Raw genomic sequence first — 72,089 nt, 5'->3', positions numbered from 1 at the left:
ACTGGTTTTAAACCATGACAGACAATAGATAATGGTCCGTGGTGAAACACACAAAGATAGAAAAGCACTGTTTGTCCGCTTTGGCTGCTCCCCATAAAATCCAGCTTTGGTTCCTACCCAGAAAGTTCCACTTTAGAACTCCCTTGAAAAGTCCCGACCCTTGGAGACCTTTCTAGATATTTCCTGTGTTATTAGGATCAATCCCTGAATAATAATAAGAATATGAAATCAGGCTGGGATAAGAGATGTGTGTATGGAAGGATGTCACCCAAGGAGGCAAAATTTCAACCATGAAATAATAAGATGAAAGGTCTTAGAGGAGGAGTTGTTATCAACTTAATAATAGCACAGCTGCCCCATCCATCTAGATTACACCAAACCCAATTGGTTTTAGTTTTAAATTTCCATGGATTTCTCCATAGAAATCCCCATTAACTTCCCACAGACCTCTCTCAGATTCAACCTGAGCAGTGCTCCAGTATTCCTATTGCAAGGGGTTACACGTGGGAGCCAACTTGCAGCTCTGAATTTGTCCTATTTCTCTGGAGGCTATGCCAGGAGTAGCCTGTAATGTTGCTTGGTCTGATGAGCAGAATTGAATTCTGAGAGCAGAACAAAGCTTTGATGCAAATGAAAACCTACCAATGACTACAGCTAGATAAAGAAAAAAAATATTATTTGTTATAGAAACCACTGGAGGAAATCTTGAATGCATCTTGACCTCTCTGTGCCTTCCTGAAAAATGTGCATCTTCTTAAAGCATTTGGACTTTCAACTGCCAAAAAGGAGAAGCCATGTGACATTTCCAGCCACCTGGTGCAAACCCCAAACATTTAGCAGGAAAAAACAATCCCTATTGTACAATGTGTATTAAAAAAAATAAAAACTAGTAAAAAGCTTGATAATTTTCAGTGGCTAAGTCCAATCACTGCACAGACAGGAAAAGCTTAAGTTGACATTGTGAATGAACCATATGGTAATTGTTTCCGTACATCCTCCCTAAGATGAAAAGCTATACAAATAAACAACAACAAAAGCTGCTATGCAACAGAGAGTTATTCAGAAATAAAGGGAAAAATCTGGCTCTGAGTATTTCTTCCCATGCTTCCTACCAGAAGAACTATCCAATTGAATGGAAGCTACACAAAGTGAGATTGCGCATTTTGCCGTGTTCCCTGGGTGACTTTTAGGTAGTGACAGTCTGGCATGAGTCTTGGTTTGGTATGAGTAAGTGAAAGTGAGAAAGGACAAGGAGAGAACCAGAAGTTACAGGGAAACATGGCAATTAACACTGGAGAAACTGCCCTTGAAGGACTCACAGTCATAATACAGAGAAACCTTCTCTGGAGAGGTGAATAATGATGTTGCCACCTACTACATTTTACCTGCATGATGACGGGGCTCATCAGAAAACTCTTTTTGAACTTTTGCAAGGGACAGGGAAAGGGTGACCTCTATCTGAGAGCGGGGTGAGTACCAGGGCCCTTGCTGCATCACAAGAGCTCCAGGGCACACTCCCCAACACAACCTTGTTCCCAGTATGGGGTCTGCTCTAATTTGGAGCTGGAGATTCACAGTACCCAGCCTGACTGAGGGCGACACAAGAGTTGTGTATTCCCCATAATTGTCCTTCTTATCAGTGTTGGTGAGTGTGAAGTAGTCTAAATCACACAGTCCTGACACTACACAAGAGCCTGATGCGGATAAACTCCACAACTCGTTAAAAGTTGTAAAGTAGGAATGCTTTTATTCAGCGCTGAGACGCACGGGGATAATTCCTCAAAGCCATGCGTACCTCAGTGTTGTTTCCCTCTACATTTATTCTCTAAAGTTATATATATTCATAAGGTTGCACAATACGCCTATACATATTCATGTCCTATCCCCGCTTCCTATTATAATGAGCCAGAAGGTCCTCTGCGCCTGCGCAGTGCCCCCTCTGGTCATGGGCAGGGGTCTCAAGATGAAGTAACTGAGTCTTCCTCCTGTGGGTAGGGGTCTTCAAGATGAAGTAAATGAGTCTTCCTCTCCTTGCACTTTTCACCTTTCAGTCTTCACATATGGCCTTAGGGTTTGGTCGGTGTCCCAGCCATAAACCATCTGCTTCTCCCCCTTCAGGGGTCTGCTTTTCCTTATCAATAGCTGCTTATCAGTAGAATCAGGCGTCTGCTTTTCCTTGTCAATAGAACCAGGTGCCTGCTTTTTCTTATCAATAGTTAATGCCTTTGTTCGGCTTAGTAGGCATGATAGGTACAGACAATACTTTTGTTTAAGCAAGCGAATTCCTCTAACCCCCTTGTACAACCCCCCTGTACATTGGTTAACCCTGTATCAAGCCCTTTTGGCCTGGATTAGATTAGTCTAATCCCATCTCTCTTGTTGTCATAATACCCCTCCATCCCTTCACTCCCTATAAAAATATTCATCTGTTGATTTAACTTAGTGAACTGTTGCCTTTAGAAATAGGGTTGGCAGCTTATTCTACATATTTCCTAGATATCTCTGGATGAATTCCCCTTTTACTCAGCAGCCTGATCCTGTGAATTGCAGAGCTCTCCTGGCCAAGCAGAATCAACCCTTTGCTCTCTGAAGGCACAATCAGGGGTGAATGGCTTCCTCCTGTTAAACCCCATCAACCTGCTCTCAGCATTCACATGTTCCCTCTATAGGTGTCAAGCTGCCTTTAGAAAAACAAATGCTTGCCCATCAGCTGGTTGCTCTCAATAAGCTTCTGGTTTATTGCCCCCTGCCTCCAGCCTGTGACAGCCTGTAGGATGCTGCAGCAATTCAGCTCCTCTGAGCTGCAGAGCTCTCCCGTGCTTTATGTGTTGATAAGCAACCCCAAGCCAGCTGCAGAAGACATGGATTTTGAGCAAACTTCTGTGAAATGATAAATGTCTCAGCCTGGATTTATGTTAGAGAGTCTTTGCTGCAGCAGTGGTAGCTAGTAAAAAAAAAAAAAAGGGGGGGGGGAATAGTCCATGCAGAAAGAAAACAGATAAAGCCATGGGTGCAGTTGGAGGAATGTTTTGGAGATAAGCATTAATTTTTTTAATTGGATTTTTTTTTCTGCAGATTCTTTCTAGAGGGCTTGGAGGAATGCTGGGAATCTTTGGCTGGTGCATGTTCCTGCCTGACTTCAGCACTGCTGGATCTATTTTCCACCAGCAAAAGGTCTTCCTCAACCTATTTGGAGTCCTGGGACAGTCAGCACGAGCATCTGACTGTTCCTAGCAGGGCTGGAGGATTCAGAGCACCACCAGCAGCTGCAGGGCTGATCCCAAAAGTAGCAGCAGTGATGCATTTACCAGCCATTTCTGCCTCAAATCCAGTGTGCAGTGAGCATACAATCTCAGCTACTCCATACAGTCCTGAATGTGATCACTTGAGTCAAACAAAGGCAAAACAAACAATGTCCCAGTTACCCTAAAAGAAAACATCTCAATTATAAAACACTGCCCTGCTCACCACTGTTAGGACCATCTTAAAATCATAGAAGCATAGAATAGTTAGGGTTGGAAAAGACCTTAAGATCAAGTTGCAACCCTCCTGCCACGGGCAGGGACAGCTCACACTAAACCATGGCACCCAAGGCTCTGTCCAACCTGGCCTTGAACACTGCCAGGGATGGAGCATTCACAACCTCCCTGGGCAACCCATTCCAGTGCCTCACCACCCTCACAGGAAAGAATTTCCTCCTTAGATCCAATCTAAACTTCCCCTGTTTCAGTTTGAACCCGTTACCCCTTGTCCTGTCACTGCAGTCCCTAATGAAGAGTCCCTCCCCAGCATCCCTATAGGCCCCCTTCAGATACTGGAAGCTGCTCTGAGGTCTCCACGCAGCCTTCTCTTCTCCAGGCTGAACAGCCCCAACTTCCTCAGCCTGTCTTCATACGGGAGGTGCTCCAGTCCCCTGATCATCCTCGTGGCCTCCTCTGGACTTGTTCCAACAGTTCCATGTCCTTTTTATGTTGAGGACACCAGAACTGCACACAATGCTCCAATGCTCTCATGAGAGCAGAGTAGAGGGGCAGGATCACCTCCTTTGACCTGCTGGTCACACTCCTTTTGGAGTACACAGTATCAAAGCACTTCAGTTTTTGTCATGATTCCAGTATTCTGCTCATTGGCCACTTATTATTTTAGTCCTCAAGCAATCTGGCTTTGGTATGTCATTAAATTACCAGCTAAGCCTCTATTTATCTGCATTTACCAAGATCTGAAGTTATGATGTTTATTCCCACCACTCTGTGGGCAGAGGGAGATCTGCTGTGAAGATTTTCCAGTAATTTAATTTTTGTTCCTTTTTAACCACAGCATTTGATGCAGCTGCATGACTGTCATCTTGTCCCTGGGTGGAAGTGGAGGAACAGCCAATAGACCAAGCCCCAGCATGAATCACATTCAAGCATTAAAACAATCTGATAGACACTGAAATTGTCATCATTTCCAAAGGTCTCACAGAATTTGGTGCCAACAGACTTTAGCTTCAAGCATGAGGCATGCTCAGAAATTTGAACATGCATCTGCCTCACAACCTTTCAAACCTTATGAGAACCCTGGAAAGTGGACATCATATCAAATAAATGCTGTTTTTAGAGTAAATGCATTCTTCTGCCAGCTCAGGTCCATCTCAAAACCCACAAAATAAAAGCAGGATGTGAAATAAAAATTAAAAACTAAGGCCCATTTTAATGTTGATCTCCTTCTACCTTACAACAGAAGCATGCCTGCAAACACAACCCGCTGAAGAAAGGGAGACTATGGATGGCATTTGCAGAGTAAAGGATTCAAGCTCTGCGGTGCACTTCTCTGCTCAGGGCTGATTTGAAACACCATCACTGGTGAAGATTTTACTTCATGGATGCAAGGGTAGGCAATGGCCATTGCTTTTCATCACTTCTGGAATTTCTTTGTTCCTCCATGTTACTGTAAACCACCATGTTTGCCACAAAACTTTCCTTTGGTAATCACCACTAGGGAGAACATAGGCTATTTTGAGACTTTTTTGGCCAAGATAATGTAGATATTCAGCCTGGATTAGACAACCATGTGCAAGAGCAAGCCTAGAGACGATTTAGACAGAAGGGGACAATCTAAACAGCTTGTATTTTATTACCCTGATATGTTTAAGTTTTTTCCACCCTTTTTTAAAGACTGGAACTGTAAGATTTGCCCTTTGCAGCTGCATGAACTGCATGTTAAGAGTAATGGAGCAGTCTCAAACCCCTTTGTATTCTGGAGACATTTTTCCAAGGCATTTTGTCTTCATAACAATACTCAGAGCTCCCTAAAATTTGGGAATGTCGTTTGTTTCCTAGGAGGTGGATTCCTTTATCCAGAGCTTACTAGAGCCCAAACAACAATTTATAAACTCTAAGTTCCTTTCTCCTTCAAGATGAATTGCTTTAGTGTTGATGCCAAACTAAATCTTTAAATGGTATCAGAGGCATTTGGACAGTTTTTTTCTACCCTGCTGACAGTAGGTTTACAGTTTGTAATCTGGCTTTTGTAAAGGCATTTGTCAGCCTGTATATTTCATTTTAAAACACAACCACCCATGAGGATGGATAGACAGGAAGTGTTTGTTTACTTGCACCAACAGCCTATTTGAAGATTGGTTGCAAAGTAACAGAATTTAGTCATAAAGGCAAACTTTTTTTTTTTTTTTGGCATTACCTTGCTATCATCTCATTTTAAAAAGCAGCTAGTCCTCTGCTCTAAATTTGGAAATTCTATGTATTCTCCTAATCCTGGCATCGTAGTAGGGATGATGGCTATGCATCTTTATCATCAAAAAAGATCAGCTTTTATCTTGTCTCACAGGGACCACAGTTTAACTGCCCCACCTAAAGAAGAAGAGTCTTAGCACTCAAGGGGCATAAGTTAGCAATTGAGCAGAACAAGAGCAATAGGAAAGTTCTGCATCATCTTGCCTGTCTTTTTTTGTTTTTTGGGGGGGGGATTGGTTTCCATGTTTAGCAAAGATTTGAAAGGAGCAGTTGTTCCAAATGTTGGTCACCTTTGCAATTCAATAGAAACCCGTCCAACCCAAAAGAGAAAATCAAGAAATAGGACCGCATATTTAAAAATGAATGGCCTCCACCTCTGAAGTGGATGCATGCTCGTGCATTCTTGTGTGTGTCTCCATGCCTGGGGCTGAGAGGGGAGAAAGCAAGGCCAGACGATAGGGGCTATTCCAGATGGTAACAGATATAATATTGCATTCTTTCTCCCAGTATCACAAGTAACACTTTTAAACTCTATTGCTCAAAGGTTTCAAGGGAGGAAATAGCACAGTTCTAGCAAGTGATAAATCTTTCTGGCTTTTTTTTTTTTTACTCGGTTGCAAAATGTAACAATAAACAATGATTACCTAAAGCACCCATGGCCTGGGATTTAGCACTGTGCCCCAACCACTTGGGCAGACCTCTTCAGTACATCAGAAGCAGAAATTTTATGAGGATTCTCAGCCTTGTGGCCCCCAAGATATTTGTCTTTTTTCCCCACTCTGCCCTTCCTACTCGGCTCATCATTTGTTTGTCACCACAGAAAGTCTTTACAACCCCTGTTTGTTCCTTGGCTGCTGCTACTAATTTTGATGCTCAAGAAATCTTCTTACAGGGGAAACCATGATGCAAATGAGCAAGGGAGACAGGTTTCAGCAAATTCTCTAATTTCTCCAGCTAAGGCATAATAAATTGGTCACCCACCTCCATGGGGCACTAGCCAGTCCTGATAGGGTGAGTTACATAGGAACTTGTAGAATAACATTAAACACAAGAAAAGTTGTGTAGGTCACTGTGTGAAAGCCCAAAGAACCACCCATGTGTTATGAACACATAAACCATGAGATTCAAGCACTGGGACATGCTCAGTTATGTTAAATGCATAATGTATAAAGGCCTTGAGAAACGGTCTCTAGAAATGAATTAGGAACATAACAACAGCAAAAGAATGTTCTGGGTCTAGCTCTGCTTTTTTGGACTCTTCTTATAGTGGAGGACAGAGCTTCCTCTGCTAGACCCAAGTCTCTGGGCTTTCCTACATCTGGAGCACCATCAGCCATGTATTATGGATCTCGCATGAAAATTGCAAGAGTCAGCAATACCTATAGAACCTCTTTGTGCAAGGAGGATTTTAAGAGAACAGAAAGACTTGTAGGGAGAGACCCAAAGAGAAGACTGGAAAAATAATGGGAGAATGTTAAAAAGGCAAGATAATTTGTGACAGGGAAAAAAAAAAACAAAACATCAGCCAGGATATTTTAAATCCTCTTTTCATGTCGCAACAGAAAATGTCACTGTTGTTTTGCCACAGGACTGCAGGTTTGTGACATTGTGCTGCTAACAACCCACTGTGCATACCAAGGGTAAACCTGCTCCATATCTCTGTCCTCCTGCTGAAAGCCTGGTTTTATTCTGCATGTATCTGACACTCCAGATCATGTTTTGATGCATCCAGGCCTCAGTTTCTTGGCTGACAGCAGCAGTATTTAGAGGGCAGGACTGCAAAGCATGCCTGCAATGCTAATACTTTTTCTGGTCATACCTGATCCCCATCCTCTCTCCAAACTTGGCCTGTGAGCACCTGCAGTCACCAGGTTGACTCTTGCTGTGCATAAGTCTTTCCAAGCATCCTAGAGAACAAAAAAACTTTCCAAAACAGGCATCAGGTTTCTCATGGTGGCTAATAGTCTAAGTCATGCTTTTAGCAGTGAGGCTGTGTAATGTAACATCAGCAGAAGGAAGATTGGTGTATTCCTTTCTTATTTGTACACATTGTGCTGATTTGCATTGTGCAGTGAGGGAAAATTCACACCTCTGCATTTTCAAAGTAGGTGTCAAGGACTACAGAGAGTTTACCTGGACTTTGCAAGGGACATAGGATTCATCCTTCTGACCAAAGATCTCTCTTGCCTTGCAGTACCCAGACCAAACACTGAAGCCAAAGAAAATATTTCTCCTAGACATTACACATGCATCTACAAGTGAAATAAACTGTTGCTGAAGCACTGAGCTTAGCTCCAGATTCAGGAAAGGACTCAACTTGAGAAATATAGGTAGGATATTTTGGCCAGGTTCATACACACACCTACAAATATATCCCCACATAAAACAGGGAGGGTATGATCAATGTATAAATTTCCCTTCAAAAATTTTCAAGGTCTTTGTAGCCTCACTTTTAATGTTGTTTCAAACATAACTGTATACTCCATAATAATGCCATGATTTCTGCAGCACCAGGACACTGATGTATTTTGAGCTTAATAAGATGAAATGGTTAAAGTAAGCTTGGCACAGCAACTGAGGAGCTGAGCTCCTTCCCTGACCTCCCCAAGATCACTGAAGAAATCCACAGCTAAAATAAAGCTGGTGCCCTGCTTCTGGCAGCTTGCAGCCTTATCCTTCAGCTGAAAGATAACTGTTCCCATGAGCTGTTTCCCTTCCACTCTGGTACCTGCCAAGCTTTGCCATCCTGTCCTCTCTTTGCTCACTCATGGAAACCACCATCATGGCTTCCCCATCACCCTCATGACTATTCTTGGCTGCATTTCTGCAGACGTGGAAGCCTGGACAGATAGAGAAGCAGTATTTTCTCCTTCTTCTTGCATAATGAAGGCCTTGCCTTAGCAAGGGTGCAATTCTGAGGCAGACAAGACAGGAGAAAAGGGCCCTCTTATATCGAACCAGTGATCTACATGTAAGCACAGCTGATGAGATCCCATAGACAACTCATCCCTGAGCCAGGAAGATGTGGCTCAGTGGTGGGTTAGGGACAGACAATGCCCTGCTTGTCCTTCCTGCAGAGCAGCTTTTCTCCCTGCATGCATCTCCAGCTAAATATTCAGCTTGACAGAAAGGGGTTTTGTAAATAAAGAGTATCCCAGGACCAGCATGACATCAGAAAATATTTAAATTGCTCATTCCCTGTCCATGCCCCTCCAGTTCTTTGCATCCATTTATCTTGTCTCTTCTAACTAAGACAGGGACTGGCTTTAATTCTCCATTTTGGGGTTTCTGTGCTCTCCTATAGTGGAGCTAGTAATAAATTCTCCAACACCAAGATTGCTTACCAAGTGGCTACATGCACTGGGTTTGGGCTCTGTTAAAGCACAAGAAGAATCACCCAGATGAAATGTGGAGCTGTGCAAAAGTACAGCAAGACTCAAATATCAACACTGTGCTGTCAGAAGTGGGGCTGGGGATGTCATTTGTCTTCTCCATCCTTCATCCCTACCCTGCCCACCATAGCATTGATCCCTGTAATGCCTCCTCCAGCACATCCATCTGCTGCTGAGACCACAATGAACCCCAAGGTAAGGAGCAGGACCACAGTCCTGGGAGTTTTAGAAAGCATTAATCTTGCCTGCTAAATACAGGCAACATCTAGCATGCAATCTAGACTTCTTGTTTTGCACATCTGTCTCAGGTCTCCTCTGCGAGAAGAGCAGCAGAGATGTTCCAAATCTAGGAAAACCCTTTTTGAGTAGCCAGACAGTTACTTAAACTGGCATTAACTTATGAGGAATGTTGAGGTTTCCTTCCAGAACAACTTCATTCTAAGACTAGAAAGCCCTAATTCCTTCAGAGCTGCAACATCCCTTATTGCTGTGTGGTTGCACTGATTGATACACTTGCACATGTATTATTCTTTTCCCACATGGCTTTTAGTACCTTTTTTCATTTCTTCCTAGTACATAGATTCCATAATCAATAACCTACACAAACTTTGGAGATGATAGCTCAATATTTAAGTATTTTTTCATTTTCTGAAGATTCATACAAAGAAAGACAATACATTTTGCTTTCTGTACCCTTCACTGATTTTGAATGCAAAACATTATTTTGCATTATCATGGAAGTATGAAAACACCACAAGGAAGAGGAATTGTATTTTTCAATGGCTGAAGCTGGTATAAACAGTTATGTTAGTGGGCATGCTATTAATTGGGAGCATGTACTCAGGCTCACCAGTGAGGATTTTAAGGCTATGACCTGCTAAGCCTGGGAACATGCTGGGAGACCTGAGGAATATCTCTGCCTACATGAAATGTACTCGCTGCCCCTCACAGCCTGTTTAAACAGCTCTGGATGTGCTGGCTGGTTTAGTTTGAACTGGGAGATATTTTAAGGCATGTCTGGAGACATGAATTCAAACCTGGCAATATCGGCCGAGTTCATCAATTCCTGTTTTCACCATTCTCTGTGTTTTGTGGGAATCTGAATTTCCCTCAGCCTTGCTGGAAATGTGAGTGGCTCTGCTGAGCTATCTAGACCTGACTGTGACTATTAGAACTGAGTTTAAGTTTTCTAGGAAACCTGGAACAGCCCCACTGACCCACATCTTTGGCATAGGCAATAAAAATGATTTTATAACAATATCTAAACTGCAATACAGTGGTTTAGTAAAGAGTAAATTTATTTTGGGATTTCATCCCAGTCATAAGACTGCTTCATTTTCCTCAATAAAGACTATTACATTATTAGTTTTAGTCTTATGAATCGTATTCCTAACACTCAACCTTTATTATTTGTAAGGGGCATATATCATTCTGCCTTATAACTGTAAATATTCTACTTACACAGAGCACAGCACATACTCTTTGTTTAAAATGTAAACCATGATGTTATACATAAATTTGTTTTCTTTCCAAGTCAAAAAGTCCAAAAGATAAATCCATGAATGTCCTAACATCATGAATGCTAGCCTGAGCCCAGCCTGCACACTAGCTACCCAAGGGATCCCCTTCCAGCTCAGCTGGTTGCAGTATCAACACCCAGAGACAAATAATAATCAGGGAAGAAAAAATTCAGCTTGAAAGCAGGCAGCAACTGAGCCTAAATAAAGCCAGGGAAAGAGGAAAGGAAGGACTCCTGGAATATATTCTTTGGAAAAAAAAATTTCATTGACTTTCATGATGGGTCAGAAGGCTACAAAGCATTTTATTACAGAGTGCAATGTAGGTATTAATGTAGCATGGGTACAGCGATAGGAGTATGTCACTCATGGGCATATATAAAAGTTAATTCAAATAATTTGAAGGAGCAGCCTGGTAAAACAATGGCAATGGAGCATCTTTAAATGGTACCTGAACCATTTCTGAGTGATCAAGTAAGTAAAAAGACTTATTGGGCAGTTTCTACAGGCATGGCTTTGCAGGATGAGAATCACCTGCTTCCCCCCTCTTCAAAACCCCATCTGCAGGCAGAGAGGCACATAGACCCCATGCCAGTGTTTTAGCTTTTGAAGATTAATTTGTTTTTATTATTTACTTCATTTCCAGTAGAATGAAACACAGGATTCTGTTGGTGGGCCTGGAGGGGGCTGATTTATTTTTCATGAGTTCAAAATTAGCCCAACAATGAGACATCTTTTCAAAGGAAGAAGTTTGAAAGCAGTTACTTTCAGAAGAAAGTCAGAACGAAGCATTTTGTGGTTTGCTTGGTTTCTTAATGGTTTCTGTCCCTTCACTGCAGTCCCCTGGCTGCTCAGTGCAAACTCACAATTAATTTTAATCCATCCACAGGTGCAGCTAAGCTATTAATTTACGTAAAATAGGAGACCACAAAGGTCTCAATAACAGTGGCATTAGCCACAGTGATGATAAAATGGTATTCTTATATGCCAGGGGTCTAATTAAATTCACAGTAAGGATGGACAATATGGGGATGCAAATGTCTTCATCAAGCCCTACCTCAGCCCTGGAGCAATGATCCAGCTCTCAAATCCACAAGAAAAGAGCCTGTTGCCCTGATGAATATTTCCTCTCCCAGAAGTCCCAATCTCCACTGGAGCTGCTTTGAGCTGTCATGTCCTTACCCACTCTACAAAAGGCTTTGGCACACCTGAGCCGTAACAACCCACCTGTCACCATCCAGCCATCAAGGGGTTAACATCACAGCCCCAATCCATCAGGAAAGGCTTTGTCACGATCAGATCCCTGGCAAAAGTGAGTCACTGGTGCTGGCTTGGAGGTCTCACAGGTGGGCACAGTGGCCTGGCCAGTGTCCAACATCAGAGGAAGAGCAACAGGGGCTGCAACGCCCTATAAAGGTACCACCAAAACTCCAGCAGGGGGAGGTGGCCCCAGCCAGGTCCCCTAAGCCACCACCAGCCCTGTGTTTTCTTTGGACCCCCCAGATAGGTCTTTTGTGTGTGTGTGTGTGTTTTCCCCACTTTTGCTTTCCTCTCAGCATGAGGGAGAGGGCTGCTCAGTCTGTGCGGATGGAAAGGAGAAGGAGCAAGAGAGATGCTTCACCAGTGATATCACCAGCACTGAGTAAATTGTCTGACCAAAAGTTAAGACCAACAGAACAAATTGTGCTGCATCCTTTAAATGCCCGATCTCCATTTGCTACCAGCATTACAGGAACAATCAGGGCACTTAATAGCCAGCTGCTAAGTCATCAGGTATAAATATTTACAGAGACCTATTGCAACATGGACATTCCTCCAGGTACAAGAGGACCCTAGTCATTTCATGGCATTTTCAACTTATACAAAAGAATCCCATTTTAGACACACTCTGCCTCATCTGCCATAAAACTGCAGAAATAGTATTTTATGGAAAACACACCCCCACTCCTTAGTGGCTGTTCCCTCTCTTCTCCTCTTACCCTAATTATCAAATATCTCTATATTTGTGTACTCAAATAAGATGTTACAAAGCAAATGCAGAGGTGGCCATTTGATACACAGAGAAGAATTGTCCTGTGGAGGGGATGTAATTGCTGAGAGTGTTACAAAGGTATTAAATGAAGAGTAATGGGGTAGAATTAAGTAAAAAGAAAATCCCTCTCTTATAGCAAAGCCTGTCCAAGCTTGTCCAGCCCCTCAAGAAAAGGGATTGAAACCTTATTACTGAAGATATCTACGAATCACTACAAATCACGGAGTTGGCAAAAGGGGCAGAGGACTTACTTAATAACTTTTGTGGTTACTGATAGACCCAAGGACACACAGTCCAAATACACTGGGGACTTTCAGTGTGTTGTGGTTTAAGCCCAGCTGTAAGTCACGCAGTCTCTCTCTCACCCACCCCCCCCTTCTTGCCTTCCCCCTGCTCCCAGAGGGACGGGGAGGAGAATCAAAAGAATGCAACTCCCACGGGTTGAGATAAGAACAGTTTAGTAACTAAGGTATAACACAAATCACTCCTGCTACCACCAGTGATAATAATGATAAAGGAAATAACAAGGGAACAGAATACAACACATCACCACCCGCCGACTGATAACTCACCCCACCCCGCCCAACCAAGCACTGACTGATACCTAGTCCAAGCCCGCAGTTTACTAACCCTTCCCGGTAACTCCCAGTTACCTCCTGGGCATGACGTGCTGTGGTATGGAATACCGCTTTGGTCAGTTTGGGTCAGGTGTCCTGTCTCTGCTTCTTTCCGACTTCCCCTCCTCCCTGGCAGAGCATGAGGCTCACAAAGTCCTTGGTCAGTCTAAACATTTGAGCAGTAACTAAAACCATTGGTGTTATCAGCTCTGTTCCCTGGCCTAAAGTCAAAAACCACAGCGCTGCACCAGCTACTAAGAAGGAGAAAAAATTACTGCTACTGCTGAACCCAGGACAGAGTGAAAAATAGGCCTTTAGCACATTTTGTGCATTCATTCTCTTTCTTTGCTGCTGTTATTAAAACCATTCCTCCATTTCTGTTCACCTTCATCACCTTTTTCTTTATTCCACCACAAGTCTAAATGTAAATACTCATGCAACAACAGATGGCTGGTCAAGATCTTGAAGGGCATTTCCTCTTTGTGTGTAATGTACAACTGACGTAACTTCAAGTAGTAGCTTTTCTTGATGAGGAAACATGGTCTTGGGAACATGGTGATGCTTCGACCTGGTGAGATTGACTATGACCAACAAAGGCTCTGCAGCTTTCCCAGTTGTGTTATTTTTCTCCACAGACACCTATTTCACCCAACTTGTAGGGCCTTGGTTATCTCTGGGGCTCCTGTGAATTTATCAGGCTTGGCCAAAATGGGCTACTGGGTTCAGGAGTGAAAGATATACACTCTATTTCCCCAGGGAGCCAGGCTGAACCTGCAACAGAAGATGAGACAGTGAGGCAGGTGCTGAGGCAGCACCTCACATCACTATTAGCAGCAATTTCAAGGATCTAACATAAAGCAAATCCCAACTTAAAACCAGCCAGTTTTCTAAAGTCTTAGAGACACATTGCTCTCCTCCACACACCAACTGCATTCCTCCAGCATCAGCTGTTGATGCTCCGGTTTGTACTGGCAGTCCTGGCTGGACATTCTCTGCTGAAGCACTAATGTTTTCTCCTTCTATATGTTCAGAAACTCCTCCCTCAGCTTCTGTGTGAAAGGATTACAATACAGTTCAGCCTGGAGCCAAGATCCAAGAAATATAGAGAATTTAGAGAAGAGATTCAGAGCAGCCCTGCAGAGAAGGACTTGGGGGTGCTGGTCGATGAGAAACTTAACGTGAGCTGGCTTCAGTGTGTGCTTGCAGCCCAGAAAGACAACAGTATCTTGGGCTGCATCAAAAGGAGCGTGACCAGCAGGTCGAAGGAGGTGATCCTGCCCCTCTGCTCTGCTCTTGTGAGACCTCACTTGGAGTATTGTGTGCAGTTCTGGTGTCCTCAACATAAACAGGACATGGAACAATGTCCTGGGTTCAGCAGTAGCAGTCATGTTTTTCCTTTGTGTTAACTGGTGCAGTGCTGTGTTTTGACTTCTAGTTTGAGAACAGCGTTGGTGAAGCCGATGTTGTCGGTTGTTGCTAAGTGATGTTTACCCTGACCAAGGACTCTGTGAGGCTCATGCTCTGCCAGGGAGGAGGGGAGGCTGTGAGGAAGCAGAGACGGGGCGCCTGACCCGGGCTAGCCGGGGAGGTATTCCATACCACAGCACGTCATGCCCGGGGTGGGGGGTAACTGGGAGTTACCCGGAAGGACAGGAGCTTCCGGGTGGAACTCGTTTTCTTGGCCGGTGGTATCGTATTCTCTTCCCTTGTTATTTTCCCTTATCATTGTTTTAGCTGATAGTAGCGGTGGTGATTTGTTGCTGGACTGTTCTTGTCTCAACCCGTAGGAGTTGCACTCTCTCGATCCTCCTCCCCGTTCCTCCGGGAGCGGGGAAGGGGAGAGCCCCGGTGCAAGGGCCACGGACCTTGATTGTTGTCAGCTCGGCACCACTCACTGGGAGTGAGTGAACAAGTTACCTGACTGGGTTTAAACCACGACAGTTCTTTTTGGCGCCCAACGTGGGGCACGAGGGGTTGAGATAAGAACAGATCTGACTGGATTGATAGTCACTCGTCACAATGCTGATTTATTGGCTCTCAAGGTTTTTCCTCTTGATCTCACAGTTTCAGTATACCATATCTTACGTCCATCCGGTATTGGCTGTATTAGTGTTTTTCAAGTGTGGGGCTTGGGCTAAGGTTTTTATCCCATTGTACTTTATGGTAATGACTTGTAATCCAATAGAATCATTGATCATGAAACTGATCTGGCTTATGTTCCCAGTGTGGTCACCACCTTTATACTTTGGGAGGTATATGATGGAGGTGCTTAGCAATTACACATCTTTTTTCTCCTTCTCAGGTGCTCAACCTGTGAAGGAGACATCCTTTTACCCTCCTAGTCGTCCCCCCAGACCATTTACATTTGAGAGTTTTGAATTTTTTGAATGGCCTTTTAATGCTGTTGAGACTTGTTTGCTGATGGTGATGGGAATCACCATGCTAACACGCATACAGAGTGTGTTTTGCCCACTACTGATTTCAAGAGTTAAGCAGATTCAGGTTTGGGTCTTGTCTGGGGTCAAACGACGATGTAGGAGGACCGAGAGATTTTCCCTGAGGCTGGACAGCCATGAGTGGCAGGGTGTGTGGGATAGTATGGGCAAGTATCTAGGTCAGTGGGCCCCTCCAGTACTTTGGAATTTCACTACCGAACAACTGCAAAATCCAGAAGAATTAGTAAAACACTTAAATGAGGTGTGTGGTCATTCTGGCCATACCAGAGATGGACAAATCACGGCAACGTGCTGGGGCTTGGCCTATGCTTACAGGGCCTTGTTCAACACTATCCAGCACCTTCAAAAGGAAAAGAATGTCGGCGGATTTGAGGGCAAAGCGACAGTCGCTACTCAAACTTTGGCTGCAATGAACTGCGCAGCTACCCCAGCGGCAAGTACAGCAGCTGCTCAAACTTCAACTGCAACAGACAGCGCGGTTACCCCAGCTCCAAGCACGGTAGCTACACCACCCCCAGCAACAAGTACAGTCGCTACTCAAACCACAGTGATAATCACTGCAGCCGAACCAGAGGACCAATTCGTACCAATATCGGTTGCCCCTGTACGCAAGAGAACAAGCAAAAAGGAGGCAAAAAGGGTGAAGCGAGATGAAGAACCAATGAATTCACCACCCGGTAAGAAAAAAGAACTGTCATGGTTTAAACCCTAGCCAGACAGCTTGTTCACTCACTTCCAGTGAGTGGTGCCGGGCTGAGAGCAATTGAGGGCCCTCCCCGGGGCTCTCCCCTTCCCCGCTCCTGGAGGAACGGGGAGGAGGATCGAGAGAGTGCAACTCCTACGGGTTGAGACAAGAACAGTCCAGCAACAAATCACCACCGCTACTATCAGCTAAAACAATGATAAGGGAAAATAACAAGGGAAGAGAATACGATACCACCGGCCAAGAAAACGAGTTCCACCCGGAAGCTCCTGTCCTTCCGGGTAACTCCCAGTTACCCCCCACCCCGGGCATGACGTGCTGTGGTATGGAATACCTCCCCGGCTAGCCCGGGTCAGGCGCCCCGTCTCTGCCTCCTCACAGCTTCCCCTCCTCCCTGGCAGAGCATGAGCCTCACAGAGTCCTTGGTCAGGGAAAACATCACTTAGCAACAACCGAAAACATCGGCTTCACCAACACTGTTCTCAAACTAGAAGTCAAAACACAGCACTGCACCAGTTAACACAAAGGAAAAAACATGACTGCTACTGCTGAACCCAGGACAACACAAAATTTATAATTCAGTTGATGCCTGACTTGTTTTCAAGTGTCTTCACTGGAGACAGGGCACCTTTGCCATACTTTGTCAGCCAAACAAGATTACATAGAACAACTGTCTGTGGACACAGCAAACTAAAAATGTAATAGACATTTGTCATTAACTGTCCTACACTTGAAATTAAGTCTCTTTGAGCTTAACTTCAACTAGGCTTTGGTCTATCAGGCAGGCAAGTTTCAACCCAGTGCTCTCAATCCAAACACAAACTATAATTAAAATACTTGCACTGCTACTCTCACACTAATTCCTTTGCTACCTCTCCCCCCTTTTTAAAGTAGGTAAGTTTAAGCTGTTTTTCCCTTCCCACTTCTAATATGACTTCCTGGTATTGGCAAATGAGTATTTTTGAAAGAAATCCTCTTTTTCTTCCTCTGGGCCCCACAAGAGCATAGTGTTTTCTCCACATTAAACAAACATGGCTGAAGTTTGCCATGCAAAAATCCACCAACTTTAGATTTAAGCATTTCTAGAACAGGAGACAAAAATTCACTAAGTCAGACTCTGCTGAGAAGCAAAAGCCTGGGAAGCATAAATCTGGTTTTGCATCTCTTGTCAAAACTAAGGCTCAACATAGTCACTTTAGAAGCAACCTGAGTTCAAGACTGAACAACTGATGCAACTTGTCCTGCCACTGGCACTGGACATCAGTACTTTGACTGGCAGAGAACACAGATGAAGTCATACTCCTTAATGTACCACAGGCATTCTGCATTAAGATGCTTGAGCAGGCACTGGTCAGATTTTGAGGAAGAACAGAACAGCAGTGTAAGTCAGAAAGGCACTGGATTAAGAAACAGCAGTAGGTTAAAATTACTCAAGAACTACCAAAGGCATCTAAATGAAATACAAGCAGGCAAACATCTTGAATGCAGATAAAGTATAAAAAAAAAAAAAAAAAAAAAAGAAATGACTTTTACACAGACTGAGGTGGTCTTGCATGCAGGGAGCACCACACATCCACAGGTAATGTCTGTGACATCCTTGTACACTACTTGCAAGTGTGCTGCAAAAAAAGGGTACAGTCAAGGTTATTACCATGTTCAAGGCAAAGCATGTAATATCGCCATAACTGAAAGAACACATACAGAAATCTACAGTAAGGAGACTACAGATTTAGGTCACTGATTCAAATTGCAACCTACTTAGAAACATGATGAGAATCTTTCACACAGACAAGTTGTTCCTATCTGTTTCACAGCTGAAAGTAAACATCTGAGCTAGTTGGATATAATTTGATTGTGGTAGAAAAAAGCAAATGCATTAATAAAGTTGATCTAGAGCAGAAGTCTCTATCACTCAACACACGCAGGTCCGGAACCTCCATGATAGCTGGGTAAGAAGCAATTTTAATACTTAAACTATACCTTTCCAGCCACAACATGCAGGACACTTGTGCCATTTATTTGGATGGGTTAGACTGATTCCTAACATTCAATAGAAAATATATACAGCAAATAATTAAAAAAAATAAAATAACCATCATGAGAATTAAAACCTTTATTAGTGTATTCACATTAGGCAAATGCAACAGACATGAAGCTTATTTCTTAGGTTCACAAGTTCTACCAATGAAATAGTCTACTGGTAAAATTAAGCACAAAATGGTAACTGCTTTGTCAATTTTTTAAAAGGTGTCTGGCTCACTTTTTCAAGGCTTAATTTTTGGTATTGCTTCTATGCCCCAGTCATTATCGCATAAAATGTCCACTACTATCATCAGTTTGGTCCACTGACTAGAATCTGTAACACTGGCCACATTTTTGTTCTCAAAGCTAAGATATTACTAGCTGTACTTGCAAAGTACAGTGTTGGTGCAATGGATGCAGCAATGGGGAAAACAAAGGCAATCCTGCTACTGCCACAATAAAAAAAGTACAACAGACACCTAGATGTAAAATGTATATTTTTCAGGTCAGAATAACTCTTCTATGGAGTTTCCCAACCCTTCCCCAACCCAGACTTATTTGAACATATTTCATAATATTTTTAATATAGTGCAGCTGTAGTGTCCAAAGTGTTCACAATAACATGCGCTGTCACAAAGAACCTAGAAGTCTTCCTTTGCTGATCAGCAACCACTATCCTACAGGTTTTGCAGAAGCAACTACTTTTAATAACAAGGCCCATTATGACATAATGAATGCATATGATCTGGTATGTAAGCAAGCTATATAAAGCTACTCTGATCAGAAATTTAAATTCTGTTACTGAAATATGTTAAGAAGCTGCATCTATTTAAATCCTATACAAAAGAGTCTAGTTTACACTGGGAAAGGATGTTTCAAGGTATTTGGCTCCAAACACTAAACCCCATTATTTTTAGTGATATATGTTTAATAAAAAAAGATACAGATTTAAGGGTAAACCAACACCCTTGCATACTTAATCTGGTATCCAATGCTATGGTAAATTCTCATTCCATAAGAAAAAAAAGCTGATTTCAATGATTCAAGGTACAAAAGTCCCGAATTACATCAGTACCAGCAACACTGCTGGCAACAGATGCATCAACTGAGATGGGTAGGGAAAAGTAGACTCCTAATGTGATGGATACTCAGAATTTACAGTATGAATTCATTTTAGGCCCCATTAAGTATATAAAGTGGCTTAAGATTTCACAGATGAATCTTCAGACATTTTTTTCCCTTCCAATGGAGGTATTTTCTTTAAGAAGGCAGCAAAAAGTTAAGCTTTTCTACAAGTCTGCTTTTTATGTTTAGGACAACTTGAAAACCTGATTATATTAAAAAAATATAAAAGAATAAAGGAATCTTGGAATTTTTGCCCCAATCAAAACCCAAATAACTATTTATGGGAACTAAAATGTATTCCAGCAAAATACTGTGATATTCAAGATCATTACCTGCACATATACTTAGCTGTTCATGTTATTGATAAACTATTAGGACACTCAATTATATACCCAATAAAAACACCAGTCTTTAGAACTGACCCTTCTTTCTGAAGAAGGCATTTCTATACACTAAATTTTCATGTAGTATCAGAGTACAGGAAACAAAATCTACAAGGTGCTTTAATTGATGAGACCTCAAGTGCCTTTAAAAAAAAAAAGGCAACCCCCCCCCAAAAGAAAACAACAAAACCTTTTTTTGATAGCAAACAGTTCATGGGGATCACACACAAATACTATGATAGCTATTATATTAAGTCTAGTAATTGGACTGGGTATTTATCCCACTGGTAATGGAGGAAGGAGGTTTACGACATGCTGGAGCAGCGTACTGAAGGGGAGCCCATCTGAGTCAGTACTTTGTCCAACCATTGCAGAGGTCCATTCAGATGAAGTTCAATCCAGCAGGGAGTGCTTGTTACTGTTTGCCGCCTACAAAATAAAGAATAGGGAAGTCAGAATGCAACGTTGGCTGCCATAAAGTTTTCCATCAATATTTTTCATCCATATTTCCATCAAATATTTTTCCATCCACACCTACTACACAAAAAATATAAAAATTCACAACTATTACTACAACTGCTACTAAACTTTTTCAGACAGTCTCAGTGGGGGAGGGGGAGAACACCACACATACCAACAACAAAAACCTCCAAAACAACTCACATTTATAAGATGTCAATAATTATATGCTTGTCTATAATACAGTGAGAATATCCCGCTCAATAAGGTAAGAACTGCAACATTTGGTTCAAGTGCCAAACCAAGAGCCTCACAGCACAATGGTGATCATAAGGTCTGGCTTTTTGGAGCAATTGACAAGATAAATGTATATGGAAACTGCTAGATATTGTCAGAAAGACTATGTCAAAACACAGTTTGTGGTTGTACTGTGCTAGCTGGCTGATGCTATTTCTGATTTCACGTCATCTTACACTTCTACATGTGTTTTATACTGTAACATCCTCACACAATTTCAGTAATAACTGTCTTTTCCCTTGTCCCCTATATAAACTCACCCACAATTTTCCCTTAATTAAACACCACATAGTAAGCCTCAGTAAAGCTGAAGGGCTGACAAGCGTAAAAGCTTCATTCACTTTCCCATATATCTTTGTTTCACAGACCTGTTTTTCAAAAATCTTCCTTCTCATGTCAAAGTAAACAAATCAGTATTTAACATACTCTACCTGGGAAACCCTGTTATTAACTCCCAGACATGGGAGTTTTCCCAAACTAGACTGGCAAGACTGCTGTTGTTAAGCCGCTTTTTCCTAGTAATTCTAGATATTCCAAAGAAAGCAAGGAGGCATTAAGATTTAAAAGCAGCAAATTAGTCAGACACAAACCTAGACCCTTCATTTTTATTGTCAACACTGCAACAACCTTTCACTTTAACAAAATCTCTTTATAAAAACACAGAAACTCAAAAGGCAGAAAGATTAAGGCAGCAAGAGACTGGATTTCAGAAGTTGTCTGTGGTTTCACATTTTCTAGGAGAAAGCAGTTGCTGTCTGTGCTCTCTCAGCAGTCTAAAAACATCATTATCTCTGCACTGAATGCCTATACCAAAACAAAGTGATCCAAAAGAAGAACAATCTAAACCACAGGAAATATAATTCCATTTAGTCTTAAATTCTCTCCCAAAGAAGGAAGCTTATTATTCCACTGATGTTAACTCCCCAATAATGTGTTCTACAACACACTTCCTCAAAATTTTATAATTGGCTCTGTTCAACAACCCTGGCTTTGCACTGCAATAGCAAAAGTTCATAAAACAGTGACAGTCACTTAGCAGCTGTCTCAGAGCTAAAACTCTGCCTCTTCTAGCCATAGATTTCCAGTTCACACATCACGGTTTCTGTGCTGTAATTACCTCTACTTTAAGTTTCTTCAGAAGGTGATCTGAGACCTGGACAGTTCGTTTACCAAGGTGAAGACTTGACAGGTTATCTGAATTTCTACCACCATCCCCAATTCAAACCAACATATCCCAAGCAAAAAGATATAGGCTATTTTGTCTACAAACTTACAAAAATCTACCACCCTCCATATCTGCACACTTATGCACATATACCATATGCCTAAAATGCCAGTAATGTTTTGGCTTTGAAAAGCCTGCTCTATGAGAAAAAGGTTTTGAAATAATGAGGCATGGAAATTTTAATGAGAATGATGGATTTTACAGTGCTTCCTAGTTGTTGCGGTTTAAGCCCAGCCAGACAGATCATTCACTCAGTTTCCTTCCTCTTTCTTTCCTTGCCCCTCCCGCTCCTGGAGGGAGCAGGGAGGAGAATTGAAAGAATGCCACTCCCCCATCTTGAGATAAGAACAGTTTAGTAACTAAGGTATAACACAGATCACTACTGCTACCATCAATGATAACAATGATAAAGGAAATAACAAGGGAACAGAATATGACACCACCCGCTGAAATAAGCCTTACCCAGAAGACCCTGTGTCCTTCCGGGTCACATGATAGAGAGGGCTTACAATCGAACTGTAATTTGGGATGTGCATTCTCCAGAACCCCACTGCACCCAAGAAAGCTTGCGTTTCTTTCTTATTAGTTGGTGGAGACATTGCTGTTATCTTGTTGATCACATCTGTGGGGATCCGTCTACGTCCATCTTGCCATTTTATTCCCAAAAATTGAATCTCCCGTGCAGGTCCCTTGACCTTACTCCGTTTTATGGCAAAACCGGCTTTCAGCAGGATTTGGATTATTTTCCTCCCTTTCTCAAAGACTTCTTCCGCTGTATCGCCCCACACAATGATGTCATCAATGTATTGCAGGTGTTCTGGAGCTTGCCCCTGTTCCAGTGCAGTCTGGATCAGTCCGTGGCAAATGGTAGGGCTGTGTTTCCACCCCTGGGGCAGTCGGTTCCAAGTGAACTGGACACCCCTCCAAGTAAAAGCAAACTGTGGCCTGCACTCTGCTGCCAAAGGAATGGAGAAAAATGCACTGGCAATATCAATCGTGGCATACCACTTGGCTGCCTTTGACTCTAGTTCATACTGAAGTTCTAGCATGTCCGGTACGGCAGCACTCAATGGTGGTGTGACTTCATTCAGGCCACGATAGTCTACTGTTAGTCTCCATTCTCCATTAGACTTTCGCACTGGCCATATGGGGCTATTGAAGGGTGAGCGGGTCCTGCTGATCACCCCCTGACTCTCCAGTCTACGGATCAGCTGATGGATGGGAATCAGGGAGTCTCGGTTGGTGCGATATTGCCGCCGGTGCACTGTTGTGGTCGCAATTGGCACTTGTTGTTCTTCAACTTTCAGCAACCCCACAGCAGAGGGATCTTCTGAGAGACCAGGCAAGGTGGACAGCTGCTCAATTTCCTCAGTCTCCAAAGCAGCAATACCAAAAGCCCACCGGTACCCTTTTGGGTCTTTGAAGTACCCTCTCTTGAGGTAGTCTATGCCGAGGATGCATGGAGCCTCTGGACCAGTCACAATAGGGTGCTTTTGCCACTCCCTCCCAGTCAGGCTGATTTCAGCCTCCAGCACAGTCAACTCTTGGGATCCTCCTGTTACTCCAGAAATATAGATGGGTTCCACCCCTTGACAGCTTGATGGCATCAGGGTACACTGTGCACCGGTATCTACTAGAGCCTTATACTTCTGTGGGACTGATGTGCCAGGCCATCTGATCCACACAGTCCAGTAAATCCGGTTGTCCGGTATCTACTAGAGCCTTATACTTCTGTGGGACTACCTCCACCTGGCTGGAGGCAGGGCCCCTCTAATGGTCGTCACAGCATTGGACACTTAAGTCGTGTTGAAAGGGATTATTCTTCGTTATCACAGGAGCTGGAGTAAAATCAGCTCTTCCACTCCATCTGGGAAACTGCTCACCAGAGACTGAAGCCGTAGCTCTCATGGGACGATCAGTCTTGGCCCTTGCTCCCCTCTTCAGTTCACTCACTCGTTCCTCCAAAGCTGAAGTAGGTTTTCCATCCCACTTTGTCATGTCTTCTCCGTGATCCTGCAGGTAAAACCATAGGGTACCCCGTGGCGTATACCTTCTGTATCTCCTCTCTTGAACAATAGGACGTCTTTTGTTAATAGCTGAGACGCGTGTTGGTACACGTGAGGAGCTGGATAAATCAGATAGATCGTCCCTCAATTTGTCGAGGTCCTGGGACAGTTTTTTCACAGCTGAGATGATGGAAGGAGTGAGATTGTCTTCGAACTCTCGGAGTTTATGAACCATTTCATCCACTGTTAGTGGTACTATGTCATTCCAGGTCACTGTTGCCAATGAATGGGCATATGATGACGGTGCATTCCGTGTAAGTTTTCGCCACATGGGTCGTGTACATTCAACTTCATCTGGATCTATAGGTGTATCCCCGTTATTCGGCTTGATGTGATAGAGCATCTCTACGATGGCCGATTCCCTCAGAGACTGGATGCCTTTGTCTATAGTAGTCCACTTGGCCGAACGACTCGTAACATCGTCCTTGTACGGAAACCTTTCTTTCACAGCTGCCAAGAGCCTCCTCCAAAGGCTGAGGGACTTTTTCTCTCTTGCAATTGCTTTGTCAATTCCCCCTTCTCTAGCAAGTGATCCCAGCTGCTTGGCTTCTGTACCTTCTAGTTCGTGACCATCGGCCCCATTGTCCCAGCATCGGAGTAACCAGGTGATGATGTGCTCCCCTGGTTGACGGGTAAAATCTTTTCGCATATTCCGCAGCTCGGTTGAGGTCCGAGGTCGAGAAGTTACCTCTTCTTCTTCTTTTTCGTCATGTGATGATGACTCCTGATCAGATTCTGGACCGGGTGGTGAATTCATTGGTTCTTCATCTCGCTTCACCCTTTTTGCCTCCTTTTTGCTTGTTCTCTTGCGTACAGGGGCAACCGATATTGGTACGAATTGGTCCTCTGGTTTGGCTGCAGTGATTATCACTGTGGTTTGAGTAGCGACTGTACTTGTTGCTGGGGGTGGTGTAGCTACCGTGCTTGGAGCTGGGGTAACCGCGCTGTCTGTTGCAGTTGATGTTTGAGCAGCTGCTGTACTTGCCGCTGGGGTAGCTGCGCAGTTCATTGCAGCCAAAGTTTGAGTAGCGACTGTCGCTTTGCCCTCAAATCCGCCGACATTCTTTTCCTTTTGAAGGTGCTGGATAGTGTTGAACAAGGCCCTGTAAGCATAGGCCAAGCCCCAGCACGTTGCCGTGATTTGTCCATCTCTGGTATGGCCAGAATGACCACACACCTCATTTAAGTGTTTTACTAATTCTTCTGGATTTTGCAGTTGTTCGGTAGTGAAATTCCAAAGTACTGGAGGGGCCCACTGACCTAGATACTTGCCCATACTATCCCACACACCCTGCCACTCATGGCTGTCCAGCCTCAGGGAAAATCTCTCGGTCCTCCTACATCGTCGTTTGACCCCAGACAAGACCCAAACCTGAATCTGCTTAACTCTTGAAATCAGTAGTGGGCAAAACACACTCTGTATGCGTGTTAGCATGGTGATTCCCATCACCATCAGCAAACAAGTCTCAACAGCATTAAAAGGCCATTCAAAAAATTCAAAACTCTCAAATGTAAATGGTCTGGGGGGACGACTAGGAGGGTAAAAGGATGTCTCCTTCACAGGTTGAGCACCTGAGAAGGAGAAAAAAGATGTGTAATTGCTAAGCACCTCCATCATATACCTCCCAAAGTATAAAGGTGGTGACCACACTGGGAACATAAGCCAGATCAGTTTCATGATCAATGATTCTATTGGATTACAAGTCATTACCATAAAGTACAATGGGATAAAAACCTTAGCCCAAGCCCCACACTTGAAAAACACTAATACAGCCAATACCGGATGGACGTAAGATATGGTATACTGAAACTGTGAGATCAAGAGGAAAAACCTTGAGAGCCAATAAATCAGCATTGTGACAAGTGACTATCAATCCAGTCAGATCTGTTGTTATCTCAACCCTTCAGGACCCATGTTGGGCACAGAGCACACTATTTTGACAATTCAAACTACATTCATTTGAATTCATGGCTGTGTTTGCAGGAGCAAGCTTTTCTTGCTTTAACCACAACTGCAGCATAACTTACAAGTTTTGTGCATCAATAATTTATTAGCATCATCTTAAACAGAGATGCAAAGAAACTAATTCAGCATTAGGTCAGTAATCTGTTTCAGTGTTGCTCTGGTACTGTTTCCACTGCAGCTTTTTCAATCCTATGGTTTATAGACTAACCAACACCATACTCCCTCCTTAAAAATAACATTACCAAAAGCCTCCCCACTGTTTTAACCCAGCACTTACACTGCATTCACTTGAAGATGTCTCCGTATACTCTGATTAAGCTTTTCTTTTGTTCAGATTTGAATGTTGGATTTAATTATGCATAAGTGTATATATACTCCTTTCAAGCAAAAGTATTGATACGTCAGACTTCATTCTTTCAGTGGACAATTTCTAGGGAGGTTTAAGGGATTTGCTTAAAACCACATCTTTAGCGCTCCAAAATAATGAAATCTTTAATACTGCTCAGTTAGGAGTCAATTCCTTTTCTTCCCAAATTCCCATACTGCATTAAAAGCATACACTGTCCTCAACCATACCTCTTAGCTTGTGCTAATAGAGAATTCAACTGGAATCTATTAAAAAAGCAGAAAAATCTTTTTTTTTCCACTCAAACCCATTTTTAACAGTTTTACTACACAAACACAGTAATCTTACTCCTGCAAAGTTTTTTCTACTAAAAGTTCCAAAATATTTGCCATCCCTTAAATGTGCGTTCTGCAGCTGTTTTATTCTGCAGAATGAAGTCTAAGTGACTATTTCTTTCTGTCAGGTACTATCAACTGCATCCAACACAGCAACCTAATGAACTCCTTATAGTCTATATAAAACAGGACACAGACCAAAATTACTATATATCTAACAAAGACCAAATAGTATGCTAGCACAAACTATAAAACTTCTAGATGTTGTCAGTGATTTCCCCACAATAAGCAAACAAGCAGGACCAAAGGAGGAAATGGAACTTAGATGACATTCCTTGTTCAACAGCAGACTTTGATGTAATACTAAAATAAAGTTTACTAGTCTTTATGACTTAGGAGCTGAGGAGGAGAAAAAGGAAAATTTGGGTTCAAGTTGCAGAGAACATATCTACAATAGCAGTAAGAAGCCTGTATGTATGGCTTCCAAGCCAGACAGAAATAGTGTATTAGTGAAAGAAGAGAAATGGTTAACTCTAAATTTAAAAGCAAAGGTTTTTCCTCTTACCGGTATTCAGCTCCCCATCCTTTAACAAAACTCATTCTTATGGTACACATCCTAGTAAGTTGATAAACTGCTTCAAAACCCTGATTCACAGATTGAGCCAGAAGAGCAGCAAATTCCTGGTTGTTAAAGATTTTTAGATTGCATCCTATAAAGAAAAGAAAAAAAAGTCAAAAGGGTGCAAGCAGTGAATGTTTGTGTTTGCTACACAGAAGCTCAAAACTATGAAGAAACTATCAATAGGATAGCAAACATCATCCAGCAAGTACATTCACTGGATAGTTTTGCACAAGACCTGTGGTAGGCTACTAACCTGGAGGAATTTTGCACACAGTTGCAGGATGCCAGCCGTATCTTTGATTACAGTTGGGGCTCTGAACAAAAATCGCGCTATCACTTAGGCACTCAGCAAAAACTTCTCCACCAATATAATAGAGACGCACTCCCCTTCCTGTAGGAAAATTGAAAGAAACTATAGTTATTATATGACCCAAGCAGATTAACAAACAAGGGAGTATTTTGTTTCAGGACCATGCTGCTGGGCTAACAGCTGTAGCAGGTCCAGAACACAATTAACTTGCATTTTTCTTCCATGAACACACAAAATTTGAAGGAGAAGCAGAATGATTTTTGGCCAACAGTGAGACAAATTTTATTTCTTTTTAGCTACTTAATGGTTTGTAACCAAATTCAAGTTAGGAAGCAGTGTTCATTCCTAAACAACTTTTTAATTTAAATAAATACTGAAATTGAAGCTGAAAGATTAGATTTAATAGAATTAAAAGCTCTACTAACATTGAAGTGTTGTATGTGAAGTGGTACAGGCCACTGTGGCAGAAAAGGAAAACAAGTATACCAATTCAAGACTCCCGACTTATATGCATCCACACTATTTCAGAACCGACTGCATGCCCCTTCTCTGTACTACAGAGACAACAGGACTTCATTTAGCCCTATTACAAAAAATACCCTTAAGAAATCCTATGTTCACTTTTAAATTGTTCCCTCTCCCCAAGTGGAAAGAACAAAACAAACTGCATAGCTTATTTCTAGCAGAATCACAGAATCAACTAGGTTGGAAAAGACCTTTAATATCATCAAGTCCAACCATTACTGCCAAGACCATCAGTACACCATGTCACAAGGTGCCTCATCTACATCTCCCCCTTCCTTCTTTGTTCCAGCTGGGGTTATCTGTCCCAGCTGTGTACCCTCAGCCTATTTGCTGGTTGAGGTGGTGTGAGACGTGGAAAAGGCCTTGGCTCTGAGTAAACACTGCTCAGTAAATAGCATCCCTGAATTATCAAGACTGTTTTCAGAATAAATTGAAAATATAGCCCCATGCTAGCCACTATAAAGGAAATAAAATTTATCCCAGCCCAAATCAGCACAAATATTCAAAGTTGTACAACTCCTCTCCCAAGGAAAGCTATTTATAAAACAGGTACTTTAAAGGCCACAGTTTCTCTTCCCCCTTCTCTTTAAAACTATTTTTCAAACAATGTGAGCTGCTCTACAAAAAATGTGAGAACTCCTTACATTTTTACTTTTTCTTATCATTGACCATTTTTATCAGTCAGCACAAGCATAGCCTGGGTTTCTGCACATCTGAAATTTTATTAGACAAGCATTTGGGCTTGTCAGAGAGAGTCAGAAGGTTCTACTAAAGAGGTTGAACTTTTACTAAAAAACAGATTTTTTTTACCAAAAAAGATTTCATGAATGTTGCAAAATAAAAGAATCCAGGAAAAAAAAAAAACAAACCAAAACCACATTATTTTATCAAAGAACTTAAAGCCAAGATGCTGCATTGTGGAAAACAATATTCTTTACTAACCATTACAAAAATATCTTAATTATCTCAAAAGAGCATGTTGTTTCAATGGAAGCTTTTCCCACTTCAGAAAAGAATTCAAGAAGTATCACAGTATCACAGTATCACAGTATGTTAGAGATTGGAAGGGACCTCGAAAGATCATCTAGTCCAATCCCCCTGCCGGAGCAGGAACACCTAGATAATGTTACACAGGAATGCGTCCAGGCGGGTTTTGAATGTCTCCAGGGAAGGAGACTCCACAACCTCCCTGGGCAGCCTGTTCCAGTGTTCCGTCACCCTCACTGAGAAGAAGTTTCTTCTCAAGTTTAAGTGGAACCTCTTGTGTTCCAGTTTGTACCCATTACCCCTTGTCCTATCATTGTTTGCCACTGAGTAGAGCCTGGCTCCGTCCTCGTGACACTCCCCCTTTATATATTTATAGACACTGATAAGGTCACCCCTCAGTCTCCTCTTCTCCAAACTATAGAGACCCAGCTCCCTCAGTCTTTCCTCATAAGGGAGATGTTCCACTCCCTTAATCATCTTTGTTGCCCTGCGCTGGACTCTCTCCAGCAGCTCCCTGTCCTTCTTGAACTGAGGGGCCCAGAACTGGACACAATACTCCAGATGGGGTCTCACCAGGGCAGAGTAGAGGGGAAGGAGGACCTCTCTCGACCTACTAACCACCGCCCTTCTAATACACCCCAGGATGCCATTGGCCTTCTTAGCCACAAGGGCACAGTGTTGGCTCATGGTCATCCTGTTGTCCACTAGGACCCCCAGGTCCCTCTCCCCTACGCTGCTCTCTAACAGGTCATTCCCCAACCTATACTGGAACCTGGGGTTGTTCCTGCCCAGATGCAGGACTCTACACTTTCCCTTGTTATATTTCATCAAGTTACTCCCTGCCCATCTCTCCAGCCTGTCCAGGTCTCGCTGGATGGCAGCACAGCCTTCTGGCGTATCAGCCACTCCTCCCAGCTTAGTGTCATCAGCAAACTTGCTGATAGTACACTCAATTCCCTCATCTAAATCGTTGATGAATATATTAAATAATACCGGTCCCAGTACTGACCCTTGAGGCACTCCACTAGTTACAGGCCTCCAACTAGACTCAGCCCCATAGACTACAACTCTCTGGCTTCTCTCCTTCAGCCAGTTCGCAGTCCACCTCACTACCTGATCATCCAAAGTACTACCAGTGTCCATTCTGCATTTTATAAATTATAATAAAGTAACCAACATGTAAATATTTTTTAATTAAAGCTTAAATTTCAAGTCCAGAGGAGGCCACGAGGATGCTCAGGGGACTGGAGCACCTCCTGTATGAAGACAGGCTGAGCAAGTTGGGGCTGTTCAGCCTGGAGAAGAGAAGGCTGCGTGGAGACCTCAGAGCAGCCTTCCAGTATCTGAAGGGGGCCTATAGGGATGCTGGGGAGGGACTCTTCATTAGGGACTGTAGTGACAGGACAAGGGGTAATGGGTTAAAACTTAAACAGGGGAAGTTTAGATTGGATATAAGGAGGAAATTCTTTCCTGTGAGGGTGGTGAGGCACTGGAATGGGTTGCCCAGGGAGGTTGTGAATGCTCCATCCCTGGCAGTGTTCAAGGCCAGGCTGGAAGAGGCCGTGGGTGCCATGGTTTAGTGTGAGGTGTCCCTGCCCATGGCAGGGGGGCTGGAAGTGGATGATCTTAAGGTCCTTTCCAACCTGAACTATTCTATGATTCTATAAGCAACTCTGAATATAAATGGTACCCAGGTGTCGTGGTTTAAACCCAGTCAGGTAATTCGTTCACTCACTTCCCCCCCTTTCTTGCCCTCCCCCTGCTCTCGGAGGGACGGAGAGGAGAATCAAAAGAATGCAACTCCCACGGGTTGAGATAAGAACAGTTTAGTAACTAAGGTGTAACACAAATCACTACTGCTACCACCAATAATAACAATGATAAAGGAAATAACAAGGGAACAGAATACATCACCTCACCACCCGCTGACCGATAACTCACCCCCCAAGCCCGACCAAACTCCGACCGATACCTCCTCCAACCCTGCAGTCTCCCAGCCCTTCCGGCTCACTCCCAGTTACCTCCTGGGCATGACATGCTGTGGTATGGAATACCTCTTTGGTCAGTTTGGGTCAGGTGTCCTGTCTCTGCTTCCTCCCAGCTTCCCCTCCTCCCTGGCAGAGCATGAGGCTCACAAAGTCCTTGGCCAAACCAAAACATCCTTGTTATCAGCTCTGTTCCCGAGCTGAAAGTCAAAACACTGCACTGCACCCGCTACCAAGAAGGAGAAACATGACTGCTACTGCTGAACCCAGGACACCAGGGAAGAGTTTCCAACAACGAGCCTGAAAGCCAAAAACCTGCCCCTTGGAATGCCTTGTTTCATCATCATCTTCCAGAAGGCAGAGAACAGCAACAGAAGCAACAGAAGTCCCATACAGTTGAGTGGCTTCCTCCTTTATCCCTCTCAGCCTGAGAGCTGTGTGACTGTTCCTGACACTAAATTAGTGACTACTGATTGAGGAAAGGCAGCTCCTTTCAGCTCCAGACATCACTACATCTCTTCCAAGTTGCAAGTGGCTGCTACATTTCTCCCCCAGTTTTAGAAATGGTGACCTCTGTGTCTTTCCATTTCCATCCTTAGCAAGGGAGGCTGAGCTCTCCTTGGCAAGTCTCAAGAGAGTTCAATGACAGGCTGCACAAGGGTGATAGGCTCCCAAGAAACAGGTTTGCCCATCTTACCTGTATTGTTCCAGATAATTTAATAGCTAAACCAAAATGAAACAGGTAAAGGTAATTAAAATTAAACAGGCAAAGATCAGAAATTTTTACCTATATGTCGCCTTGTCATTTCCACCGTAGCATTTCTGTTCACATTGGAAAGCAGACCTAGACAAAACCGCTCTGAATTTGATGGATCTGTAAAGCCATCTACAGTCAGGGAAGGCTGTGATGCATGAAAGGTTTCTCCCACTCTTTGATTCAATTCATAATATGCTATTGAACACCAGAATGCAGGCTCTGAGTAAGTAACTGGCTGCAAGTCTAAAAGAAAAAAAAATTTAATTAAAAACCAAGCTTAACAGAATTTGAGGCTGAAAAGAAATTGCTCTGCCCTGAGGAGAAGGACTTGGGGGCATTGGTTGATAAGAAGCTTGACATGAGCTGGCAGTGTGCGCTCACAGCCCAGAAAGCAACCGTATCCTGGGCTGCATCCAAAGGAGCGTGACCAGCAGGTCCAAGGAGGTGATCCTGACCCTCTGCTCTGCTCTTGTGAGACGCATCCCACAACCCCCTGCCCAGAGTACTGTGATTCAGCTCTGGGGCCCCCAACACAAGAAGGATGTGGACATGTTGGAGCAAGTCCAGAGGAGGCCAAGAAGATGCTCCGAGGCCTTGAGCACCTTTCCTATGAAGACATACTGAGAGAGCTGGGGTTGTTCAGCCTGGAGAAGAGAAGGCTCAAGGGAGACCTTAGAGCAGCCTTTGAGTACTTAAAGGGGCCAACAAGAAAGCTGGAGAGGGACTTTTCACAAGGGCCAGTAGTGACAGGACAAGGGGTGTTGGCTTTAAACTGACAGAGGGTAGACTTAAACATTAGGAAGAAGTTCTTCCCTATGAGGGTGGTGAGACATTGGAACAGGTTGCCCACAATAGTTGTGGATGCCCCATCCCTGGAAGTGTTCAAGGCCAGGTTGGAAGTAGATGATCTTTAAAGTTCCTTTCCAACTCAAACTAGTCTATAATTCTATGCTATTCATCTCTTCCAGAAACAGTGGTAGTCTCCTCAAACTACTCAAATGATATTTTGCTTGCTGCCATTTTTACATACTCCAAACAGAAGGGAATTCAATATTCCACACAAGGGAAGGAGAGGAAGAAGGGTGATCTAATCAGGCCATAGCTCATATAGTTCTGTACTTGCATTCCGCTTGGCAAAATGATTAAGCTAATGTTGCAGAGAGTGCCAGACACTGAGACACTTCTGTTGCCTTTCTATAACTTGCAAACATTTTGGTAACATTAAAGAAGAGATTAAGCTATCAGACACTGAACCATGCAAAGGAAAAAATATTAATATGAAAATTATGCTCCCCTGTGTTACACTAGACCTTATACTATCTGTATAGATAAAGGTAGTTCTAAGCTCTTTTTACCCTCCCCTACTACAGCTCAGTACCTTCCCCAGGCAGGCTTCTTCAGCTTTACCTGAACTGCTTCCTATTTTCATTTATGCTAATTACTTACTCAGCATTCTGAACAGCATTTTCCTGTCACATCCTGTCACCAAACCCAAGGGAATCTGATATTCCTGGGTCATTTACACAGACACCCAGCAATGATACCTGATCAAAGCAGGTGGGCAACTAATATGGGAGCAATAATTGTGTTGTGGTTACAGGTGAAACAGTACATGAGAAGAGCAGCAAGCACACATACAAGGGAAACAGTCTGGACAGCACTATGGATAGTCTAACATCCTTTAAACTAGTTATTTTATAAATGCTACTCCTTGCATACACAACCATATTATTCCTTCTCTTTGCTAGAAACTCAACAGTTACAGAAATAGATAATTTGTTATTAACCCAGCCTTATTATATTTATCATCAGGAAGCCAACCCAATAATCTCCTGCCAATACAATGCTTATTTTCAAGTACGTTATAATTTTAATGTAATTACATATGTAAAGGAGGGTCATCACACACAGAGAAACAATTAAAAATATTTACAGCTTACCCAGGCTATGATTAACTGGGGAGAGATTATTAGGAGACAGCTCTGCTGGAGATCCTGTTGAAGCAATACAGATTATTTCAGAGCAAATGATTTTTGTTATTCCAGATGGGTAGGTATAACCATTATCTATAATTTTACATTATAATTCTTTGGAATAAGAAACCTCAGATACCCTACAAGCAGTTTTCCAGCATGTCACATACTTATTCTGAATTAAGATTACATTTAATTTTGCAGACTCCTGGGAACCTACCCCTCCATGTAAAGACTTAATTAACATCTTAGTGTTGTATTTGGCAGAGTTCACTTCATGCACTCTGTGAACATATCTTTATTTATGCACTTCTCCAGTGAGAATGTAGTGACTTCCCAAATTCAGTAGAAAAAAGCTAAGATAAAGTGGATAAAGCAAGAAAGATACTGCCTCTCTGTTTTCAAAGGAGAGGGCTTATCTCTACAAAAGAACAAGCTAGATTTCCTCATTTGAGGAAATTATTCTTTCCTGGAAGGAGGAAGGAAGAAACTCAAAACCATGAACTCTCCAACACAAAATACAGAGGAGCTTTACACAGAAGCATTCCTACAACTGATGTCCAGATTTATTAATTAAAGTACCAATTGTCACATAGTGGGAAAATGTTGTAGCTCTTACAGAAACTAGCACAGTTGTTTCAAATTAACTGGAAAAGGCTAATCAAGCACACTCAAATTGTCCAGCACATAGCAGGAGGTTCTTATCCAGCACATTAACTGTCTTTGTCCAAATTTAAGGCCAACCAGATTATCTAGAAATCCTTTCATACAGAGGCACAAGTACTTAATGTCTCTAAGTACTCTTTCAACAGAGCTTTCCATACAAGAATTAATTTGAAACATGGCAGAAGTGATAAGGTTGTCAGAGCTCACAGAATCATAGACTTGTTAGGGTGGAAAGGGACTCCTGGAGATCACCTAGTCCAACCCTAGAGCAGGTTACCTAGAGCAGGTTAAACAGGAACATGCCCAGGCAGGTTTGGAATGTCTCCAGAGAGGGAGACTCCATGACCCCACTGAGCAGCCCGTTCCAGTGCTTTGCCACCCCCTTCCTTGTCGACCCATTCTGCCATGTCATCATAAAAGGCTATCAGATTAGTCAAGCATGATTTCCCCTTGGTGAACCCATGCTGAATACTCATGATCATGACCCTTTGTCATAAAAACCAAAACAGTTGTGACAGGGTCTCAAAATGAAGTATTTCTGTAACTTGTTTAAGGCCAACAGATATTTTGCTTCAATGAACTTATGTCCAGAAAGTAAAGTTAGGGGTACACTGAAACCAGTCTGCTATTAAAATCTGTTTTAAGCCTTTACAATGAAGACTTAGAGCTGTATGCTTTTGCTATGAAATAAATGAAGTATACTTAATATGTCAACATATGTTTTAAAAGCATTCCCCTAGGAAAAAAATATTTTGTTCAGAAAAGATTGAAATGGATATTTTAAACAGAAAACACAAGGATGTACAGAGGGCTAGTGCCATCATTGTTCAGGCTGAGTTCATGCCACTATGCAGAGAGGATCACAACTAGCAATCTGAAGCCCTGAAAGTAATGAAAAACAAATGTTACCTGTATCCATGCTTTGGTTCAACTGTTGGTCACTTGTTTCTCCATCTTCACTGATATATCCTGGAGGTGGTGTTTCTGTCAATAAAAAGAAAAAATAAAAAAGTCAACCTACTGGTTTAATGGCTGGGGAAATGTATAGGATTTAGCATTTGGTGATTTCATCCTTCAGTCTTCACAAGCTCCATATGATACCTGAATACTGAATTAGAATTTCATTTTGCTATCCCTTTTTCCTTCCAGTTGCACTTCAAACACATTACTTGTCTTACTGTATATGCAATATGTATCATCTCTTCCATTGCCAGTCAACTGCTGAAATATTACATAATTAACAGACAATCCTCATTTGTTCCATTTATGATAAAATACTTTTACTCCAATGAGTAATAGTTTTGTAATTCTGATCAACAGCTTTCACATCTATTTGAATTACAGATGAAAAATAATCTGGTGACTTTTGGAAAACAAAAAAAAAGACCTGTCTGTGTAGTATAACCATCAGATCAGATGTCCTCCCACACCTTACACAAGTTACTGGATATAAATATTATTTTTCAATTTAGTCCCCAAATCCATTTTTCTTCAATACCCAGCAGTTAATTTCACTCAATAATAACAACTATATTATGTAACTGTTTACACTGCAAAAGCTCTATTATCATTATTACCTTCAAGCTATATTAAAATAATCACCTATTCTTTTACCCAGCTTTCTTTAAAGATGGATTTTTGAAGACCAAGTGAACTTACTACCAAGTGTGAAGCATTCAGATACTAGAAACAGTGTCCAATTCCAAAGAAATACCTTCAAAACTCAGGAAAGTATGGATGTTCCTTGTCTCCATTCAAAACGTACCTTGTAATCCAGATAATGAGTTAAACAACTGCCCTTTAGGTGTCCTGGCTTAAGGCTGTAACAGTTATTTTTCCTTCCTAGTAGCTGGTGCAGTACTGTGCTTTAGTCTGAGAACAATGATGATCACACACCAATGGCTTAGTTGTTGCTGAACAGTGCTCACACTGATCAAGGACTTGACAGTGTCTCATGCTCTGCCAGTGAGGAGGGGCACAAGCAGCAGAGACAGTACCCATGCCTAATTCTATACCTTGCATGTCATGCTCAGATCCCACATTTTTTTCAATATACCATCACTTTGTCTCATACATATATACATAGATGTCCTGGGTTCAGCAGTAGCAGTCATGTTTTTTTTTTTCCTTCATGGTAGCTGGTGCAGTGCTGTGTTTTGACTTCCAGCCTGGGAACAGAGCTGATAGCAATGTTTTCTGTTGTGGCTAAGGGATGTTTACTCTGACCAAGGACCTTGTGAGCCTCATGCTCTGCCAGGGAGGAGGGGAAGCCAGGAGGAAGCAGAGACAGGACACCTGACCCAAACTGACCAAAGAGGTATTCCATACCACAGCATGTCATGCCCAGGATGTAACTGGGAGTTAGCCGGAAGGGCTGGGAGACTGCAGGGTTGGAGGAGGTATCGGTCGGAGCTTGGTCGGGCTTGGGGGGCGAGTGATCGGTCGGTTGGTGGTGAGGTGTTGTATTCTGTTCCCTTGTTATTTCCTTTATCATTATTATCATTGGTGGTAGCAGTAGTGATCTGTGTTATACCTTAGTTACTAAACTGTTCTTATCTCAACCCGTGGGAGTTCCATTCTTTTCGATTCTCCTCTCCGTCCCTCCAGGAGTAGGGAGAGGGAAAGAAAGAGGGAGGAAAGGGGGAGAGAGTGAACAAGCTGTCTGGCTGGGTTTAAACCACCACAGAGACAATCTTTCCAGCTCCCCACATGTACCAACCCATGTCTCACCTACTAACAGAAGGTGCCTTATTAACCAAGAGACAGGATATAGGAGGTATAAGACAGGGGCCACCCTATGGTTTTACCTGCAGGATCACAGAGAAGACACGAGAAAGTGGGATAAAAAACCTACTTCAGCTTTGGAAGAGCAGGTGCAGAGATTGCAGAACAACAGTCAAGGCTGATCCTTCCAGTCTCTGCTGAGCAGATTCCCAGACGGAGTGGAAGAGCTCATTTTACTGAAACTCTTATGAAGACGAGTCCTAATCACTTTGTACAAGAAGGGAGTGAAAAATCTTATGATTGCTATTAGAGGGGCCCTGCCTCCAGCCAGGTGGAGGTAGGGGACAATCGGATTTACTGGACTGTGCGGATCAGATGGCCTGGCACATCAGTCCCACATCAGTCCCACTTGGGCCTCTCAGTTCAAGAAGGACAGGGAGCTGCTGGAGAGAGTCCAGCGCAGGGCAACAAAGATGATTAAGGGAGTGGAACATCTCCCTTATGAGGAAAGACTGAGGGAGCTGGGTCTCTATAGTTTGGAGAAGAGGAGACTGAGGGGTGACCTTATCAGTGTCTATAAATATATAAAGGGGGAGTGTCACGAGGACGGAGCCAGGCTCTACTCAGTGGCAAACAATGATAGGACAAGGGGTAATGGGTACAAACTGGAACACAAGAGGTTCCACTTAAACTTGAGAAGAAACTTCTTCTCAGTGAGGGTGACGGAACACTGGAACAGGCTGCCCAGGGAGGTTGTGGAGTCTCCTTCCCTGGAGACATTCAAAACCCGCCTGGACACATTCCTGTGTAACATTATCTAGGTGTTCCTGCTCCGGCAGGGGGATTGGACTAGATGATCTTTCGAGGTCCCTTCCAATCTCTAACATACTGTGATACTGTGAAGTATAAGGCTCTAGTAGATACCGGTGCACAGTGTACCCTGATGCCATCAAGCTGTCAAGGGGTGGAACCCATCTGTATTTCTGGAGTAACAGGAGGATCCCAAGAGTTGACTGTGCTGGAGGCTGAAATCAGCCTGACTGGGAGGGAGTGGCAAAAGCACCCTATTGTGACTGGTCCAGAGGCTCCATGCATCCTCGGCATAGACTACCTCAAGAGAGGGTACTTCAAAGACCCAAAAGGGTACCGGTGGGCTTTTGGTATTGCTGCTTTGGAGACTGAGGAAATTGAGCAGCTGTCCACCTTGCCTGGTCTCTCAGAAGATCCCTCTGCTGTGGGGTTGCTGAAAGTTGAAGAACAACAAGTGCCAATTGCGACCACAACAGTGCACCGGCGGCAATATCGCACCAACCGAGACTCCCTGATTCCCATCCATCAGCTGATCCGTAGACTGGAGAGTCAGGGGGTGATCAGCAGGACCCGCTCACCCTTCAATAGCCCCATATGGCCAGTGCGAAAGTCTAATGGAGAATGGAGACTAACAGTAGACTATCGTGGCCTGAATGAAGTCACACCACCATTGAGTGCTGCCGTACCGGACATGCTAGAACTTCAGTATGAACTAGAGTCAAAGGCAGCCAAGTGGTATGCCACGATTGATATTGCCAATGCATTTTTCTCCATTCCTTTGGCAGCAGAGTGCAGGCCCCAGTTTGCTTTTACTTGGAGGGGTGTCCAGTTCACTTGGAACCGACTGCCCCAGGGGTGGAAACACAGCCCTACCATTTGCCACGGACTGATCCAGACTGCACTGGAACAGGGGCAAGCTCCAGAACACCTGCAATATGTTTGTCATGGTTAAGGCCCAGCTGGTAACTCAGAACCACACAGAACTCCAGTGGGTTGAGACAAGAGTGGTCCAGTAACTAATGTATAACACGAAACCTTTACTGCTACCACCAATAATAACAATAAGGGGAATAACAAGGGAAGAGAATACAACACCTCAGCACCTGTCAACCCATATCCAGCCTGAAACAGGCAGTGATCTGGCTAACTCCCAGTTACCTCCTGGGCATGACGTGTGGTATGGAATACCTCTTTGGTCAGTTTGGGTCAGGTGTCCTGTCTCTGCTTCCTCCTGGCTTCCCCTCCTCCCTGGCAGAGCATGAGGCTCACAAAGTCCTTGGTCAGGGTAAACATCACTTAGCAACAACTGAAAACATCGGTTTCACCAACACTGTTCCCAGGCTGGAAGTCAAAACACAGCACTGCACCAGCTACCACAAAGGAAAAAAAAACATGACTGCTACTGCTGAACCCAGGGTAGAGCATTAAACATTTATGTAAAAAAGCTTAAATTCTCTCATTCCAGGCAACTTCCTGAAGAGACAGGAGACAGGAAACAGAAAGTTGGGGTAGGAAACAAAAGGTCACTGATTTTATGTTTCAGTGAGGGTACAGGCTTTTGGGTGCACTGCAACAGATTAATCTTGCTATTTGTTTTGAAGTGGGGAAGAGGCAAAGAGGGGGAGGAGGAATTCTTTAGGAGTTCAATACTGTTAGGTTGTTCTTTCATACCAGAAAGACAAAACTGTATGTACACAACAGTAGCAAATACAGAAAGCTGACCTTAAAAAATGTTTTGATCTGTAGTCCATAATTGATTAAGTCACTGCTTTGCAACTTAAAGTTTTCTCTACATACTACATGTGGCAAGACTGAGCAGCAGCATACTATTCAATCTCCAATACACAGCATTTGGCAACCCCTATGATTGTAAAACAGGCTTAAACTGTAAGGTCAAGGTCTACTTTGTACTCATTACCATTCTGGATCTTAAATAGGCTATTAAAACCAAGTAAGCTAATGCAAGACCACAGCAATATGGTTTCACAGAGGATCATGTTCCGCAAACAACTGTGTTCATATATTTCCATACATGAAATCAACTAGATTTAATTTATTGGTGCACCTTTCAATTATTTTGATCACTTAAGAGGAAATTACCATCTTTGTTCCAGTGGCACAATGTTAAATGCACTGTTTACAGTGGGAATTAAGAAAATACCTGGTATGTAATTGCTCTGTGGTTCAATTCCAGCCGGAAAGTTAGTGTTTTCAGGAATGGAATGGGTGTAGTCATCCAGAGGTGGAAGTTCTGTTAGAATCTCAGTGTGCCGCGGCACTAGTACAGGAGGCAAGACTGGAAAAACAAAAATCAAAGCATTAGTGAGTCCCTTAAAATACACACTTTGTGAGCTAAAATGAAAAAAGCAACCTAAAACTCCTAACAATTTCTTCAGATGTTTTGAAATTTTCTGAATGTCAGTACCACTAATACTACAGTTGTATTGCTAGTTACTGGAAGAAAGAGATTCATGAGGTGCCTCCTGAGTAAAACTATTCCCACGTTAGCAAAGGTAAGTCATCTGTATTCTCCTTTTCAGTTGTCCCAATGGTATTTAGCTAGCTGGAAACTGCTAGCAGTATTGAAATTGTTTATCAGAGGTGTGCAAAACATTTGCAAAGATTTTTCACTAAATTTACTATTACAAACTTTCAGGGGATGGTATTCTCAAAACCTGCATCTCTAAGAACCTTGTACTTCTGACAAGAGAAAGAATCATCTTTCCCTATTTTTCATTTAAAACATTATGCTGAACAAGCAATTTACAGATGCTGCTAGCAGAAGCAGCCTTCCTACCTGGTGTCTCCACTCTCTGGTAGTGATAAGGGTTTACACATACTTCATCCTTTTTAAGATTAAAAGCATATTCACAGTTTTCAATTGCTTTAAGTTCATGGTGGCTGTGAAGATCTGGCCAGCGCCACAAACGACAGTAAATAACATGCGGTAATCCTTTACGATGAGATACCTGCAGGCGGCCATCGAGGGATCTACAGAGGAAAGATGTTGAGAAGTATTTAGAAACCACATACTGTCTTTTAATCACTCAAAGCAACAGTGTACACACAAGATGGGCAGTTCCTTTATTCTCAGAATTCAGTGGGTTGACACTGCTAGTGACATTTATACTTTTGTTAAAACACTTCAAATGTGATAAAAATGATGGTATTGAGTGGACTCCTAAGTTATTTTTGAGCTGCTCAAATTATTGGCAATGGGTTCATTAAAAGCCACTCACTCTACCTCCAACCAAGTATTTAGTATGTTTTCATTGTGTATTCTTTTATTAAATGCAGAAGACCGTTGATTAAATAAGTAAATAAATAGATCACACACTTAACAGTCCCTTCCACTGCTAAACCTCAAGGTTTTGCTGTGGCATGGATGCTTTATAGCTATATATATAGCTATATATATAGGTATAAGAATTCCTACAGGACTGCAAATAAGCCTATAAGCAGTCAGCTGTCCAAGTGATCCACATGACAGTATAACACAAAAAGCATGAATGCACATCTTGTAAGGGCTGCACAGTTTATCTTTTTGACTTCATCTGCCTTGCTACCAGCTGAAAATGTTTTGCTAGTTTTAAGACAGACTGCATATGCTTACACAAATACAGATGTTTATGATTGTTATGGGATGGGAGACAAACCTCAATACACAGATCAAGTAATGTGACATGAAAAAATAAAGACCCTGTTTAGAATTTGCCCATCCTTAACTGCTGAAGAACTTACAAACAATGCTTTAGTAGCTCATATCTGACCCAAAGAGCAAGATTTAACTGAAAGCTTGTGACATACAAAGCAGTTTAAACACTTTGCAAGATTAGGTCTAAAGAACTAAGTTTCCCAACTTTGTTGATATAAATACCAGGTCACATTAGGGCTTGCATTCAACAAATCTTTCCATTCTTCCAAGAGCACTGGTGTGAAAAAGGAATACTGACGAATTAGTTTCATTGGTCAAAACATCAGCTGAAAACATAGGGATTTCTACACTGGCAATCAAGTATTTTCAAATGCTGTACCATGAGAGGCTTAGGAAGCATTTTTGTCTTATTTTACAACTAAATCATCCCATTACAGACCCTCCAAAGCGAATCCCTCCCACAAGATTTCTATGATGCGAGAGAGGGCAGAATATTCACCTGGTTTGTTCACAGAAGCTGTAAAGGCCTGCTGTATCCCACTGATCTATCGTGTTTGGTGTACTCAGTCCCCAAATTTCAGAGCAAGTGCTGTGCATAAATTGAAAACAAAAAAAAACTGATATGAATATGGAACATGGTTATTCAAAACACCATGATGTCAAACATGGAAAAATGTACAGAACACTTCCTTTCACATAGAAGACAGAGCATTGTTAGGCTTGCATTTAAACTGACATCTCATGCTATATTTTCTATATGAAGGAAATGGAACATGTGATTCAAGGTAAATGATAATGCTTTTAAAAGATGAACAAGTTCTTTGGTTTAAAAATAGTCAATACAGTTGTAATGTTCCTTAAAACAGGCAAAACTTCCTCAGCCTAGCTCTTAAAATTCCATTTTAAAGGGTAGTTTTGGGCTTTGTTGTTTGGGTGTGTTTTCTTTTTTTTTAAATAAGCTTCCCTGGATCTTCAAATAAAGGCCATGTATATCTGAAACTGAACATCACAATCTAACTTTCAGGTACCACTAACTTAAGCATTAATCTCATTCTCTGTGCACATACTAACTTGCTGCTTTTCCCAAAACAGAAAAATTTGGACTCTGAAGAAAAAGCACACTGTAGCTAATACTTCTATTTTTTGTACTCCCCCTTGATTAAAGAACTTAATATTCTTTTCCACAGTATGCAAAACATACAATGTTTAACACAGTTTTACAGCACAGTATTTTAAGACTTAACTATAGAATAATAATACTTCAGTTCCCAAATAAAGTCAGAGGAAAGGAGAGAACCAATTCTTTTCCAAACTTGTTCAATGACAAGATCACAACAGGAAAGACAAAAGAGCCTTCAGTCATAAGACACAAACTAAAATGAACAGCAGATTTAAGCAAAACAAGAAATCAATATGGGCTTATAAATGGGCAGCAGACATTAAGAAGCATAAATGAAGCTCATAAACTTGCTCCATGACCACTGAAAATTGATAGTTTTTTTTAATGCACAACTAGACTTCACACCTCAGAAAGAATTTGGTTCAGAAGTAACTTATGTCTCCACTTTGTAATTACAATGCCTGAAGTTGGACTGGCTGCTACATTACCTTTAAAATTAATACCCTCTGAAAAGCTGCAACAGAAAGAATCCAAGTTCAAAAATCTCCTGGTTTTGAATATAGGTGTTGTGATTCAAATTTCAACTACTAAATGTAGCTGATAAACTCACAAATTTGTATTGAGTGCTTAAGGGAAGAGACATGAGGTAGGTCTTATTTCTCCTCCCTACACAGAGGAAATGCCTTAGTACTATAAAAGAAAAGACCAGACAGCACAGCACCATACTCAAAACCACATTCAGAGCTGACAACCACCTCAATTCTACAGCAACTTTAATGAAACATAAGCGTGGCCTACTGAAAGGAATGAATGTTTATTGTCCCCTTCTTGTCTGTCCCACATACCTCCTTTCCTATGCCGTCTGTGTCAGTGACAATAGATAGTGATTCATAGTAAAACACACAAAAAATAGAAAAGTACTGTTTGGCATGGGTTCTGGGAGCATAACCCTGAAAATAGGGGAGTTAACACCACTGTTAGGAAAAGGGAGTCTTACACCAGTTGCAAGACACATGAGGTAATGCCCCATTTTGGTTCCTCCCTGAAAAGTCCTGCTTTGGAAATCCCCAAAATATCCCCAACCCCCAGGGACCCTTTTTGTATAGCTGGCCACTTCTTCACATGTAAGCTGACCCCTGTCCTGGGTTCAGCAGTAGCAGTCATGTTTTTCCTTTGTGGTAGCTGGTGCAGTGCTGTGTTTTGACTTCCAGCCTGAGAACAGTGTTGGTGAAGTCGATGTTTTCGGTTGTGGCTAATGATGTTTACCCTGACCAAGGACTTTGTGAGCCTCATGCTCTGCCAGGGAGGAGGGGAAGCTGGGAGGAAGCAGAGACAGGACACCTGACCCAAACTGACCAAAGAGGTATTCCATACCACAGCACGTCATGCCCAGGAGGTAACGGGGAGTGAGCCGGAAGGCTGTGATCACTGCTCAGGTCAGGCTGGGTATCGGTCGGCTGGTGCTGAGGTGTTGTATTCTCTTCCCTTGTTATTTCCTTTATCATTATTATCATTGGTGGTAGCAGCAGTGGTTTGTGTTACACCTTAGTTACTGGACTGCTCTTGTCTCAACCCGTGGGAGTTACACTCTTTACAGTCTCCTCCCCATTCCTCCAGGAGTGAGGGGAGAAAGAAGGGGAGTAAGGGAATGGCTGCATGGTTCTGGGTTGCCAGCTGGGCTTAAACCATGACAGACACACAATTCACAGATGCAACCCATGACTGATTACATGATGCTGGGGTAATGGCTATCTGATCAACATCCAGATACAATATGGTATAAAGGACTGCACATCCACTGGCTAGTTGGAAGAGTTCTTCCACCCATTTGGATGACACATACTGTACATCTGTGATGGTAACTTTGTAAACTATTTCACTCCCTCTCTCTCTCTGCAAATCTATCAATATACTTTCCTTCTCCCCCCTTCTCTTTTCCTTCTTTTGTAGGTTATAATAATTTTAGGTAACAAATTGCATTATCCAAGCATTTGACCTCATTTGTGTCTTAATTTCACCCTGTGCAATCGAAGACTTTTCCATACCATAAATCTGGGACATGACACGGCCCCTATTCCACAGAAATCATTATGGAATGGTCTTGGCCATTTAACTTACTTGTGGAGTATTAGACCAAACCCCAAACATTTTTCATAAATCTTTCATATCTTTCAGATACTACAGCCATTAACAAGTTTGCAAGTCCACATTCAAGGTAATCTTTGGCATTTCTCTTTCCTCTTGTCATGGTTTATGCTCAGTCAGTAACTCCTGCATCTTATAATCATGGAGCTTTCTTCCAGTGAACGTAATTTGTCTGCCCCTATGTTTTCTGAGGTATTTATAGTGCTGGAGCTGTGACTGAAAAGCAATTTCAGTAAGGTATGATAGTACCCCATTTATCTGTTTTGAAGTAGGAGGTAAAAAGAAGTTCTTTTTCATACCTAGAATTATCATGCAAAGTCTTTCCCACAGATGTGAACCAGGTACTTGTTTTTATTCATGTTTTCACTCAAGGACTAAAGAAAAGCGTAACAGAAAAGATGGTCAGGTTTTCACTTGAACTATAGAAGTTACTTAGCACAGGCACAAACACTGTTATACCAGCCTAACAGGAGTCACTACCTTGAGTGATGGTATTCTGTAAAAGGGGCAGAAAAGAATTTGCTTCAAGAGCTACAAACTATCTAAAATTGAGTTAGAGCAGTAAGAAACAGCTACTAGATTTACAGAAACCCATTTCCTCATAACGAATGGGCAAATACCAATGCTTTAATGTTGCTCACTGCTGCTCCTGTAAAATTTGCCTGAAAAAAACAAGTTCAAATCTGCAGGTTGAAAAGATTTACCTTCCACACTAATTTTTCTTTTTTAGTAAAGCCCGCTATGCAAAATCTTAGATCCAAGACTCCACACAGCAACAGAGAACAAACATCGCTATACTGATACAGGCTCTGGTTCATGACTGGTATAGCAAAACTGAAGTCGCACTTTTGTGAAGGCAATTGCAGAACTTTTAGGGTGGGAAGGGACCCCTGAAGATCACCTAGTCCAACCCAGATGCAGGCTCACCAGGGTTGAGTAGAGAGGGAGGATCACCTCCCTTGACCTGCTGGCCACACTCCTCCTGATGCATCCCAGGATACTATTGGCCTTCCTGGCTGAAAATGCACACTGCTGCCTCAGTCAGCTTATGTACCAATACTCCCAGGTCCTTGTCAGCTGAACTGCTCTCTAGTAAGTCAGCCCCCAACCTGTACTTGTAATTGGGGTTCTTCCTCCCCAACTGCAGTACCCCAATACTTGCCTTCATTAGGTTTCTTTCTGCACAATTCTAAAGCTTGTCAATGTCCTGCTGAATAGCACAGCCACTCCCCCAGCTTCCTATCATCAGCAAACTTGCTGGGGGTACACTCTACCCCTTCATCCAGGTAACTGATAAACAAGTTCAATAAAACTGTCACCAGTATTGATCCCTGGGGAACACCACTGACTACAGGCCTCCAACTGGATTCTACTCCACTGATCACAGCCCTCCAAACTTTACCATTCAGCCAGTTTTTGATTCACCTCACTGTCCATTCACCTAACCCACATTTCCTAAAGTTACCTATGAGGATGTTAAGAGAAACAGTGCCAAAAGCCTTGCTGAATCAAGGCAGATAACATCCACTGCTCTCCCCTGTTTAACTCATCTTGCCATATCATCATGGAAGACTATTAGACCAGTCAATCAAGATTTGCCCTTGGTGAACCCATGCTGAGTACTCCTGATTAGGTTTTTTTCCTCTACATGCTTGCTGACAACCTCCAGAATGACCTGTTCCATCACCTTTCCAGGGATGGAGGTGAGGCTGACTGGCCAGTAATTTCCTGGGTCCTCCTTGTTGGACTTTTTGAAGATGGAAGCAACATTGGCCTTCTTCCAGTCATCAGGGACTTCCCCTGTTTTCTATGATTTTTCAAAGATGATGGAGAGCAGCAGAGCAGCAACATCTCCCAGCTCCCCCAGCATCCATGGGGGTGCATCCCATCAGTGCCCATGGATTTATGGTTGTTAAGTCCATCTAGCCTATCCCTAACCCAACCCTCTACCACCAGGGGAAGTCTTCCTTTCTCTGGACTTCTCTTCCAAGGTCTGGGATTCATGAGAGCTGTCCTCAGAAATAAAGACTGAGGCAAAGGCAGCATTCAGTAATCCCACCTTCTCCATGTCTTCTGTTAGCAGGACACCCATCTGATTCAGCAGTGGCCCCACATTTTCCCTTATCTTCCTGATATACTTGTAGCAGCTCTTCTTGTTGTCCTTTACCAGACTGAATTCTAAATGGGCCTTGGCCTTCCTTGTCACATCCCTGCATACCCTGCTAATACTCCTATAGTCCTCCCACTTGCCCCTTTTTCCACATCCCATAAATTTCTCTTACATATGGGATTTTCTGACAGCTCTCTGCTCATCCATGAAAGTCTCCTGCCCCCTTTGTCAGACTTCACCATGGGGATACACTGGTCTTGGAGGAAGTAGTGTTTAAATATTGACTACCTCTCTTAAATTGCCTTCTCTTCTAGAGCCCTATACCATGGGATTCTTCTAAGTAGATCTTTGAAGAGGCTGAAGTTAGCTTTTTGGAAGCTTAGGGTTCTAGTCCTACTTATTGCTTTGCTTCCACCACACAGGATCCTGAGTTCCACCATCTCAAGATTACTACAGCCAAGGCTGCCCCCAGCCTTTATATCTTCAACCAGTACCTCCTGGTTTGTTAGTACAAGGTCTGGCAACACACCCTTCCTCATCAGCTCCTCCACCATTTACATAAAAAAAAAAACAATGTAAACTATCTTCAATGGTCTGCAGGAACTTCCTGGACTGTCTCTGTTACACATCACTAATCATAGCTTTGAGAAAAGGATCAAATAGTTGATGGATGACAGAGGAAAGAACAGAATCCTTCCTCTCATACCAGTTATATTCTTCTTTATGCAACTGAGATTGAAGAACAGCTGGGAGGGAGATATACCAAACCTTTGGTACTAGCTCAGAGAGGGTGTTTTGAAGAGAACAGTCATAGGAAAAACTGATTTGAAAGGCTTAGGTGTAAATATAAATGAAACAAAAAACAGCAGTTTAAGGAGTTTATTAGCTCACATACAGTACTGTATTTGGCACAGGTGACAGTTTGTACAAGATCTGCCTGATAATGGTTTCATTAAGTCTGGGTTCCAAATGAAAGCATGTATAGCCACTTTTATATTCTGACTTGACAGTCCTTTCCATATACTACAAAGGTAAAAATACGGATATAAGATAGGCCTCTTCAACGCACTTTATCCTCCTCCCAAATCCTGACATGCTAACCCAGGGCTGTCAAACAAAATAAAGCAGCCAGCAACAGTGTGACCCTTATTCTTTCCCTTGATGCTAGGAGATGCTGGAAGGACAGCACCTCAATGTGCAAGACCAATTTATCCTGGATGACACAGAAACCAAACAGAAATATTTTTCCTTTTTTTGTCCATATGGTCTGTTCAGATGCAGATCCTATCAAGGATTCTCTGTTCAAAGTCAGGTAGAGAGCAGCTTGCAAGCTTTGTAAGGCTCTAAGTGGTGAGGGCAAGCAGCACAGAGATGGTGTTCAGGACTGCAAAATAAAAGGCATGCAGTACACCTTGCCCTTGCTTAAGAGTCAGCAGGGAGCTGGCCACAGGTCTTAACGCTCAGAGACTTAAGACAGGGAGCATGCAAAAGTAGCCTAAGAAAATCATGAGCTAACAGCTTTCCTGAGAAACTTGTCCTACAATTCCCTACCCTAAACATAACATCACAGCTTTCAGCAGCTGCAATTTGTATCTTGCAAACTTTGAAGCAGTCTTACTGGAGAGATGAAGAATCACAACACAGATTTACTCCCCCAATCACACACACACAAAAAAAACACAACAAAAAATAACCAAACCACCATCAAAAATACCCAAAACATCGAAACCAGTGACTTCTATATGCCATGCATCTACTGAGAGCAACAAGCACACAATGGTATTCACAATGGCAGCTCCCCAGGGGCTAGCTAGGTGGTAGTAGGGGAAACCCCAACCAACCAAAGAGGAAAAAAAAGAAGACATCATATGGGCCCAAGAGCTCTGAGGGTATGGATGTCTGTATTTAAGATGGCATTAATGAAATGATAACTTGGAATTCCTACACTGCTCTCATTTGTTAATTATATCCAATAACATTTGTCTGATTGTTATATTGCTTTGCAGTTTCTCATAGTATCTTTAGAAATATAAACACAACACTTCAACAAGGATAGAAGCTTGTAGAGTTGGAAATTACCACAACTGAAAGTACCATGTTCATTATGGATCATCAACATTAGTTACTCAGACAAGCTGTATTTCATGAGAACACCATGCCAGAAAATGTCTTTGGACTTTCTCACAAAAGCTTTCCAGAAAAGACAAGACCATCACCTCCTGAAAGAAGTAAAGGATCAAAACTCTTATCAGAATAAGGAAGTACAACCAGAAACACACACTCCAAAAACATCCATTTAGGAAAAGAATCAAAGTTCCCTGTAGCTAGTGAGATGTTGCACCACATCATGTAGCAGGCAGCTATGAAGCAATTATGTGCAGCAACTCAGTCTATCTGAGAAATCACTATGTCCTCCACACTCATTATAAGATGCCTATGAAAGCAGCTGATTAAGCAATTCCTTTCTGATGTTTAAATTGGCACTGAAATATTCAAACTAGACACACAGATGACTAGGAGTCTTCCAGACCAGGAGCAATACTTTTATTTACAAGTTACATAAGGAAGGGAGAATCTAAGAGATTCATCTCAATTTTGGTTGTACCATATGTGGTACCCTTTTGTCTGTTTTGTACCAGTAAGGAATACCATGCAGTGGCTTAAGATGACATCCCAATGCAGTTTCAAAGATTAACAGTCTATCATCCTTAACAGACCTCAACAGAATCACAAGTATCAAAGGAAAAAGTATTGTTATAGGAAGACATATCCATCACAATACTGGCTGATCTATCCACAACTGGTTTATTAAAAGGAGATAGCAATCCCCTAGAACATCATACTTTCAAAAGACAGCTTGGCAATACACATCTCAGGGTAATCACCAGATAAATCTTTTAAAAAAAAAAAAAAGTGACATTTATCTCAAGTTCTCTAACCACTATTAGTCATAGTAGGTGCAGGGAATGCTCTTTCCACAAGCTAACAAGTACAGCTAAGTAAAAAATTTTTTCTCAGTCTGTCACCCTCCAAGTGGGCAAGTGGCTGATGCTATGGCATGAGCAGACTGTTTTGCAACTAATAGCTGAAAAAAGCACGTGACATTTTGATTAGCCATCTCAAACTATTGGGTATTTGGGGTAGTGAGGGGGACAGATTAGCTCTGCAAGACATTTATCTTGTCCACGTTACTTGAAAAAGATGCTTACTTGGCAAAAAGATTACTCTCAGAACAACAGTTACAGGAACTTTTAACACATCATTTCAAACTGAAACTTCCTCTGGACAGCTTTTCCTATGAATTATACACCTGTCTCAAGAATCCCAGTAAGACAGGGGAACACAGGATATATAAAGTGCTTAATGCAGGGAAGCCTCTACATCCAGAGTGACCCCTCTGTTGCAGCCCAAGCCATGCACACCCAAAAAACGACAAAATGGACAATACATTGAACTTGATCCATATCCCAAACAACAGACTATCTCTAAATATAAGGGATATGAAAATTCAAAGAAACATCAACTGTTACACAACTAAGGCATGCAATGTTTCCTATATTTCAAATGAAGTTGAACAAAAGAAAGGTACTTGTGCCATGCCTGTTATAACACTTTGCTAAATAAGTAAATACAAAAATGGAGTAAGTCATTACCATAACTCACAATGCCTGTATTTTATGAGAAATAAAGAAAATTCAGAACTAGCAAGGAAACCATTAAAAGCCTTGAAGAGTTTCATTGTTCACATATAAGAAAGCAGTATTTTATTTTTTTAAATTAACAGGTTTGTAGAGATATTGTCTTATGTACTTAGGAAAGGTAAAATCAAGAAGGCAATAGCCACAGTACCTAGCTAGAGGCCTCTGCTCTCATTCAGGCCCAGAACAGAATACAGTACTCCATATTAGATACTACTGACAGAAAATGAATATGCAGGGGACACCATTACAATAAAAAAAAATTATATACAGAAAAGTAAAACTCTGTTTCCTGAGCTTTGCTGTCTAGAGTGAAACAGAAAAGACATGTTAAGATCACAGACAAGTCCTGGATCTTCAGCATCTTGCTCATGATCCCCATCCATACACACATCTGAAGGCAATGCCTGCAAGCATTCTTGCCTCACATGCAATTGTTTAACAGTTAAAGCAATTTCTCAGGACATCCAACAGCTTCTTTTCTTCACTCCACCTAACAGGAGTCAACCCTGATCTACCATCATCTGCCCTCTGCTGAGGTGGCAGTTGCCCTTCTCTCCCTGTCCTATCACAGCAAAAAAGATGAGTTTCAAAAGCTTAAGGAACATGAGCATTCAAGTAAAGAGTTCTGTGGCTTCTCAGTGCAGGGTGAGCTGTGTAAATCCTTCTTGGAACTCTTTATTGGTCAAAAAGTTGAGGGCTTCCCACATAATGAATGGGCATACTGACACTGGGCTCCAGTAAAAAAAAGTCTTCCTATAATGGAACAGACTATCACAGTATTTTTCAAATAGCTGCAACAGGCACAATCACTTTAGTGGGCCTTCTGCTTTCCTATTTCTTTAATTGAGACAGAGGGCAGCAAAACATTGACTGTTTTGGTTGCTAACTGTGCTTAGACAAGGCATTGCTCTGCAAGGGAGATAGACAGGACAAGCAGAACATTAGACACTGAAAATTTAAATAAAAAGGAACTAAGAAGGTATTACCAGCTTCATGGAATTCATTAGAATGGACACACTTGAATATAAACTTAACAGCCACATCAGGGAAAGAATTCAAGTTCCCCTTGCTATAAACAGAAGGGAACACTTATTACAGAGAAACAGTACAGAACTCTCAATAAGTTTTGGCAATCACAGGCTGTGGTACTGTAGGCATGCACAAACATAGCAAGGTTCATAGAGCACTCAGAAAAAAGTGAAGTGAACTTCATGACATTAACATTTGAATTATTAAAAAGACTTTTTCAAACAAGCCCTCAAGAAGTCAAACACCATTTCAAATATTACTCTCCATGGCACAAAATGGCAGCATGCCACATCAGCTGACATCAGCTTTTGTTTGTATTTCAAATTTCAGAGCCACAGCATGAGTTAAACTTCCTTTAAACATCAACGGAGGAACTTGAAGCCTTCCTCAGAACTGAGAGGAAGCAAGGACCAGCTCTGGGATGCAACTCACCAATTCAATGAAGTTTGAGATTCTGTATTAAAACTCAGTTTGCTTCTTTTGCACCACGCTTTTCTCTAGCCAGCACCTAAGAAAAACCCAAGCATCTGAAGAAATGCTCAGTTTACCTACAATTATGGGCAAACGCTTTGAAAACTTTCAATTCTTGACTTGCTAAAATGTATCACAGTATCACAGTATGCTAGAGATTGGAAGGGACCTCGAAAGATCATCTAGTCCAATCCCCCTGCCAGAGCAGGAACACCTAGATAATGGTACACAGGAATGTGTCCAGGCGGGTTTTGAATGTCTCCAGGGAAGGAGACTCCACAACCTCCCTGGGCAGCCTGTTCCAGTGTTCCGTCACCCTCACTGAGAAGAAGTTTCTTCTCAAGTTTAAGTGGAACCTCTTGTGTTCCAGTTTGTACCCATTACCCCTTGTCCTATCATTGTTTGCCACTGAGTAGAGCCTGGCTCCGTCCTCGTGACACTCCCCCTTTATATATTTATAGACACTGATAAGGTCACCCCTCAGTCTCCTCTTCTCCAAACTATAGAGACCCAGCTCCCTCAGTCTTTCCTAAGGGAGATGCTCCACTCCCTTAATCATCTTCGTTGCCCTAAAGAAGGGCAGACTGCCATGTGCAGCACCTCACTTGGATGTGTCTGCAGTCTTGGAAGCTTGACTACCCTATGTTCTCCTACAACTGGACCTTGAGCTTGTTTGGAGGTTCTAGCAGGGAAGTGCAGCTACCGTATACCTGTGACTGATGAACAGTACTGCCTGTATCGGGGAAGGTCGTCCTCTTCAACCAAGTGCAGAGCTTTGGGAGGGACGCATGTGGAGTGGTGAGGGAGGAAGGGGACACCCACCTAGCCAGCCAGATCAGCCAAATCAACCCTGGCGATCAATGGGGTGACAGATGTTGCAGCCAGATCACCCTCACATCCAAAATGTGCCCTCACATTCTGGAATACAAACGCAACTTGGGGCACTTTTTCCTGAACAAACATTAAAGTTGGATTAGTGTGCAGCACTTGTTCAAGGGGATTTCCCTCATCTCATTGCTCTTCTGCAAATACTGAGGCACATGCAGCAACATATGAACCCATTCCAGCTCCCAATTGTTCTCTTGTATACTGCCAGTCTGCTTCAAACAATGCAGCATGACAGAAGCCAATGAAAGCTGTTCATGATGAGATTATGGCATTGTAGACTGTAAATTTTAGAAGTTTTCCACCAATCAGCACTGCAACCAAGTCAGAGTAAATGAACAGAAACAAGTAGTGAACAAGACATGGGAGATTATTTAATACCATCTAAATTAATAAAAGTAAAGTAGGGAGCCCATCAACTAGCTATTTGTGTTCAAAGCTGCAGTACTAAATTGCACTGTGTTAGTTTATCCTACAAGTTCTTCCTAGACTAACAGCCTGAGGTACACGATAGGGAAGTTTTTCCTGTAAAATTGCTCTGGTTGCCAGAAAAACATTCACACTAATAAAAACAGCTCTCAGGTGTTTTATTACAGTACCAAGAAAACCAAATAGGATGACTTCTACAAAAGAAGAGGGGAATAATGAGAAGAAGCTTCAGCACGCTGAATAGCTGGTCTGACATAAAGATGCTAATTACCACAGTAACCCAGGAAATAGCCTACCATTGACTTAGGTTGACTAAAGCCCTGATTCCTTTATTGGAGAAAAAAAAATGACTACTATGAGATAACTTCTGGGTCAATAGTGACAATATAGCACATGACTGCTTTTGTCAGTTTTGTTGGTGGTGGTGGGTTTTTTTTGTTGTAATTAGTATTTCACTTTGGTTTTGTTGGTTTTTGTTTGGGGGAGTTAAGTTTAAGAGAATATATATTTTATATATAAATATATATATACATATATAAAAAAGGAGCTACAACAATCTCTGTTGTAGCTCAACATTCACACAAACCTGCCCCAACTGGACATGTTATTAGTTGTACCTTACCAGGCATATTACAAAAGCAACACAAAGCCAAACAAAAGCCTCCCCAAGCAGAACAACACTTCCTGGCAACTAGGAATAAGAAAAATAAGTTTCAAATTCAGTCTTTCATTATTTATCCCTGCTGATCTGCAGATCTTTAAGGTATTTGTTAAAGCAGGTCTCAAGCAGCTAAAGCCAAGCCCAACAGTCTCCAGAAGGAATTACAGTACTGAGTTGATATTTGTTCTTTCTTGGGAACCCAGACTACTGCTGTCAACGTGAAATAATCTCAACAGTCCAAGAGCCAACTATGAAGCTCAAGAATTCTGTATAGTGCTGCTGACAACCTGGATATCACCTCACCCCTTAATACCAAAGCCATTTCTTAGCTTAAAATTAAACCAAGATCACTCAAAGAGGTAACTCCTAAGACAATCAAGAAAAGTAAAGCCTAGATCCAGTCCTTTTCACAGCTGACTAGAGAACAGATGAGAAAAATCACAGCCCAGGAAGAACTGCTGGTCACAATATTCAGAGTATAACACAGCACTGCATTCTGTTTGAAAGACTTGCTATACCCAGTTTAACACGAAGGGTCGTGGCAAGCAGGATGACATACTCAAAGCAGACTAGGAAAACTGTTTCTATCTTCTAACATCATCTTCAAAATTAGACAACTATTATTCTGAAGTAGCAGTATTTACTGCCTCTGACAATGGAGGTCTCTAAAGTTTAAGAGCTCAAAAAGAGCTCCAGAAGTTAGGTACACATTCATATCAAGTGAATCTCTATATGACATATTTACCTTCTGTCATATGAAGAACCTTCCAATTAAGCATTTTCTCTTTGCCACAATAAAGATTTGCTAAATACAGAGTCATCTCAAGTCAAGAAATATATATCCTACAGGTTGCAATCTTAAATCCACTGATATACACTAAGACAAGGAAGCCCCAGTATTTTATTTATGATCATTTTCCAGTTTGCAAAGAAAGAAAGCAGAAGGGAAACTTGGGGAATTTTGGAACTGGTCTAGAGAAGAAAATACAAGCAGAGGGCAGTATTAGAAGCAAAAGGTGAATAGAAAAAGAGAAAGAACAGAATTTATCAGTAATTCATAGCATACTCATGATGTTCCCAGAAAGCTGCATCAAATCTAAGAGAATGCTAAAAATATTATCAGATAACAGCTATAACATTTGATACAGAAACCATTACCAACACCAGTCAAATCTAGCTGGCACTATGACTGATGCAAACTTTAATAGTAGCTGGGATGAATGTGCCAATACAGAAATCAAGGTCATAAACCAGAAGCAGTTTCTCCCCCCTAGAAATTATTTTAAGGATCAAGGGGCCAGAATGATCCTGTGCCACTTCCTCATATAAAGGCACACCTGTGAAGTGATTTCATACTTGTTGCACATAATGAACTTACACAGGCACCTTAGTATGATTTCTGTTGGCAAATTGAGAGCAGACTGCATTGTACTTACAAACATAACCCTTGCCTCTCACACAGTAGTTGACAAAATTAAAGGGGTTGAAAGCAAGTTGATCAGCTAAATATATATACGTATCAGGAACAGAAGAACAGCTCCAGAAATACACCAAGTTATTAAATAAAAAGCAATTTCATTAACCAACAATGAATAATAATTAAGGTAAGTAAACTGGTCTTCAGACAACCTGCCTCCAAAGATAAAATTCTCCTTCAAAAGGGAGAATGGATGCAGCTTGTACAATTTCAAAGAAAGTACCAGATACAACTGAAAATAATTGGATGGCTGAAGTGTTGGGCAAGGAAAAAGTCTTCTACTTTAAAGAGAAAAAGAGTGGGTTCCATTATGCCCCTCTAATTATAGATAGGGTTATTAAATGGAAGCATAATGCAGTGCTGCAAACTAAGAGCTATGGTAGGCACCACCAAAGCATGTAAAAATTGGATTCTACATAGTAAGAAAAACTGAAACATAAAGCCATGGTTGGAAATTGTGACTTTACAAAGTATGCAATTGTTGTAAGCAAGCATTATATAAAACCAAAATAGGTTTTAAGGAATTTTTTAATGAATCAAAAGCATGCACCTGATTTTTTTTTTTTGTCACTTGTTCACAGGATAGCCTAAACATCCATTTAGTAATTTCTTAACTGGTTATAGCCATTTCAAATACAACAGCACTTACCTTGGTATTGTCACACAATTTGTATTGCAGTTCTGGGTGGTAATGGCCTTCTCCAGCTCATCCAGCTGTCCTGTTTTCTTGAGCTTCTTGACCAAGCTTTTCACCGCTTTTTCACACCACTTTTCCTCCTGACCATTCTGCTCACCACCACCAGCCCCTCCAGAGCTACCAGCAGATTTTTTCCACCCCAGAAGTCTTTTCACAACTGGTGGAGTAAATGGCAAAATGGATGACATGACTTTTACCAGATGGAACTCTCAGCAAGGAATAAATTGGAGATTCTTGTCTGATCCCTAAAAACACAAACCAAAACAAACACATTAGCACTAAAGTTTCACATAAAATAAATACCTTGCTTTGGACATTTCATCACAAAGCACCATAGGACACTACATCCAAAAAACAAAAAGTCAGATATTTCATAATTAGCCTGCATCATGGTCAGGTACCCCATTAATAAAGTTCAAATGCAAGTTTCCTGCAGACTTTTCAACAGTTACTGCAGACTAAGGTTACTGTTGGATGAGACGTTTTTCCTCAAGCTGTTCCTGGCTAAAGTGAATTCCAGACAATACAGAAGTTAATTAGAGTCTAGCTTCATTAGAGTCTGCCTATCCCCAAATTAATTTAAGAAGTAGAGTTGTACTTGGAATGTCATTTAGTCATTACAGCTTGACTGAAGTGTTCCAACAGGCAGCCATTTCACAAAGCCTTTTTTCATTTTACTTCACCACATTTTCAATGACTAGCCATTTTTGTTGCACAGTGGACACTTTTGAAATTCAATCAAACTTGGTAATAAGCCAACTCCTTCAATCTAGAGTTCAGTAACCTATGGATAATGACTCTTTTAAAGGTGCAGCTCTTCAAGACTTCCAGAGTTCATTAGAAGATACTGAAAATCTTAGTTTGCATACACCCAAGCAATAAAACTGTATGCTTTTAATGTTGCTAGTGTTTCATTTAGTATCAACAAGCCAATCAGGATGCTTATGTAAAATGAAAGATCAGAAGGGATGCTGAAATTTACTACATTTGCCTTTCACCGCAATTTGCGCTTCAAATCAGTTTAAAGAGAGGTGCATTTTTTTCCAGATGGCTATCATCTTGGGTTTCTTGCAGCCTCTATTAGACTAGTCTTAGGTATTAAACCATGAATCCCAAATCAACCATTATTTCAGGCAGACAGCTATTGGAAATTGCTTGAGAACATAATAGTTCTGTGGATAGAAGCACGGCACTTAGGTTGGAACCAATCTTATTTCCAAGCAGGGAATGGATATCTGAACTCCTGAAAGTTACATTATTTTCAAGCTGCTTAAGTGAGTTCAATTGCCTGAAAATACCTTGATTTACCTAAGAACCAACACATCAACAAACAGTACACTATATTTGGCAGATTACTTTAATCATAACTTTTCAACTTCCGCAGAATAAAATGTTCCATAGGAATGACATTTCGGTTTCAACTAAATTATACCTCCCATCAAGGAGCTTCTGAGAGCACCTAAAAATACAAGTGAAGAACTGTGGTTGGGAGGTGTGTGTCAGAGACAGGGACTCCAGAAGAGTTACATTCAAAATAATCTATCCTAGATCAGGGAATCATAGAAGGGTTTGAGTTGGAAGAAGCCTTTAAAAATCACCCAGTTCCAACCCTGCCATGGGCAGGGACATGTTCCACTAGGTCAGCTTTCTTTAAAGTGCCATCCTCAACACTTCCAGTGCCAGGGCATCCACTTCTCCAGGCAGCCTGGTCTAGTGCATTGCCATCCTCATCATAAAAAACACTTCTTCCTCACATCCAATCTAAACCTACTCTCTTTCAACTGTTGTTCCCTGGGAAAAAGCCAAGACATTCGCTTTCACACAAGGCTAACAGAAGAAACTTTTATTCTTTCACTAATGTTATAGAACTAATCCCAATGTTTCAGACTGACACTTTTCCAGACCATCATAGCAGCTCACACATGGTACTATAAGCTACTTGAACTGATGTCACAAAGAAAATGTAACTCTATCCCAGCCAAAAATCAGCATAGTGAGCACAGGAGAGCAGATAAAGGGCTTCAAGCCCAGCCTTCAACAGTGGTGTTAGCATTGCCTGCATTGCTGGGAATGCAAGCCAAGGCATCACTCATTTTGGTGGCAAAGCCAAATGAAGCTTCCTTTTCCACATGTTCTGGGAGTGAAACCACACAGTACACCAAGTAACCCAAGGGACCAAACAGAGGCTTATGTGGCCTCTGCTGTTTTAAGGTTTCCAAAAGAGGGAATGGCAGTCACTCTGAGCTTTATAAAAAGACTTCAGCTTTTGAGCAAGGCCAACATTAGAAACAAACTCAAACAATGAAGAAAAGACCAAGCCAAACAAGAAAGCCTCTTTTGCTTCAAAGTTCACATTTTAAACACTAGAAGTCGATGCTATAACATCTGAACATCAAATTCAATGCTGACAGATGTAGGCAACCAAGTACCATTGCTTATCCACACACCAATTCTCCCCCTTATGGACCCCACTGACACGCAACAGACATTATTTCCTGTTCTTTAGCTTCAGAGTTGACATCTTTCAATGCTGCATAATGCTCCCTTGATTTTTAGCCTTAAAAAAAATGCACTTCAGTATGGTCTCATTTACCATTTCATTAAATTTCTTCATTCTTTCAGGCCTGCTAAACATTCTCAATGCTTTTATCAAAATTTTCAGCTTTACAATAGTCCTTGTGATAAGGTATCTAATTCTGCAATATTCTCTCCCTTGAGACATAATCCTGGCCTATATAAAGTTTCCTGTGTTCTCTGGTGTGTTTTGTTGGTTTTTTTTAAGCCGAGAGGCTTAAACTAACCTTTTCCTTCTACCTATTGTTCTGCCACATCAGGGATTTACCAGAAGTATCAATAAGAATTTCACCATGTTATTCTAGTAGCAGCCCCATATCTTTTAAAAGGCAATCAGAGATTGCAACACAAGTAGGACAGGAATTCATTCAGCTTAACAATTTGGCCAATTGTGATGAGTACTCAGAACTGCAGTCAGCAAATCCACCTGTATCTGCAAAGCAGTCACCTTCTTCCATTTAGTATTATGCACCTTGAAGCATTGCTTCTTAAAACTAAAAAGACCTTTACATCCCCACAAGAGCAGTGCATAAGCACTCCAAACCACAGCAGTTTAAGGCCTTCTCACCTCACTTGCTTTGACTAAATTTTGTATGTATAGCAAGGAAATACTGGTTTCATTGTTTTAGAAAAACAAGTACTCCTGGGGTAAATTTGACAAGAATATCCACAGAACTGATTATCAAATATCCAGGTGCCTGTTTCAGTTTTTATCCATATAGCTTAACAGCTTGTCTAGTTTGTTAAACCACAGCTGCATTTAACAATTAGTTAATGCAAAATAACTTTCAACACAAGCCTAATATTCTTCAAACAGGCCAGCCCCACAGCCCCTTGATAAGGAAAATTCACTCTGCACCACAGTGGCTTAAATTAGGCTCCTATTGCTCCAGTGTAATCAAATCTAGCTTAAGTCCCAGACTAAACTGGTAGGAGAGCCAGGAACTGCTCTCTCATAGTCACAGTCTCTTCTTGGTCTTACTTCATGCTACAGCTGTCAAACACAAATTGTAATAAAATGTCATCTGGAATGAAGCCTTGCTGTTCGTAACATAGATTCTCTGATGAAAGCAGAGAGCAATGTTAAGGAAACTTTTCTGAGTAGCTAATTTCTTCTAGCCTAGGGAGTACTGAACACAAGGCTGCCTGTGTTCCCTATTCTATAACAAAAGCCTAATCCCACTGCATGACCTGCAGCAATTCCATTTAACAAATCAACAATCAGCAAAGTAAGCTTAGGTATTGTTTGCCTCTTGGCACAGTTCACAACCAGTTTATGGCTTTCTGATTAAAAAAACAACAAAACATTAAATCCAGTCTGAGAAGCAGAATTTATAGCTCACTTAGGAAGTCAGGCCTGTAGACAGATCATTTCAATTACAGAGCATTGACATGCAATCATTAATGCAGAATAAAATAAATTTGAAAACTTGATAATACTTTTGATATTAAAACTTTGCATGTTCTTCTTTACATAAAACTTAGGTGTTCTCTTCAGTCTCAAGCAGAGGTCAGGCTCATTGTTATGCAGAGCCTACTATAAAGCCCATTCTCCCAGTACTCTTGTGGGAAACAGATTAGAGAGATGAAAACAAGTTTTGCTGGGATTTTTTTATTATTATTATTTTGGTTTGTTTTTAAGTTACTCTTAGTGGCAGAGAATTTTTTGAGTTCAAATATATGAATTGGTGAGCAACACTTCTAAAAGATCAAGTGGAACAGAAGGATGGAAGAGGACTCAGGAGGGCCTTCCATTTGAAGATTCACCATGCAATTCAAGTTTACTTGATTTTGTTTGAACTAGGAGGGGGATAGGCAAAAGGGTACTGGCTGAACCAAAGCCTTGCAATCGTAAACAGTTAACTCTTAGTAAACGTTCTTAATTTTCTCCACCACCCTAGAACGAAGTTTCGCACACCTGATCTTGGAAAAAAAACAAACAAACAAAAAAAGCCACACAAAAGACAAATTTAAAAAAAAAAAAAAAACAAACAAAAGAAACAGAAAAAAAAAAGTTTGTTGGGGTTCTTTTTTCACACATAGCCACCCGAGGAGTACAAACCAGACATTGCCACCTCTCACAGCCCCGTGTCGGGCGGGGGGAGTGTGGACCCTGAGGAAGCAATACCCCACCCTTTACCGGCCGACAAAAGCCACTCCCCGCGGGATTCCTTCCGCTGAGGTACCCCTCAGCCCAGAACCGCTGCCCAGCAAACACCCATCCAAACCACGAGGAAACCAACCTTTTTCTCAGCAAGCTGCACAGCCGCCCTGCCCACTTCAGTACTGCCTTCCCCTGCGGAGCTACCCACTCGTATTGGCTCCTACCGTGTCCCGGCCCCAGTGGTGGGCGAGCAAGAGGGGCATTGGTTCCGTTGCCTGTCACTTGATAAACAGCGGGCGAGGATTGGATAGGGGGCGTTCTGTCGATTGTTCCTGCAAAAAGGATGCTGGATTCACAACGTTAGTGATCACAATTTCTATATCACCCTGTTCTACAATGGTGGCCTGGTATTTTAAAAAACGTGAAGGAGATAACCAGTGGGCTCCTTTCTGTTCCAGGACTGCTGATGCCACATGGGACACTGGTCTGAAATATGAGCTTGATACAGAGGGTTGACCATTGTACAGGGGGGTAGTACAGGGGGGTTGTACAAGGGGGTTGTACAGGGGGGTTGTACAAGGGGGTTAGAGGAATTTGTTTAAACAAAAGGACTATCTGTTGTAAATGCCTGCTAAGCAGAACAGAGACCTCCGGTCCTGTTAATAAGCAGACGCCTGAATCTACTGATAAAGGGGAGAAGCAGAGGATTTACGGCTGGGACACTGATCAAACTCTATTGATAAAGGGGAGAAGTAGAGGATTTACGGCTGGGACACTGACCAAACTCTAAGGCCACACGTAAAGACTAAAAAAAGATGAAAAGTGCAAGAAGAGGAAGACTCATTTACTTCATCTTGAAGACCCCTACCCAGAGGAGGAAGACTCATTTACTTCATCTTGAGACCCATGCCCATGACCAGAGGGGGCACTGCGCAGGCGCAGAGGACCTTCTGGCTCATTATAATAGGAAGCGGGGATAGGACATGAATATGTATAGGCGTATTGTGCAACCTTATGAATATATATAACTTTAGAGAATAAATGTAGAGGGAAACAACACTGAGGCACGCATGACTTTGAGGAATTATCCCCGTGCGTCTCAGCGCTGAATAAAAAGCATACCTACTTTACAACTTTTAACGAGTTGTGGAGTCAAACCGCGCATCAAGCTCACTCCTCTAACTGAAATAACAGAGGGACAAAGTCAAGAAAGCAAAAGCAACAGCGCTGGTCACGTGACCGCAGCCAGAGGCGCAAGGGATTAGCATTTGGTACAGGTTTATATACTTTCAGTATTACATCAGTTACACGCATATTCATAATTCCCGCATATAGGCGGGGGATATTAGAACGAGCTTCAAGAATTTATTATCACAAGTCTCCTCCTCTTGGCGTCTGCGCACTGCTCTGTGGTGATTGTGAGCAGGGGGCCTGAGGATGAAGTAAACAGTCTTCCTCTTGTGAGTAGGGGTCTTCAAGGTGCAGTTGATGTGGACCATTGTACTAAGGGGGGTTAGGTAAATTGTACAAGGGGTTATTGTTTAAGTTACATGGCTTATTCAACAGATACATCGCTCAGCAAAAAACTATTGTGCCTTACCAAGAGAGTTAGGGTTAAGGAATGATTTATTAGGGGCTGCAGCTGCTTGCGAAACAATGTACATTGCTTGCTTAATGTTTCTTGCGCTTGCCAAAGGAGGATGGGAGGATGCAAGACTATTGATAAGAGGAAGGAACCGTAACTTGGTTCCTGGTCTCTGGACCCCTAAACCGGCTGAGGCTATCTTTGCGGTTTGGATGGTGGCCAAACAACCAGGGAGCATGAGCGACGACTAAAGGTAAAAAGTTCAGGTCCGAGGAAGACTCATTTACCTCATCTGAAGACCCTTGCCCACGACCACGAGGAGGCACTGCGCATGTGCAAAGGACCTTTGAGCTCATTATACTACGAAGCAGGGATAGGACATGAATATGTATAGGCGTATTGTGTAACCTAATGCATATGTAGTACTTTAGAGGATAAATATCAAGGAGAGCAACGCTGGGGTGCACATGCTTTTGGAGGAGCAATCCGCCATGCGCCTCAGCTATACCTCCTATAGCAGCAATGGCAGCTATAGCTGCTATGGGGCTTATGGGACCTACGAGTGCAGGGCCCCGCGCACCCTGGGGAGAAGGCACCGCTGCTTGGCATACTGGGACATGTAGTCCTCCAAGCGCTAACAGCAACTCTGCGCCCACAGCTCCCACAATGCCTTGCGCTCCGGCCGCGCGGCCTGCCGGGACCTGTAGTCCTCCTATCACTCACTATGGGGATGATGCTGCTGCTGTGGCCCTTATGCTACAGGGCTGTTGCTCTGGGGCTAATGCGGCTGCTCTGGGGCTGATGCTGTTGCTATTGGTCTCATACTATGGGGCTGATTCTATGGGGCTGATTCTATACAGCTGCTCCTATGGGGCTGGCGGTGCTCAGTATCGCCCCTGTATCTCACCCCCCCACTGCCCAACGGCGCCGACCCCATTCCCAGCTGGAAAACCGAGATCATCCGGCCCCCATCCCCATCCAATGGGAGGAAGCAGAGGGGAGCCAGAGGCAGCCCTAAGGGATAAGAATTCCCTAGGGATGCCAGATGTGAAGGGGTTCAGTGGGGCTCTATGGGGCTCAATGGGGTCTATGGGGATCAATGTGTCACTAACAGGCTCAATCGGGGCTATGGGGCTCAGTGGGTCCCTATGAGGCTCAATAACATCTATGGGGCTCAATGGGTCCCTATGGGGCTCAATGGGTCCCTATGGGGCTCAATGGGGCCAATGGGCTCAATTGGTCCCTATAGAGCTCAATGGCTCCCTATGGGTCTCAAAGCATTCTCTGGGGCTCAATGTGTCCCTGTGGGGCTCAATGGGTCCCTCTGGGACTCTCTGGGACCCAATGGGACTCAATGGCTCCCTATAGGGCTCAATGGGTTCCATGGGGCTCATTGTGCCCCTATGGGGCTCTATGAATCCAATGGGGCTCCATGGGGCTCTATGGGGCTCAATGAGGCCTCACACCCCACACAATCCCACACACCCCCCCCCATTGCCATTTCCTTTAGTGATTCCCAGCCTCTGGAGTCCTGGATGCTGATCCTCGGCCCATTGAGTCCCATAGACCCCATCGAGCCCCATAGAAACCCATTGAGCCCCATAGAACCCATTGATCCCCATAGGGACCCATTGAGCCCCATAGAACCCTTTGAGACCCATAGGGACCCATTGAGCCCCATAGGGACCCATTGAGACCCATAGACCCCATTGAGCCCCATAGAACCCATTGAGCCCCATAGACACCCATTGAGCCCCATAGAACCCTTTGAGAGTCATAGGGACCCATTGAGCCCCATAGACCACATTGAGCCCCATAGGGACCCATTGAGCCCCATAGACTCCACTGAGCCCCATAGGGACCCATTCAGCCCCATAGACCACATTGAGCCCCATAGGGACCCATTGAGCCCCATAGACCCAATTGAGCCCCATAGACCCCATTGAGCCCCATAGGGACCCATTGAGCCCCATAGACCACATTGAGCCCATAGACCCCATTGAGCCCCATAGACCCCATTGAGCCCTGTAGGGACCCATTGAGCTCATAGACCCCATTGAGCCCATAGACCCCATTGAGCCCCATAGAGACCCCTTGACCCCCATAGAGCCCCATTGAGCCCCATAGAGCCCCATTGAAACCCATGGACCCATTGAGCCCCATAGACCCCATTGAGACCCCTAGATACCATTGAGCCCCATAGACCCCACTGAGCCCCATAGACCCTATAGACCCCCATAGAGCCCCATAGGACCCCATAGACCCCCATGGGGCTCAATGGGGTCCATGGGGCTCAATGGGGTCTATTGGGCTCAATGGGGTCTATGGGGGTCAATGGGGCTCTATGGGGGTCAGTGGGGTCTATGGGGCTCATGGGGGTCTATGGGGCTCAATGGGTCCCCAGGGGGCTCAATGGGGTCTATGGGGCTCAGTGGAGTCAATGGGGCTCAATGGGGTCTATGGGGCTCAGTGGAGTCTATGGGGCTCAATGGGGTCTATGGGGCTCAGTGGGTCCCTATGGGGCTCAATGGGTCCCTATGGGTCTCAAAGGTTTCTATGGGACTCAGTGGGTCCCTATGGGGTTCAATGGGTCTCTATGGGGCTCAATGGGGTCTATGGGGCTCAATGGGTTCTATGGGTGTCAATGGGTCTATGGGGCTCAATGGGGTCTATGGGGCTCAGTGAGGTTTATGGGGCTCAATGGGATCGATGGGGCAGAGATTCATTGTGCTCTATGGGGATCAATGGGGTCTATGGGGCTCAGTGGGGTCTATGGGGCCCAATGGGGTCTATTGGGCTCAGTGGGGTCTATGGGGCTGAATAGGTCCCTATGGGTCCTTATTGGGTCAATGGGTTCTATGGGGCTCAAAGGTTCCCTATGGGGCTCTATGGGTCCCTAGGGGGCTCAATGTGGTCTATGGGGCCCAGTGGAGTCTATGGGGCTCAATGGGTCCCTATGGGTCCTTATGGGGCTCAATGGGTTCTATGGGGCTCAATGGGGTCTATGGGGCTCAATGGGTTCTATGGGGTTCAATGGGGTCTATGGGGCTTAATGGGCTCTCTGGGGCTCAGTGGGTCCCTATGGGGCTGAATGGGGCTCTGTGGGGCTCAATGTGTCCCTAATGGTCTCTATGGGTCCCTATGGGGCTCAGTCTGGTCTATGGGGCTCAATGGGGTCTATGGGGCTCATTGGGTCCCTATGGGGCTCAATGGGTCCCTATGGGGCTCAATGGGTCCCTATGGGTCTCAAAGGGTTCTATGGGACTTAGTGGGTCCCTATGGGGCTCAATGGGGTCTATGGGGCCCAAGGGGTCTATGGGGCTCAATGGGGTCTTTGGGGCTTAATAGGTCCCTATGGGTCCTTATGGGCCTCTATGGGGTCTATGGGGCAGGGGCAAATGTGGTCTATGGGGCTCAATGGGCCCTATAGGATCGGGGCTCTATGGGGCTCTATGGAGCAGGGATCAATGGGATCTATGGGGCAGGAGCTCTATGGGCTCTATGGGGCTCAATGGGGTCTGTGGGGCAGGGGTCAATGGAATCTATGGGGCTCATCGGGGTCTATGGGGCTCAATGGGTCCCTATGGGCTGAATGGGGTCTATGGGGCAGGGATCAATGGGACCTATGGGGCAGAGGCTCTATTGTGTCTATGGGGCAGGGGCTCAATGGGCTCTATGGGTCTCAATGGGTTCTATGGGGCAGGAAGTCACTGGGGTCTATGGGGCAGGGATCAATGGGATCTATGGGGAAGGGGCTCAATGGTTTCTGTGGGGCAGAGGCTCTATAGGGTCTATGGGGCACAGCCCAATGGATTCTATGGGGCAGGCACTTAATGGGGTCTATGGGGCAGGGACTCAATGGGGTCTATGGGGCTCTATGGATTCCTATGGGGCTCAGGGGGGTCTTCAGGGCTCTATAGGGTCTATGGGGCAGGGGCCCAATGGGTTCTAGGGGGCTTAATGGGGTCTATGAGGCAGGCACTCAATGCTTTCTATGGGGCTCAATGGGGTCTATGGGGCAGGGGCTCAATGGGGTCTATGGGGCTCAATGGGCCCTATAGGATAGGGGCTCTATGGGGCTCTATGGAGCAGGGATCAATGGGATCTATGGGGCAGGGGCTCTATGGGCTCTATGGGGCTCAATGGGGTCTATGGGGCTTAATGGGGTCTATGGGGTTCTATGGGGTCTATGGGGTAGGGGCTCTATAGGGCTCTATGGGGCAGGGATCAATGGGACCTATGGGGCAGGAGCTCAAGGGTTTCTATGGCTTAGGGATCAATGGGATCTATGGGGCAGGGGTTCAATGGGCTCTATGGGGCAGGGGTTCAATGGAACTCTATGGGGCTCATTGGGGTCTATGGGGCCCAAGGGACTCTATGGGGCAGGGGCTCCATGGGTTCTATGGGGCAGCTGCTCAATGGGGTCTATGGGGCTCAAGGGCGTCTATGGGGCTGCATGGGTTCTATGGGGCAGGTGTCCAATGGGGTCCATGGGGCAGGGGCTCAATGTAATCAGTGGGGTCTATGGGGCTCAATGGGGTCTATGGGGCTCAATGGGGTCTATGGGGCTCAATGGGGTCTATGGGGCTCAATGGGCTCTAGAATGTCTATAGGGCAGGGGCTCAATGGGCTCTATGGGGCTCACTGGGTCTATGGGGCAGGCACTCACTGGGGTCTATGGGGCAGGGATCAATGGGATCTATGGGGCATTGACTCAATGATTTCTATGGGGCAGAGGCTCTATAGGGGCTCAATGGGTTCCTATGGGGCTCAAAGGGTTCTATGGGGCTCAATGGGTCCCTATGGGGCTCAAAGGGTTCTATGGGGCTCAATGGCTTCCTATGGGGCTCAAAGGGTTCTATGGGGCTCAATGGGTCCCTTTGGGACTCAATGGGTTCTATGGGGCTCAATGGATTCTATGGGGCTCAATGGGTCCCTACGAGGGTCAATGGGTTCTATAGGACTCAATGGGTCCCTATGGGTCTCAATGGGTTCTATGGGGCTCAATGGCTTTCGTTGGGTCTCAATGGGGTCTATGGGGCTCAATGGGTTCTATGGGGTCTATGGGGCTCAATGGGGTCTATGGGGCTCAATGGGTTCTATGGGGCTCAATGGATCCCTATGGCTCTCAATGGGTTCTATGGGTCTCAATGGGTCCCTATGGGGCTCAATGGGTCCCTTTGGGACTCAATGGGTTCTATGGGGCTCAATGGGTTCTATGGGTCTCAATGGGTCCCTACGAGGGTCAATGGGTTCTATAGGACTCAATGGGTCCCTATGGGGCTGACTGGGTCTCTATGGGTCTCAATGGGTCCCTGTATTTCTCAATGGGTTCTATGGGGCCCAATGGGTCCCTATGGGTCTCAATGGGTTCTATGGGGCCCAATGGGTCCCTATGGGTCTCAATGGGTTCTATGGGGCTCAATGGCTTTCGTTGGGTCTCAATGGGGTCTATGGGGCTCAATGGGTCCCTATGGCTCTCAATGGGTTCTATGGGGCTCAATGGGGTCTATGGGGCTCAATGGGTCCCTATGGGGCTCAATGGGTTCTATGGGGCTCAATGGGTCCCTATGGCTCTCAATGGGTTCTATGGGGCTCAATGAGTCCCTATGGGTCTCAAAGGGTTCTATGGGGCTCAATGGGTTCTATGGGGCTCAATGGGTTCTATGGGGCTCAATGGGTTCTATGGGGCTCAATGGGTCCCTATGGGTCTCAATGGGTTCTATGGGGCTCAATGGGTCCCTATGGCTCTCAAAGGGTTCTATGGGGCTCAATGGGTCTGAATGGGTTCTATGGGGCCAAATGGGTCCCTATGGCTCTCAATGGGTTCTATGGGGCTCAATGGGTTCTATGGGTCTCAATGGGTCCCTATGGCTCTCAATGGGTTCTATGGGGCTCAATGGGTCCCTATGGGGCTCAATGGGTTCTATGGGGCTCAATGGGTCCCTATGGGGCTCAATGGGTTCTATGGGGCTCAATGGGTCCCTATTGCTCTCAATGGGTTCTATGGGGCTCAATGGGTTCTATGGGTCTCAATGGGTCCCTATGGCTCTCAAAGGGTTCTATGGGGCTCAATGGGTTCTATGGGGCTCAATGGGTTCTATGGCTCTCAATGGGTTCTATGGGGCTCAATGGGTCCCTATGGGGCTCAATGGGTCCCTATGGGTCTCAATGGGGTCTATGGGGCTCAATGGGTCCCTATGGCTCTCAATGGGTTCTATGGGGCCCAATGGGTCCCTATGGCTCTCAATGGGTTCTATGGGGCTCAATGGGTCCCTATGGGGCTCAATGGGTTCTATGGGGCTCAATGGGTTCTATGGGTCTCAATGGGTCCCTATGGCTTTCAATGGGTTCTATGGGTCTCAATGGCTTCTATGGGGCTCAATGGGTCCCTATGGCTCTCAATGGGTTCTATGGGGCTCAATGGGTCCCTATGGGGCTCAATGGGTTCTATGGGTCTCAATGGGTTCTATGGGTCTCAATGGGTCCCTATGGCTTTCAATGGGTTCTATGGGGCTCAATGGGTTCTATGGGTCTCAATGGGTCCCTATGGCTCTCTATGGGTTCTATGGGGCTCAATGGGGTCTATGGGGCTCAATGGGTTCTATGGGGCTCAATGGATCCCTATGGCTCTCAATGGGTTCTATGGGGCTGAATGGGTCCCTATGGGGCTCAATGGGGTCTATGGGGCTCAATGGGTTCTATGGGGTTCAATGGGTTCTATGGGGCTCAATGGGTCCCTATTGCTCTCAATGGGTTCTATGGGGCCAAATGGGTCCCTATGGCTCTCAATGGGTTCTATGGGGCTCAATGGGTTCTATGGGTCTCAATGGGTCCCTATGGCTCTCAATGGGTTCTATGGGGCTCAATGGGTCCCTATGGGGCTCAGTGGGGTCTATGGGGCTCTTCTGCTCTTATTGCCCCCCTCATCAGCACCCAGTCTCCCCCCATTCCATCCCCATGATCCCACTTATGGGGCATTCCCAATGGATCCCAAAGGGATTCCTAGGGTGGAAGGGAGGCAATTCCCAAGTGCAATTCCCTTTGTCCAATCAGGATCACCCATTGACCCCCATCAGCACCCATTGACCCACATGGCACCCATTGATCCCCATGGCACCCATTGACCCCCATCAGCACCCATTGACCCCCATGGCACCCATTGACCCCATGGCACCCATTGACCCCCATCTGCACCCATTGACCCCCATCAGCACCCATTGATCCCCATGGCACCCATTGACACCCTGAGCACCCATTGACCCCCATCAGCACCCATTGACCCTCATCAGCACCCATTGACCCCCATGGCACCCATTGACCCCCAGCAGCACCCATTGACCCCTCGCAGCACCCATTGACCCCAATCCGCATCCATTGACACCCTCAGCACCCATTGACCCCCATGGCACCCATTGACCCCCTCAGCACCCATTGACCCCAATCCGCATCCATTGACCCCCTCAGCACCCATTGACCCCCATCAGCACCCATTGAGCCCCATGGCACCCATTGACCCCCTCAGCACCCATTGACCCCAATCCGCATCCATTGACCCCCTCAGCACCCATTGAACCCCATCAGCACCCATTGACCCCCATCAGCAACCATTGACCCCCATGGCACCCATTGACCCCCATCAGCACCCATTGAACCCCATGGCACCCATTGACCCCCATCAGCACCCATTGACCCCAGCACCCATTGACCCCCATCAGCACCCATTGACCCCCATCAGCACCCATTGATCCCCATGGCACCCATTGACACCCTGAGCACCCATTGACCCCCATCAGCACCCATTGACCCCCATCAGCACCCATTGACCCCCATGGCACCCATTGACCCCCATCAGCACCCATTGACCCCCATCAGCACCCATTGACCCCCATCAGCACCCATTCATCCCCATGGCACCCATTGACCCCCTCAGCACCCATTGACCCCCATCAGCACCCATGGAACCCAGCACCCATTGACCCCCGTCAGCACCCATTCACCCATCAGCACCCATTGCCCCCCAGCACCCATTGACCGCCATCAGCACCCGTTGACCCCCACGGCACCCATTGACCCCCATGGCACCCATTGACACCCTGATCACCCATTGACCCACTTCAGCACCCATTGACCCCCAGCACCCATCGACCGCCATCAGCACCCATTGACCCCCATCAAAACCCATTGACCCCCATCAGCACCCATTGACCCCCAGGACCCATTGACCCCCATCAGCACCCATTGACCCCCATCAGCACCCATTGACCCCCATCAGCACCCACTGAGCCCCATGGCACCCATTGATCCCCATGGCACCCATTGACCCCCATCAGCACCCATTGACCCCCATGGCACCCATTGACCCCCATCAGCACCCATTGACCCCCATGGCACCCATTGACATCCCATCAGCACCCCCCCCATCAGCACCCAGTGACCCCCACAGCACCCATTGACATCCCATCAGCACCCATTGACCCCCTCGGCACCCATTGACCCCTTCAGCACCCATTGACCCTTGACCCATCAGCACCCATTGATCCCCATGGCACCCATTGACCCCCATCAGCACCCACTTGACCCCCATTTGACCCCCAGCACCCATTGACCCCCATCAGCACCCATTGACCCCCATCAGCACCCATTCACCCCATCAGCGCCCATTGACCCCCAGCACCCACGGACCCCCAGCACCCATTGACCGCCATCAGCACGCGTTGACCCCCATGGCACCCATTGACTCCCATCAGCACCCATTGACCCCCATGGCACCCATTGACCCCCATCAGCACCCATTGATCCCCATGGCACCCATTGACCCCAACCAGCACCCATTGACACCCATGGCACCCATTGACCCCCATTGCACCCATTGACCCCCATCAGCACCCATTGATCCCCATGGCACCCATTGACCCCAATCAGCACCCATTGACCCCCATGGCACCCACTGACCCCCATGGCACGCATTGACCCCCTTCAGCACCCATTGACCCCCATCAGCACCCATTGACCGCCATCAGCACCCATTGACCCCATCAGCACCCATTGACCCACATGGCACCCCTTGACCCCCATCAGCACCCATTGACCCACATGGCACCCATTGACCCCCATCAGCACCCATTGACCCACCCAGTACCCATTCACCCCATCAGCACCCATTGACCCCCATCAGCAGCCATTGACCCCCAGCACCCATTGGCCCCCACGGCACCCATTTACCCCCAGCACCCATCGACCCCCATCAGCACCCATTGACCTCTCGGGCACCCATTGACCCCCATCAGCACCCATTGACCTCTCGGGCACCCATTGACCCCCATCAGCACCCATTGACCCCCATCAGCACCCATTGACCCCCAGCACCCATTGGCCCCCACGGCACCCATTTACCCCCAGCACCCATCGACC

General features: G+C 43.9%; 1 protein-coding gene across 3 annotated transcripts; it reads right to left on the bottom strand.

Annotated features, from left to right (window-relative positions):
* Positions 1–20,152: 20,152 nt before the first annotated feature.
* Positions 20,153–61,265, bottom strand: LOC130607832 (mothers against decapentaplegic homolog 2). 3 transcript variants are annotated; one of them, XM_057425263.1, is made up of 11 exons: positions 61,230–61,264; positions 56,365–56,657; positions 42,187–42,276; positions 40,830–41,023; positions 40,194–40,328; positions 35,408–35,482; positions 33,800–33,853; positions 31,890–32,102; positions 27,549–27,686; positions 27,239–27,383; positions 20,153–20,408 (listed from the first exon to the last, which is right to left on the bottom strand). In XM_057425263.1, the coding sequence occupies exons 2-11, from the start codon at positions 56,598–56,600 to the stop codon at positions 20,285–20,287; spliced, it is 1,404 nt and encodes a 467-aa protein (XP_057281246.1). In that variant the 5' UTR covers positions 56,601–56,657; positions 61,230–61,264; the 3' UTR covers positions 20,153–20,284. The 3 variants fall into 3 exon arrangements, with proteins under 3 accessions (XP_057281246.1, XP_057281247.1, XP_057281248.1); XM_057425264.1 differs by lacking the exon at positions 42,187–42,276 and having other exon boundaries at positions 61,230–61,265; XM_057425265.1 differs by lacking the exon at positions 31,890–32,102 and having other exon boundaries at positions 61,230–61,263.
* Between the last annotated feature and the right edge of the window lie 10,824 nt (positions 61,266–72,089).

This window comes from Pezoporus wallicus, unplaced genomic scaffold (genome assembly GCF_028554395.1).
Source record: "Pezoporus wallicus isolate ANWC-B61680 ecotype Strahan unplaced genomic scaffold, APGP_CSIRO_Pwel_v1 contig_7592, whole genome shotgun sequence".
NCBI classification, from domain to species: domain Eukaryota; kingdom Metazoa; phylum Chordata; class Aves; order Psittaciformes; family Psittacidae; genus Pezoporus; species Pezoporus wallicus.
The sequence above is the reverse complement of the archived record's forward strand: the minus strand, read 5'-3'. Positions and strand labels throughout refer to the sequence as shown.

What these genes read in the sequence shown, in the direction of transcription:
- LOC130607832 (XM_057425263.1), bottom strand. Translation starts at nt 56,600, where the DNA reads ATGTCATCCATTTTGCCATTTACTCCACCAGTTGTGAAAAGACTTCTG. An exon ending in AATGACAAGGCGACATATAG is followed by an intron (nt 27,687 to 31,889) that starts GTAAAAATTTCT and finishes ATTTTCCTACAG; the next exon opens with GAAGGGGAGTGCGTCTCTAT. An exon ending in GGATGGGGAGCTGAATACCG is followed by an intron (nt 20,409 to 27,238) that starts GTAAGAGGAAAA and finishes TTTATTTTGTAG; the next exon opens with GCGGCAAACAGTAACAAGCA.